The sequence below is a fragment of the Typha angustifolia genome, chromosome 1 (assembly GCF_048772165.1).
Source record: "Typha angustifolia cultivar Huaian chromosome 1, ASM4877216v1, whole genome shotgun sequence".
Classification (NCBI taxonomy): Eukaryota; Viridiplantae; Streptophyta; class Magnoliopsida; order Poales; family Typhaceae; genus Typha; species Typha angustifolia.
Genome location: NC_133239.1, coordinates 10,332,858 through 10,395,007, shown reverse-complemented (window position 1 = coordinate 10,395,007; position 62,150 = coordinate 10,332,858). Strand labels below are relative to the sequence as shown.

The 62,150-nt window shown below is 35.6% G+C and overlaps 4 protein-coding genes and 1 pseudogene across 5 annotated transcripts; 3 read left to right on the top strand and 2 right to left on the bottom strand.

Moving 5' to 3' along the window:
• The first annotated feature begins 7,389 nt into the window (after window positions 1-7,389).
• LOC140760396 (F-box protein At5g50450-like) lies at window positions 7,390-9,672 on the top strand. 2 transcript variants are annotated; one of them, XM_073097334.1, is made up of 5 exons: window positions 7,391-7,751; window positions 7,845-8,007; window positions 8,142-8,819; window positions 9,351-9,374; window positions 9,445-9,672. In XM_073097334.1, the coding sequence occupies exons 1-5, from the start codon at window positions 7,534-7,536 to the stop codon at window positions 9,553-9,555; spliced, it is 1,194 nt and encodes a 397-aa protein (XP_072953435.1). In that variant the 5' UTR covers window positions 7,391-7,533; the 3' UTR covers window positions 9,556-9,672. The 2 variants fall into 2 exon arrangements, with proteins under 2 accessions (XP_072953431.1, XP_072953435.1); XM_073097330.1 differs by having other exon boundaries at window positions 7,390-7,751; window positions 9,351-9,642.
• A 6,804-nt stretch (window positions 9,673-16,476) lies between these two features.
• On the top strand, window positions 16,477-22,405 carry LOC140767298 (uncharacterized). The gene is made up of 2 exons (XM_073107157.1): window positions 16,477-16,806; window positions 21,761-22,405. Exons 1-2 carry the CDS (start codon window positions 16,546-16,548, stop codon window positions 22,181-22,183), a joined length of 684 nt encoding a protein of 227 aa, XP_072963258.1. The 5' UTR covers window positions 16,477-16,545; the 3' UTR covers window positions 22,184-22,405.
• A 992-nt stretch (window positions 22,406-23,397) lies between these two features.
• LOC140763388 (autophagy-related protein 101-like) lies at window positions 23,398-32,080 on the top strand. The gene is made up of 7 exons (XM_073101954.1): window positions 23,398-23,577; window positions 23,740-23,776; window positions 25,827-25,912; window positions 29,907-30,002; window positions 31,141-31,303; window positions 31,399-31,558; window positions 31,691-32,080. The coding sequence occupies exons 1-7, from the start codon at window positions 23,545-23,547 to the stop codon at window positions 31,692-31,694; spliced, it is 579 nt and encodes a 192-aa protein (XP_072958055.1). The 5' UTR covers window positions 23,398-23,544; the 3' UTR covers window positions 31,695-32,080.
• A 3,222-nt stretch (window positions 32,081-35,302) lies between these two features.
• On the bottom strand, window positions 35,303-39,371 carry LOC140764165 (uncharacterized). The gene is made up of 3 exons (XM_073102576.1): window positions 38,150-39,371; window positions 37,938-38,060; window positions 35,303-36,903 (listed from the first exon to the last, which is right to left on the bottom strand). Exons 1-3 carry the CDS (start codon window positions 38,588-38,590, stop codon window positions 35,668-35,670), a joined length of 1,800 nt encoding a protein of 599 aa, XP_072958677.1. The 5' UTR covers window positions 38,591-39,371; the 3' UTR covers window positions 35,303-35,667.
• A 6,070-nt stretch (window positions 39,372-45,441) lies between these two features.
• Window positions 45,442-49,241, bottom strand: LOC140762677 (receptor-like protein EIX2; annotated as a pseudogene).
• Between the last annotated feature and the right edge of the window lie 12,909 nt (window positions 49,242-62,150).

Below are 62,150 nucleotides of genomic sequence, written 5' to 3'. Positions count from 1 at the left end.
TAATGAAAATATTACAATATATATCTTTATAGTAGGGATATTAGGTCATATTTTTGTACTTAGTAAACAGCGGAGAGGGGTTTCCATGCTGACGAACCGGTCTTGATCCGTCCAAACATGCCGTCAGATGCATGCCAACATATCGGTCATGCATATCTGATGGCTACGATCATACTCGGAATTGTATACAGAGGCCTGGTAGATTAGAGGTAGATGATTAATTAATAAGATATCCTTGTACCTTAATAGTTTGTTATCTTCCAGTTATTTTGTAGATTAAGATTCAATGAATTTTTGATGGAATGTTTTACCCTATTTTAAGGCTGCCCTCCTTTGTGGGCTAAAGACTCAAAAAGGCCGAATATGTGTACAATTTGTGGGCCTTAATTTAAAGTTTAGCCCCTAAGCTAAGCCAATATCTCCTATCATGGCAACCTTAAAGGCCCAACACTTCAATTGAAAAAAGTCTATACCTAGAGATAGGAAGGTAACTTTGGGAGTTAAATCTTAAGTTGTTAAAAGAAATAAAATATAAAAAATATATATATATTCATTTTTATCTTGTTAGTTGAATTAATAGGCAATATGATAAGTTCTATCATCCTAGAGTTTCTACTTCTTATAATCAACACCCTAATTTTTGTGGTCATTTATAGTTAACAAGATATTCTCTTATTACAACATTAAGTTAGCCAATGTCAAATTAAAACTTAACTCGGGATGCTTTTAGAGCAGTAAAACTAGAAGTCATTATAGTATAACCTCCCGAGGTTTGGTTTAGATCAAGTTACAACGGTTAATCAAACCATTAACATAAATATACATAAATAGTCTTGTTATTCAACAATTTATTTATGGTGAAAATGGTGGAGATAGTTTAGTCGTTTGTTTGTATCATAATAAAAAAAAAGAAAAATCTAACGATCGTAAGCTAAAATAGAGTCAAATCAAAGGGAATAAAAAAATATAAAATGCATGCCCTAAACCCCTTGTTTTTATTAATCAAGAGGGTAGCACCGTAGGGGAACGTGGCAGAATAACACTTGTAAAGATGTCAATATAATAGTAGAGTCATTTAGAATAATTATTCATTTGGCTAACTTGAAAGATACTACATGGTAGAGTAAGAGTAAGAGTAGTAGTAATAGTAATATTATTATTAGTAGTAGTAGTAGTAGAAGTAGTAGTAGTACTGGATCACGTGCAGGCACGTACACCCATGCATGAAACAATTGACGAGTGCGTTAAGCAACGTCTCCTTCGTTCCTTCATTCATTCATTCATTCCCCCCACTCCTAAGCTTCCACATCTATATCTAACTTTATTTATTCACCAATCCCTATTCATTCATGCGAGAATATATATAGAGAGAGGGAGAGAGAGAGAGAGAGAGAGAGAGAGAGAGAGAGAGAGAGAGAGAGAGAGAGAGACGAATTATTCGACCCACTCAGTTTATCCCCCGTATAAATTTATCGGAGGAATGTGGAAGAATATCAAAGGGATATCGATGGGATGCATGCATGAGAGTATGAGACAGAGAATAATAAGGAATTTACCATCAATGCTTTAAGAATCCCAAGACGTTGTAGCTTTCCTTAACTGGCACTCCCCGTGCGCGTAGTGTCATAATTTTGTATTGTTTATCATCATGGTTAAATGGCATTTTTGCCCTTCGTATTTGCCTTAATTACAAGGTCTCAGTGTTCTCTTCTTCTCGTCGTTGTTTGTAAGAGTTTCACGTAGATGCCATTATTTATTTCTCGTATATAAAACCTCTAAAATATCAATTTTATTGTTTATCCATTAAGACTTTTTTAATTAAAAATGTCACATAATTATATTTTGGGTCTTGTAAGAACTATTTTACCTCTTAATTTAGAGAAAAAAAAAAGGTAGAAAAATTAAGGGCATGATGGTCATTTGGTATTTTGCTTAATACGGTTAGTGAAAATGAGTTCACAAAGTCGACATATTATTAACCCTAAAAAAATATTTTATTACATAGTCGTTCCTATGTAGGGAGACTCGAACCCTATGAGATTTGTTTTTATCTTTTGTGAGCCTGAAGGCTAGATATAGGCTAGACAAAGGGCCAACCATCTCTAAATACGTATGTATTTAGTCTAGACTTCAACCATATGCGCTCTGAACTAAATGCTGCTAAGACTTGCTTTAAGCCGTTATATTACCGAGTTGCTCCTCCAAGTTAACCGCACTATCGAGAGACATCAATCGAATCAAGCTAAGCCACCAAACCACCAAATAATTTCTCTATAATATTATTTGGAGTTGGAGTCAAACTCATAACCTCATTGGTCATGGGAAAGATAACCCTATGAGTTTTGATAGGACTTGGAACAATGATAGGAGAAGGAGAAAAATATAGAGAGAGAAGAACTAAAAGAAAAGGTTAGATACGTCATTTGAGAATTAACCTTGGAGGTCTAAAACTTTGCAGCGAAGCTACGTAGGAGTGGGAACGGAGAACGAAGCAGTTGTTCGTGGTTGTGAGCTTTGGAGGAAGGAGAATTTGATAATATTCCGTGACGAGGAAGGAATAAAAAGGAAGGAGAGAGAAAGAGAGAGAGACGAAGACGTACGTTACGTGGAAGTCAGTGAATTAACCGACCCGGCCGCTCAATGTTATCCGGACCCGGTCCGACCGGTGACCCGCGCCTCCGGGAGATTGCCTTCGTCGATCGGCTCCGTTACCGTGAGGTCAACGCTGTTGACCTTTGCTCTCTCTCTCTCTCTCTCTTCGTTGGACCAACACGTGTTAAAATAAAGAAAACCAAAAGGTTAATTACCCCTAGGTCCCTCGACTCAACTCTACCTATTTTTATAATTATATACACCTTTTTCTTTATTTTACTTACAATATTTTCCTCCCTTGAGTTCCGGTTCAAAGATTTCTAACCTAATTCAATAATCAAACAATTAAATCTATCTGACCTAAATATAATATCATTTCAAATTTTATCTGACTTAAATCTATTAATTTTATATCTCATCAATCTTAAATCTATTAATTTTATATCTCATCAATCTTATGTCTCGTCTTTCTTTTAAATTTTTATATTTTATATTATAATAATATATCAAATCATGTATAATCGAGTTTTTTTCATCTCTTTATATTATATAAACCAGCAAATATGTGTTTCAGCTCGCAAATAATTATTATAGACACTATATAAATCATCGAATATGTATTTAAGCCCACAAATAGCTATAATAAGCAAAATATAAAATGTAGCATTATGCATAATATGATATTATTACATTTTAGATAGTTCAAATAAATATTATTATGAATATTCTTTGCAAGTGAATGTGTAATTATTATACCTTAAAATCTATATCACTCGAAACCATATGCACTTACCTTAGGGTATCTAAAAAATGTGTCTAATAATACAGGATATTCTATATAGTTGCAACTGCCAATATAATCTAAGTAACATTCACTATATTAGATACTTTGATTTTCTTCAAAGCTGTTAAGAATAAGGTGGCAATTTTGAAATTTCTTCTTTACTATTTTGAGAGAATCGATCCCTATTGGAGAGTGTTCTTTAGCAACTAAATTCTCAATTTGTTTGATGTGGCATGGGATACTGAGATTCGAATTGTTAATGCCTGGAGCAGCTAGATCCTCTCTTATAAAACCCTAATTGATAGCTATTATGATCCAACCACAAGAGTTTACTTAGTTAGGTTGAGTCGAGTTGAGTTTCATTTGTTGCTTCTATTGTTTGCTTTTAAAGGTTGAGTCGACCTTTCTCTATTGTTTCGTCATATCTTTTTACTTCGATTTGAGAATTACTTCATTCTAAAACCATTAGATCCGAGATTTAGATAGTACATGTATTAAAAATCTTAGATTTCTTTTGTGTGAATAGATCGGTCCAGATTTGATTCGTATCAATAACTTACTAGCTAAGGAACAACTTTTACTTTTATGACTCTCTGATTATTAGGTCAGGTAAGTGATTAGGACTATTATAGTTGGCGGGAGGCTTCTAATCGAAAGTTTTGTTATTGCGAGGAGGATGAGAGTGTGTCACTTTCTTTCGAATTGTGCAAATGCTAAATGGGTTATCAAAGATGCTCAAATCCCTTCAGGTAATTTTTGATACCCCAAAAACTTTTAAGTGGCTGATAAAAAAGAAGAAGAAGAAGAAGAAGAAACAATGGTGGAAGATATGGTGGGTGGCCTAAGGAGTTTATTCATAGAATTAACACTTATTATTTTTCGATGTATTACACTTTTATCTATGTATCGAGAAAATTCTACGCGTCAATATAATTAATTTAACACATTCTTAGTTATACGTAGTATTACTCTATCCATAAAAATCATTGGTTACTATAGTTTCCTACTCATCTATCATATCCATTAAGGAATAGAAAATTCTAAGAATAAAAAAATAATCATCCGCAAATGATACAGATAATTAAAGCGACTCATATTAAATTATTGTTCTCGAATTTAAATTTGAGAAACACCGGTTTAACCGATACTATTAAGTTTTTACAGATTAGAAAGAAAAAATACTTATTCAAAGTTAGGGTTGTAATATTAATTAGATAAATATTAGTCATTAGTATTACTATTAGTGAATTAATCTCTATGGTTAAATCAATGATAGGATTTCAAGAATCCCAGATGCCCAAATGGGGGGTTCATATAAATAAAGTATAAGGGAGAATAAAAGATCTTTTTTGTATGAATGAGAATAAGGGGATAGCGTAAGGACTCAACCAATTAATGGCAGTGGAAGTGGGATATTTGGGTCTTGTCCATGAGTGGGATAACATTGATTAGAAGCTGATAGCATTTGATGTTAACCCTAGATGGAAGAGATAATATGTGGAATAGGTGAAAGCCTATTCCAGTCTTTATCAAGGATAAGAATAAGACAAGGAACAAAATCTGGGCAAGATCTTAGCCTGATGGTGAACAAAGCAATTGACAATATATTGCTGCAAGCCTTTGACTCTAATTAGTTAACCTTTAATTAACACTTTCTTTTTTTAATTAACTGAGATGCTTATCTAACTTATAACATAAGATTGGGGTCTAAAAAACTTGAGCTAATTCCATACTGCGTGTAGCTTCTAAATTCTAGACGCGTAAATTATAAACCCTAATCTGAGCTTATTTCGAGCGAGCTCGAGCCCTAAACGACTAGATTCGCCAATCTTGTGCCTATCCATTGCCTTGAAAATTTATTTCAAATGGATCAAAAGATTTGACATCATTACAAACACAAAAAAAAGAACAATTAATTGGAAAAGTTGTAAGATCTTAACTAATTTATGTGAACATAATTAATTCTAAAAGAGTAGGCTTTGGATAAGGTTTGTTGGCTAATAGTGTGGCCATTAATTGCCACATCTACAAAGGGGGCCCCACTATGGACCCATGTGGCAGGTAAGGAGTGGTTGGTCTTCACCTAGAATGCCACATTATCCACCCTATCCACAACTCCATTGCTGCCCTATGCTTCATAGATCCAATATATATATTTATTTTTCTACCATTTTTAAGCAATAAAATAACTTTTTTTTAAATTAAAAAACTCAAATGGGTATCACATAAATTTAAAAAATATGTATATATATATATATATAATATGCATGGTAAATAAATATCTAAGTATAATTATAAAAATAGAGGAATAATATTTTTCTCTCTTCTATCTTCCTTTCAAAATATAATTATAAATATGTAACTGAAATCTATCGAAAAGAATGTTTGATATATTTTTAATAGTTTCACTAAAAATAACATCTTATTGCAAAATTTATATCTAATAGACTTATTGTCGCACTAAGTGACGCCCTATGCAAAGTAGAGCTTATCATCTCCTCTAAAATAATTGAGACGTGACTTAACCTAATGTTTAGCACTTACGCAAGACCTAATTAACAATAAACAATCATGAGTGTCATGTTTAGACCTAATCCTCTTGTTAATTTACTCCGATGTGAAAATGAATCGATCGTTATATGTTGAAATTTGTAGGCATATCATTGCTCATAAACTAAAGTTCATTAGAAAGAATAGTCCAACTTAGTAGGAGTTAATTAATCAATTATTAAGTCTCCATCAAATTGGCCATTAACTCCTCGACGTAAACTCTCTAATTAGAGATTACTTTACTTCCTAATCATCATAGTGTATAATAAAGTCAATTTCAGCTTGATCTCATTATAAGTGATAGAAAATGAGATGCATATACGTAGTGAACTTTGACAAAAGATTTGATAGTGAAAACCACGAGACAAAACAAGTAAACCATCTAATCAATAATTAATCATCAAATTAGTATGATGAGCAAATATCCATAATAGTTTGAGGTTGATACATATGATTATTATTCTTTTCGCCTTTATAATAGTTTGAACAATAAGATAATTTTATTCATGGATTAAGAATCCCTTATTCATAGTTGCTAACCGATAGATAAAATTAGTATATCAGCGTGCTCAGACCAACTCGTATAAATCTAATGCATTGATTCTGAATCCGAATCCGAATCTGAAACCGAATAAGACTAAAGCCTATTTATTTGTGCAAGAAATCTCCTTAACTAGTTAAATTAAATCACCAGAAAAAAACATCAATCCTTTCCTTGTTGGGCTTGTCTTCCATAATTCAAGTGGGCCTCAATTTTAGCTGTCTTGATAAAGAAAACATTCTCCTAATAAAGCCACCACCTCACAATAAATACACCAAATTAACATGTAGGCCAGATCTGGCCCTCCATTTGCCTACCAATCCCAAGCGATCATCTCCGCCGCCCGTTTCTCTAACCCTAGATCGGACGGTGCAAGATCGAGCACATGACTTTGTTTAGAGAGTTTGGCCAGATCCCTAGAAACTAATTTTGTTCTTTTTTGGTCCAATAACTGTAGTTAGTTGGGGGTATTCTTTCTCATCGCAATAAGTACGGGAGGTTAGAAAGGCACCATTCGGGGGATAACCTACTCAGCAACTACTAGTTAACGGATCGGCAATATATACTTATTTACTTGATAATTTTTTTGGCGAACTATTGCCCTAATAACAAGAACATATATAGTTGATAAATTTTGTGAAAAAAATGAGAAAATAAGGAGAATTTGATAAGAGTTATTAGTGTAAAAGAAGAGTGTTTGTGGGGGAAGTGATGCTACTAATGGGTTGAGAACTTTTTATGGGGATAATGATGAGTGCAAAAGTGCGAAAGGGGGAAAAGGGGAGGGTGAGAGTATCAAGGCTCTTCTTCTATAAGTTTGTATAGGCTTTAGCTGCAAGCGTGCTCCGGAGGAAGCAACCGGAGCGACCGGTCAACGTACTTTGACCATGCGTTACGCCGTATTTATTACACCGATACCGTCCTAGGGGTACAATCGTCCATTCATCCCCAACAAAATCCTTGTATATATACTATATAAGAAGCCTTTCTCTCTCTCTCTCTCTGTCTCTCTGTATCTCTTCGAGTCTCCCCTATGCTTTGTTTCTAGAAAGAAAGAGCGGGCGGTATGAGAACGAGAAGCGGAGTTTGGTACCAACCCGCGGGCGAGATCAACGGGAGGAAGAGGAGGAGGAGAGGCGAGGAAGGAGGCGAGGCTCGTCGGAGAAAGCTGTCGGCGGTCGGCGACTTGTTCGACGCCTTGCCCGATGACCTCGTCTTGTCCATCCTCTGCAAGCTGAGCGCCTCCGCCACTCGGCCCTTCCATCTCAGTAGCATCCTCTTGACGTAAAGATCCATCCGATCTTTAGCTTCGATTTCGGCCATTTCTCGCCGTTTCCCTGATCGAAGATCTAATCTTTGGTGTGATTTGGCTCGCAGATGCAAGAGATTTAACGAATTGGGCCTCCATCCCCTGGTGTTATCGAAGGCCTCCGCCAAATCCCTCGCCGTGAGGGCCATGAACTGGTCGGAATCTGCCCACCGGTTCTTGAATCGCTGCGCCGACGCCGGGAATCTCGAAGCTTGCTACATCCTCGGCATGGTAATTCCCCATCCTCCTTCCTTCTCCTTCCTCCTCGGAGAGTGTGGGAAAAGGTGCGACCTTGGTCGGGTTTATCTTTTCAATCGATTCGACGAAGTCTAATAAGAGTTGGGTGTTTTGCTCGAATCGCGCAGATACTCTTCTACTGCTTGGAGAATCGCGCCTCCGGGGCGGCGCTAATGGCGCGGGCGGCGATGGGTTGCCACGCGGCGGCGCTCTACTCGCTCGCCGTGATCCAGTTCAACGGCAGCGGGGGTTCGAAGGACGACAAGGACCTCCGCGGCGGCGCCGCCCTCTGCGCCCGCTCCGCCGCGCTCGGCCACGTCGACGCCCTCCGCGAGCTGGGCCACTGCCTCCAGGACGGCTACGGCGTCCGCCGCAGCGTCGCCGCCGGCCGCCGCCTTCTCCTCCAGGCCAACGCGCGCGAGCTAGCCGCCGCTGGCGGCGGCGAGCCCGCGGCCCGCCACGACCGGCGCCACCTTCTGAGCGACTTCGGGTGCCACGTGGCCACGGTGGAGGGGCACGCGGCGAACCGGTTCATGGCGGAGTGGTTCGCGGGGAAGGAGGAGGACGCGGAGGGGGAGGGGGATGGGAGGAGGCTGTGCTCGCACGTGGGGTGCGGGAGGAGGGAGACGAGGCGTCACGAGTTCCGCAGGTGCTCCGTATGCGGTATCGTGAACTACTGCTCTCGTGCGTGCCAGGCGATGCATTGGAAGATGGTCCACAAGGCCGAGTGCGCTCCCATGGAGAGGTGGATCGAGCCGGCGGTCGTCGTCGGAGGAGCACCTCATCATCCTGACGGACACGTGGAGGTCTGAGCTTTTTTCTTCTTTTTTTTTTTCTTTTTCTTTTTCCCTTTCTCTTTTTTCTCTTGACTTTCTCTGTGTATACTAGAGAGTTTTTCTTCTTATTGTTTGTAATTTTCTCCTCTCTTTTTTTCTTGAACAAGGACGTGAAACTTTTAATTTGAGCCTATGACCATTTTGTTAGACGTGTCTTTTTCCACTTCACACCCTGTATTATACCTTTATTGTAATTCACACTCCATCTTTTTCATTATTTTCTTCATGCCTTCATATAAAACGATGGGTATCAGTTGAGTATATCATCAAACAATAGATATACTTACTTAACCCCCACTTTCCCTCCTAAACGTAACATCTGCCAAGAAAGGTGATGCTCTGTGATCCAACATAGGGAAAAGAAGATAAGAGAAACAAAGGCCCTAGTTCAGTTTAGTGTCTAGATTTTTTTTTCTTCCTCTTTTCTGGACGCATATCTAACTCCTTCCAGTGTTTCGATCGGTATCCTAATGATTGAGACATCTTATTCCATATTTGTAGGTCGGAGATCTTGTTCCTCTCACGGTATGTCTGTACTCGATAAGAAAATTATGTTCATTTGTGGTGCATAATACGACGCGATACACTCATTCAGGTGGCAACACGAGAACCATTCGGATTAAGACAGATTCAAATCTTAAACTGGAGCAGCATTAAATTTTCACTTCTCTTAAGAAGAAGATTAGTCCAAAGAGTTATTTATTAGCGTGATGGAGAGAGATATCAAACAGCACTTCTCAAGGGCAGTGCATTTCTCCTCCCCTATGACTATAATTTTGAGTGTCAAACAACCAGTCATTATCAAATTGCCAACATACTTAATGCAAAAAGTTTTATGTATGTATATATTCTTTTTTAATCTAATTTGATAGCTTATTTTGTCAAATGACCTATGAAACTTTTGAGTGTCAAACTCGGCATGATGTAGATAATTGGGTCCACATCTAATTGCTTAACCTTGTAAGTTAGACATGGATAGTAATGTTTCTTTGTATAATACAAAGAATGTTTTTCTGAATAAGAAAAAAAAAGTAAGGATAGGATAAAGATGGAAATTTATCGTAATGATATTGGATAAAACATACATATTCTTTATTCCCACCGCAAAATAGCAATAAGAAAGCCATCATAAAGGTGAGTTATCGCCATTTCCTATATATCAGGATAATGTTTCAATAATGAGCAGCTGTTTCTTATCCCCTAACTAAACGAGGACTTATTCATGGATATATAGTATTCAAACTAGCTTTTAGCCAGCTAATGGTTTCTCTCTAGAAGTAACTTTTTTCTTCTTCTTCATCTTCTTCTTCGTCTTCTTATCTTCTTTATTCACACACGGTGGACCAAGATAAAAACACCTTTGCTTTGGAGCTAAGCTTGTGCATCCATGGGTGGAATAAAGTGCAAGTTAGATCTCTTCTCTATTTAATAAGGCTTGCTTCTCACTCTAGATTTAAACCCTAAAGTTAAACATATATATATAAAGGAAAGAAAGTAAGTATTGAGAAAAGTAAAAGGCATGCATGCAGTACACTCAGTTGCATAACCCTTCAAAGCTTCATTACTTGTCAAAGCTCCTCCAGTTCATAAATAGTTGGTGAAGGTGAGAGAGAGAGAGAAAATGAAGTCTTTTTGGTGCTTTCACTGCTCCCCATTGGTGTTGAGTTCCTTCTCATCTTTGCTTGCAAGTAGAGGCTTTTGTGTCATATCTTTTCATTACATTTTTCAAAATAAAGAGTCGTGGAATAGAGAAAATGTGATTACTCCTGGGAGCAGAGTCTAGTAGAATTCTGCCGATCCAATTATTCAATAGGGTTAAATATATTTTGGATGAAAATTAGCTTACCCTTGAAATTTTGATTAAATATTGATAACAGAGATGATGACTTAAATGACCTCGCTTTTGTTAAATAAATATGCATTAGAAAGTTAAAAGTTATATGGTGATTTCTTTTTTTTATGGGAAGAGACGGAAAAGCGAAAGATTTTCTTTGTACTCATGTAATCGGGCAATGTGCTTAAGACAATTTTATTCACATAACAATGTCTAAATTTTATGTTTCAACTTTAGCATAAATTATTAAATATTTAATGAAGAATATTAAAGTAAAAAAATAGTGTAAAAACTTAAAGAAGAAGACAAATTCTATATTGTGGTTTTGTGTGTGCAAGGTGTTTGAAGATAGTTCTAACATATTACAATTGAATATGACAGAGAAAAATTCACAAGGGCATGTATGTATAGCAAAATTTCTACAACCAATATGCATTGTTGTGAGGTACAGTTGTATCATCTTGTGGTAGAGAGATATAAAAGACTTGAAACCTAATCTTAAGTTATCTCAGTTATTCGAGCCTCCACTTTAAAGTTTAGAAGAGATCAAGATCACAAACTTTAGGTGAGTCCAAGACTAAAGGTGATGAAATATTCTTTTTATATCTTTTCCTCGTTGTATTATTAAGGTTCTGTCTTGAGAATCATTAAGACGGAATCATAAAACTCGATGGTCACTAATATTAAGAATCAATTATGAAAGGCAACATTGTGGATTTGAGCTATAGTCGTGGATATTGATGGATAATTTATAAATTCATTTTATAATTGCTACAATATATGTTAGTAATCAGTTTGATACTTTCTAGATTCGTGATTTTTAATCCAAATTTTACAAGGGGTTTTCCCACATAAAAGTCTTGTGCACTCTTTTTTCATAAAAACTACTATTTTCAGTAAACCGAATAGCTACGATTTAGTCAAAAATTTAAGAAGCCATAGTGTCACAAATAAAAAAGGTTCTTATAGTGATTCTTGTCGAGACTACCCAATATGATTTTGTGCACTCTCTTTTTCATTACGAAAAATAATAAGTATAACGGACCCAAATAAATAATTTACTCTTAATAATTATCACACTACTTAAATTATACCCTCCCAACCAACCAAATGGTGATAAAAAAGAAAGATCAAAACCCACTCAAATTCTAGGATAAATACCTAACGAAGCTCTTCCCCTTATGAGAAACCAATTAAATCTGTCTTAATTATTATACATAGGTTAGAGAGAGGTAACAATATTATACCAAAAGCTAGCATTAAATCGGAGCTAATAACGCCAATTATGTGTTAACATATGATAGTACGGTTTGTTTTTTGGGGGACTTTTTCCTATGATATGGTACATGTGATTATGTAAGTTAGAATAAAAGAGCATTTTAAATTTTAATATGATTCAATAGCTTTCCCATTGTACTTTCTAGTGCATAAGATCGACTTCTTTGCTTCTTATTTATTTTATTCATCCTCCTCCTATGGTGATTAAGTCTTCCTTCATTTTTCTATAACTTTCTAGGAAAATATTAGGACTGCCTCTCATGAAAGTGATTCACTCAGGCGTTCTTCAGTTGAATATTCTCTCAATATTATTATACCTCATGAACTATGACTCTTTTTCAGAATTAATTTTTAAAAATTTATACATATTTCATTTGGGCCATTCCATTAGGAGATCATTATGTACTAAAAATAAAAATTTAAATAGTACAAAAAAAAGTTTATGGAGTCACGGATAAAACATAATGATAGTATCTCTATTATATATTATTATACGTATAAAATTGATACATTGAGAGTGAATCACTTTTCGGAAAAATAATTTAGAAACTCATTTCTTTATGCAATAAATTTAAAAATTAAACATATTTTTCTCTTATTTTATACTAAATTATGCTTCTTCATCAACTTAGCAGCTTAGATAGATTAAAATTTTTTGTGTTAAATTATATATATATATATATATATATATATATATATATATAATCAAACATCTCCTTTTAAATACTAACATTGTTAGGGTTTCATACATCATATAAACTATGAATTTTATTTGTTGTTCTTTTAGCACAAAGGATGATAAAAGATCATTTAGGTATTAAGTTTAAGAGTTAGTCTATTTTGATATTTAAGTTTAAAGACTAGTTTGATCAAAAGCTCTATGTTATACGTTTACGCATGCATGTCTACGTATTTCTTCTGTTCATATAAGCAACCTTTAGTATGTAACCTTTGAATGAAATATAATACATGTTATATTTTATAATCTCTATTTTTTGTATTTCAAATTATTTATATATAAAATATTGAATCAAATCTAATTCAAGCTTGATTCAATTCAAACTTGATCCGAGCTCAATTTCGGCTTACATTTTTGATATAATTGACTAGTTTATTTTGATTCGAGCTCAAAATTAATTTCGATATAAGCTTGATAGAGATTCTTATACGTGGGATGCGGAGTTATACTGATGCATATAATTTGTATTGAATTCTAACCTAGTGATTTTGTCTTTCTAGAGTACTTTGTGTAGGGCGAGAGAATTCAATATGAGCTAATTCATTCAGATCAGTTGAGTGCATCGTCAAATATATTGTCGGGCATCAATTGCGTGTATCTAACGATTGTGATAGCACTCGAAATTAGATACGAAATAAGGCTCAGAGAAATAGAACTATGTGACATCGATATGCTAGTGTATTTCAGACATATGATTCGATTGACCCAAATAAGATCAACTCGCACCGAATCGCATTCCATTCTCCTCATCTAAAGAGATTCATGAATTGTTCTTTGAGAATCCTTGTTTCTCACTCTAATTATCTACTTGTTCTGTGTGATATCTTTCTGGCATTTCTAACTTTGACCCCTCGATAGAAAGGAATAACTCGGTGCAGGGACTGATTTATAAAATAGGTTTAAGGAAAATTGGAGGACGTGATCCAAAATAACCACTAAAACAAGGGGCAAGGTGAAAACTTCCCCCGTAATTAATTATCCTTAAGCTTGGGTGGGTAATCGCAGGGGAACACGCGATTAGTCAAATTAGTTCGACTACGATTGGTCGGAGTGGGTGGGACCCGGGGCGGGTGTGACATGCTGGCGATATAGGGGACCGTTGCGTGCCGGCTGGGGGAGCGGCAAGTGTCGGTTAGCCGACCGACACGTGTGCTTCTGCTACGTGGCATGCAGCTACTGAGTGCATGGAGTAGTGGCTGGTGTGCTTTTTTTCTTTTTTCTTTTTTTTTTCCTTCTTTTTGGAATATTTATTCTTCTTTTAATTATTGAGTTTTTTTTAGATAATATCCACACAATTTTTCTTTTTAAATGTCAAAAATATTCGCCACTGAAATTTTTTTGCCTCATATTAAATTTACATTATAGTTAGTTTTTGATAAAATATTTATAAAATATTCCTAATAGATAATTATTAAAAGTCGACAAATATATGTATATATATCGAAAATACCTTTCTTTCTCAAAGTTTACGGTCGTAAAATAATATTATTATAATAATTTTAAGAATTAATTTCGCTGAGATAATAAAATTAAATTAGTTCAGGGAGTCATGTAGATAAGATAATTTAGGAGGTCAAAGTAAAATTATCTTTAATTATAACTATTTTATATGATGGTAAAATGGTATTTTTCTAATCTAGATTGGTGTAACAATTATGTATGAATCCCTTTTTTTTTCTTAATAGATAATTCAGACCAATTAATTATTTACAATCTATATATTAATAGATGATACCATGTTCTTAATTAAAATTAAAGGGATTTTTACATATTACCACTAAAAGCATTTTAATGTCTTAATAATTGCCATGAAATCATTTTCCTCTTTAGAAAGTGTCATTCCATTAGTAAAATCTAACTAATAATGATTAAAATTGAACGTAAATTATCAAGAAAAATATAATATTACTGAATATCATAATACAAGAAAAGAATTTTTTTTCACCATACAAGAAAAAAAAATTAGGGATGAATAATTCATAATTTAAACTTTAAGGCAAAAAAGAAGAAGAATATGTTAACCTTAACAGCCACCTATCACTCTATTTGAAATATTCTACTACTATTCCTTCAAAAATTAATAATAATAGCTATTCTAAGTTTCAGTTGAAATTATGATATTTAAAAAATATTCGGCAGTAATAGTGTAAAAAAATCAAAATTAAAAGATATCAAGCTTTTATTAACTATTATTATAGTATATAACTGTAGGAAATAAGAAACATAACTTGTAGCAATTATTTTGAAGAGTGTTTGCGTCTTATTATTATTATTATTATTATTATTATTATTATTATTATTATTATTTTCTTTTCTTCTTCTCTGAGAAACTAAACCTTCTACGTGACTCACAAGTCACAAGGATTTTGACCAGAGGTTTGTGTTCTAATTAGCTTGTCAAAATCTTAAGGCACTCATTAATGGCAATATGCAAATAGAGGATGTCAAACTTATGTCTTAGAGTAAGGAGACAAACGTTGTAGAGTTGTAATAAAATAAGCCAAAGGAACTCCCCCTTCGTGGGTCGTGGCACATTCCTTTGCCCTAAATTTTAGAGCCATGCAAGCTACTTAGTATTCTTATAATATACCAATTGGGATTTGGGTAAATGCATATGGGGAAGAAGAAGAAGAAGAAGAAGAGGAGTAGGGAGTGGTGAAAGGAGGAGGAGAAGGATGTTGCTTAACGTAATTGGCATGCAGACTAGCCTTGTTTCCTGCATGGGGGCACGTGAAATGGCTCATGGTGGTGTTCATGTTAGTTAAAGCCCTAAGTTATATATATATAAAACCAAGATCAAGTGCTCATCCTTTTTCATCATGCATTTGGATGAGCATGATCTATTAATTCATGTGGGATAATCATCTTTGGAGAAAAAGCTACTCATTCCTTAGTAGCCTAGGAGATGTTTTTTTTTTCTTTTTTCTTTTGATAAATAATAGAAGAAATTATATTTTACTTACTTGTGATTAGGTTTGAATTCACGATATCTCTTATGATTTCCTTTGTATCACTTTACTCTTTTATAGTTATATTAAATTAAATTAATTATTTTTTATATTATATTTGACTATACAACTATTGGCCTGAGACAAGGTAGTCTTTCTCCTTGAATTTAAAGATACTTATTAGAGACAAATTAGAAAGAAATAAATAAACTTTCCAACATATCTAAAGTAATATGGCAAAGATATGACAAATATATATATATATATATATGTTCAATATATTTGTCATATAAGATTACCATATTTTTAAGTTTTAATGAAACATGGGATGCAGCTTTGATTGTTAAAAAAAAATCTCATATATTTATGATTAAAAATTTGATCTATATTATTTTAGATACATTGAAAAGTTTATTATAGTCTATTATATATAGGGGCTATACATTCTCTTATATTTACAATAGATATAGGGCCTGCCCGTCGGTGAAATTACATATTATTTAAGCTTTTGAATCAATTAGTAATCACCATATATGGTACTTGCTATTAAGCTAGACGAAGCTACATCTAACTATGAGTGAGCAAGATTGAGTCAAAACTTTGTCGAGCTTAGGTTATCCTTTCCACTTGTAGACCCGAACTCGACCCTAAACACTAAACCCTGAACCAAGCCCGTATATATGAAGTTGGACTCTACTCGACTTGCCTCGACCCAGCTCTACTAGATCTAGACTCAGTGTGGGCCTCAAGCCCAGCCCACATACCCAACCCAAGGCCCAGTCTAAACTTCGAAACCCGGATAAGTACTTCTTCTCGCTTCGCGGTCGACCTCTTTCCTTCTCACTCGAGCGGCGAGCGCGCAAAACCCTAACGCCACACCCTAGCTCTGCGCCGCCGATGGCATCCGCCTCCACATCCACCTCTGCCATGGAGATCGAAGGCGTCGGAGGCGGAGGAGGAGGAGCTCCTCCGCCTAACGCTGCTCCTCCGCGGCCTCTCTTCGAGGCGTTGAAGCCGCACGAGATGTCGGACGGGAAGGTGCAGTTCCGGAAGGTCTCCGTGCCGCCCCATCGGTTCGCGCCGCTGAAGCGGTGCTGGATGGATATCTACACTCCCGTCTACGATCTGATGAAGGTCGACATCAGGATGAATCTTAAGGTCTCGATCTCCCCCTTCTTGTCTCGTTCGTTCTTCTGTTTGGTTTGGTTTGGTTTATGTGATTTTGATGCGATAGATAATTTCTCCTTTTCCACCTAAGAGATGCATTCCGCGTCTGGAAAGGTGCTAAATTTCTACTCTAATTCGCCATTAATTACTTAGTATTATGAGTAGAAACTTTAAACTAGGTTGATAGTGTCTCTGACAGAGACAGTTTTACAGTATACGACTGATCAAACTATAAGTTGGATCTCTAGATATATCATCTTTATATAACAAATATGTATGCATACATAGATAGTTGGGCGATAAACTTTATGTTAAAACTTTGGAAAACCTTCAAGACTTAAACTTTAATTTGGATTAAATTTAATTATCATTTCATGTGGCTCGGTAAGGCTTGTATTTAGGTTGGCAAAAAATTGAAATCAAGCTTGAGTTGATATTAAGCGAGTCAAGCTTGATTTTCAATCCTAGTCTTAAAACTAGTTTCATGCCAAGCTTGATTAGAGTTAGTGTCAATCAAGCTTGGCACAATTTGCCCTTGTTATTTTCCTATACTTTTCTATATGCTGCTGGAGATTGAAACCACATGCTTGCTCTTCTTATCTTCTTTTGTTCTCATTCATTTTTATCTGTCGTCGGCAATTTTGTGTGCACAATAGAGTTATCCGATTCCTAGATGAGCCATCAACAACAATTTGAATGGGAAAGGGGGCACACACCAAAGCTGCATTTGTTTTTGCCTTGCAACCAGATTTTGAGAAGCTTAAAGCCCACCACCTAAGGTTAACTATTTATCTAGAAATGACTATGCTAGAATGACATCGTACTAATGCAAGTCATTGTGCATATCCAACACCGGAGCAGGAAATATCTATCCTGGAAAGAGCTTTGGCACTGAGTGAGAGATCACATTTCTCTGAAGGACGTCAAACAAACCTAGGTGAGCAAGCAAATGTGCTGCTTTAAAGGTAGTCTGAGTGCAGTGAAAATAAAAATTATTTGAAAGATAGTGAGGTTATAGGGAAGTGATGAGAAGAGAGCCCATGAAGTTCGCCATGGCTGTATGGTGGCTTTAGTTGGATACTTGTACGCAATCAAAGACAATCGATTTTGTCATTTGTTTTCTAGGGAAAACTAACTAGGTATTTTAGATAAACAGTTTGTTGGCAAACTGAGTTAGATTTAATATTTTACTTTTGAAAATCCAAGTTATATGTTCATCTATTAAAACATTTTTTTTTGTAAATTTTGAAGTGCACGAAGAAACTTCTAGCAGTACTATGTCATGTTTTCAGTGTGGATAATAGTGTAAGTTAAAAGGATTCTTTCTTGATTATCAATGCAGTTTTTTAGTAGAAAAGATGATATTGGGTAGCTTACAAATGGTTTGATAAAAGCCCAATTGCAGATGTCACACCCTTCACAGAAGTACCATTGAGGACCACTAGAGTTTTTCTTTGTGTTGTTTTCCTCTCCTGTAAGAAAGCCTTATAACTTTAGATTGGTGCTAGAGCTTCTTCGTTTAGCTTTAATCGAATTTCCAGTGGACAAACAGCCAACTTGTTCTCGTCCAAGACTAAAATGTAAAATTGTTCATTCAGTTTGCCAACCATGATTCATCTAGACAATATAGTTAGTTTATCAGACAAAGAAACGACAAATTGGGTTGTTTTGTGAATGCTTCTAACAAAATACGGTGTGAGTGCATGTATCAGACTCTCTATGCTTTCTTCTTTTCACCTTCAAAAATGAAACAAGATACTCCTTCAATGGGTTGTCAAGTGTACCACATTTAGATTTCCTTTATGAATATGCATTTTTCCCTTAACTAGGTTTGTGTGGTGCCCTTTAAATAAATTAGTATCTAAACCACATTGCATATTTCTTCTCAAATTAATTTTTCTTCTTGGTGGCATTATTTGTTGCAGCTTGCATAGGTATGATTATGTTCTTGCTAGCATTTTTTTTTGTAAATGACAAAATTGAGGTGGTAAGGATGTGCTTGACTTGTAGTTGCAAGGGAAAAATTGTTGCAACAGACTCTTCAATCCCCTTTTCCAATTGATGTTGTTGGTGGGCCAATCTAGGATGCAAGTAACTCTATATTGCTTATATGTTGCCAACAATAGAGAAAGATTGGAGAGAAAGAGTATAGTGAGAAGAGTGTGTTCTTAAACTCTTGGAGCATGGGGAAAATGTAGGGATGGCAGTGTAATGAGCAAGGGGGAAACCAGTTAAAATGCTTGCTCTGTAAAAACACTTGTCTTGATGTTGATTTGGCTCTATAAATTAGAATGCAATTTCATAGGCTTAAAGTGGAACAATTGGTCATTTTATTCTAGTAGCTGTTCTTGTTTTGATGGAACATGATGTAGGAAATTCTTGTTATCAGGATCACTTGATGGAACATGATGTAGGAAATTCTTGTTCTTGATGGAACATGATGTAGTAAGGTTTTTCAGGATGGTATATAATTTGTGCTTTGCATAGTTATTACTTATAAGAATTGGATCGGACATTGACCTGGTCGGAGGTCGGGTCACTGAGTTATTGGTTCAATTGATGGTTTGCCCGATCGGTTTGTTGACTTTTAAAAAATAGTTAAATAATATATAGATAGTTCTATATAATTCTAAAAATTAAAAAGATATCTACAAAAGTAGTATAATTGTTTGTATATCCCTCAAAATATATGTAATTTATATAGGTACCCTCATGATTACTTTTCAAATTAAGTTATTTAATAGAGGAAGATAAAAATACTATTAACTAAGAGAAATACTTGAAAACTGAAATAAGGATATTTTTATTTTTTACATGTAAATTGTTCAAATTTTAATGGAAGTTTACTCTAAAGGTATTCATGCAAGAAATAAGGATTTTAAAATGTATACATGCAAAAACTATGTATTTTGAGCAATATACATGTAAATATGAATGTTATATTTTTCAAATTAAGTCATTTAATAGAGAAATATAAAAATACTATTAACTAATAGAAATACTTGAATATTGAAATAAGGATATTTTATTTTTTTACATTTAAATTGTTCAAATTTTAATGGAAGTTTACTCCAAAGGGTATTCATGCAAAAAATAAGGATTTTAAAATGTATACATGCAAAAACTATGTATTTTGAGCAATATACATGTAAATACGAATGTTGAGGGACATATGCAAAAAAAACTAAGTTTATAACACAAATATGTTATAAACTAAATATTTTCAAAATTTTAGGAGTAAATCTTTAGGATATAGAATAGAATAATTAAATATTAAGGATAATTGGGTAACTTTGTAAAAGTACTTTGACTTGGCTGGTTTGCCAAAAAAATAGTCGGGTTGTACAGGTCATTGATTCAATCGCGGGGGTTTGTCGATTTTTACCGGGTCGATTACTTATCTAGTCTGACAACAAAATCGAATTGGTATGCTGGTCGGTTCACCGGTCCTCTACCCAGTTCGATCTGGTTTTAATTATTATGGTGCTTTGCATTTAGAGAATTGACTTGAAACTGGCCTGCTATTTAAAACAGCATGAACCCATTGCCTTAATGGCATACATTTTTGTTGCAAGTGTTTTTCATCTCTTGTTCCTCAGAGGAGTATTTTGAATGTTGATTAGGGTGAAATTATTTGATGGCCTCATGATTAGCTTCAGTCCTACAATACCTAATGGCCCTTTAACTTGATTTGGGAAACTACCATGTTCCTTAGACTTGAAATAACATGATAGATGGAGAAAAATGTTCCAATGTACAAATAGTGGTGCTCATGGGCTGGGCAGGGCCTAGGCATGGTCCGCTGCTGAACCTGTAGGACCTTTAGGCCAAGCTGGGTTAGGGATTGGGAAAACCAAGTTTGACCATCTGGTTTCCTATATTGAGAAGGCTACATTGCATTAGGCGGTTGCGTTTGAAGTGGTAGTGAGTCGTTGGAGGAGGCATTGACATCATAGAAGGAAGAGGAGTGGCAGCGGTGGAGGTGGTTGCGGTAGAGGAGGAAGAAGAAGATAAGAGGAGAGGGAGACGAAAAAGAAGATGAGGGTGATGATGAGGATGGAGAAGACGAGGGAGAGGAGAAAGAGGATGGTGAGATTGTGGAGGGGATGGGATAATGGAATTAGAAGCCGATATATTAGGGGTTTTCTGGTGTGTGTGGTGTAGATGGATATGAGCCTTGGGCTAGGCTAACGGGTTGAGCTGATTGACCGGGCCAAGCTCATTTTTGGGCTCAGGCAGAGTCCGCTGGCTCTAGGCCACCAGGCAAGGTGAACAGCCCTATGAGACACCTTGTACCTCCTCACTGGTGGTTAAAAATCCTCAAAAATGTGAACTCGTTGATAATTTTATAGTGTATAGTTTCATATACATGTGGTTTTGCTGAATAAATATGAGTGGAAGATGAACACCAGTTTTGCTGAAAAGCATATGTATTTGACAAGACATGAAGGCCTAATTCTTTTTTCAATGACCGCTAATGATATCAAGGCCATTTAAGCATTTTATAGTAAGATAGGAGATTGGCTAACAGAGTAAAATACTAAGAAGGCTCCAAGAAAGAATATTAAGTTATTGTTGGTTTTTTCCTTATGCCCTGTTGTTTTTGATATGAATCTAGCATTTGACGATAAACTATCACTTACTGACTTATTGTTTTAAGAGGGGGTCACTTGGTATGATGCCAATGCTTCCCCCTTGCTCCAAGAGGTCATGGTTTGAGTTATCAAAAAAACCTCCTCTCTTCCGGACTCTACAAGGTAGGAGCCTTGTACACTGGAATGCTCTCTTCCGGACCCTACATAGGCTGGAAGGGGCCTCTGTCTTGTGATGTGCTATTTCATTTGCACATCAATATGATTTCGTTTTATGGTTTATGGCATTCTTCTCTCTCTGTCTTTCTTTGATTTTCTATACTCAAAATCTTCTTTCTTCCTTGAACTTACAGGCTAGGAAGGTGGAGCTTAAAACAAGACCTGACACACCAGATGTGAGTAACCTACAGAAATGTGCTGACTTTGTTCACGCCTTCATGCTTGGATTTGATATTGCTGATGCCCTTGCTCTGCTACGTCTTGATGATCTCTATGTCGATTCTTTTGAGATCAAGGATGTGAAAACATTACGAGGGGAGCATCTTTCTCGAGCTATTGGTAGACTTTCCGGTAAAGGAGGCAAGACAAAATTTGCCATCGAGAACTCTACTAGGACTCGGATAGTAATCGCAGATAGTAAGATCCATATACTTGGGTCCTTCGTAAACATCAAGGTCGCAAGAGATTCACTTTGTAGTCTTATATTAGGGTCACCTGCTGGTAAGGTCTACTCCAAACTAAGAGCTGTCACTGCCAGATTAGCAGAAAGGTTTTGAAGAGAATTATTACTTGCCTAGTAGAATAGCCATCACTTGTGGGTTCTCTGGTTTTTGTAACCTGTTTAAGGACTTATACATAGAAGAGCATTATTGATTAAGACGCGAGATTCCTGATATCATGTTTTATTATTTATTCCCTCAGGGAGTGAATACAGAAGCCTAAATGGAGTGTTATTTCTTTGGAATGTACTGATGATTGATTATTTTCGGCTAGTGGCATATTTTTTGTGCATCGGATTTGGTCCTCAGCCATGGCAAGCTATCAAATTGAAGTGCATAATTGAAGAGTTCATGTACAAGGGAAAAATTTCTTGTCTTGTTAATCTTGTTTTCTCATTGTTAACGGCATTTTGCATTGCGTTCATCAATTTGCATAAGTTGAAGCTTGAGAAAAAGTATTATGATATTTGTTCTACTGATTTTATAGTCTACACTAAATGCAGTTTAATCATATTTGTATAGAAGATTCACTCCGTATGGACAACATCTTTGTTTTGGTATAAGATTGTTGATTATATTTTGACCGCTCCGATCCGATCCGATCCGCTCCGATCCGATCCGCTCCGATCCGATCCGATTCGATCCGATCCGATCCGATCCGCTCCGCTCCGATCCGATCCGATCCGCTCCGATCCGATCCGATCCGATCCGTTCCGGTCCGATCCGATCCGGTCCGATCCGGTCCGATCCGATCCGATCCGATCCGATCCGCTCCGCTCCGCTCCGCTCCGCTCCGCTCCGCTCCGCTCCGCTCCGCTCCGCTCCGCTCCGCTCCGCTCCGATCCGATCCGATCCGCTCCGCTCCGATCCGATCCGATCCGATCCGATCCGATCCGATCCGATCCGATCCGATCCGATCCGCTCCGATCCGATCCGCTCCGCTCCGATCGGATCCGCTCCGATCCGCTTCGCTCCGATCCGATCCGATCCGATCCGATCCGCTCCGATCCGATCCGATCCGATCCGCTCCGATCCGATCCGATCCGATCCGTTCTCGAATCTACATTCAATAGATTTGATAACCAAGTTTAGTATCCCCCTATTCGTATCATGACTAGAAAAGTGGATAGTTTTGACACGACTCCGATTCCTATCGGGTCCAGTTGTCAACCCTAGCTCCATAAGGGCAATTTGTACTTGGATATTTGGATGCCGAAACCCAACCCAATCCGTTTATTAGACGGACATGATCGTTGCGACAAGTACAACCTTCCTTCGTAAGGTGGATAAAACGACCGGATTGGCTGGAAAACCCACCTATTCGTACCTCCCTCCCTCTCTCGATCTCGATCTCGATCTCGATATATCGATCGGCCCGTCGATCCATAGCTTGGTAGTAGTAGAGACGGAGGAACACCATGAGCTGCGAGTTATTCGAACTTAAGGAACTAGTAAGTTTCTATTCCTCGATCTTGATCTTTTCCTCATGTCTTCTCTCCAATTTCTTCCAAAACCTGAAGTTTTCGTGCTAGCTATTCTCTTCCGTTCTTCGTGTCAATTTTGGCCACCCTTTTCTTTTTCTATTTGATCAGTTATGTGGTCTCTGAACGCAGGCGCTGGTGTCGTTGGAGATTCGAGACGTGTTGCGATGTGAGTACTTTTTTTCTTTTCTTGTATGAAGGAAAAAGAGAAAATTTTCATTAGGTACTGTTTACATTCCAGTGTACGCTTGATAAGATGGATTGCTAGACGAAGGTTATTTTGGATTTAAAGATAATATCAAATGATGTTTATCATCAAGAAATCCAACTTTGTGTTTTGTCCTGCTTAAAGAAAGGTCCTCTGGTTACCTTGATTTAGGGTATGGTTGTAATTATGTGTCAAAACAGATGATAGAACATATAAGTTGTAAACCTACATTCTCGATAATTTGTTATTCATATAGAAGAAAAATATGATTTTGGTTATCGTGATATTCGTACACAGTATGATGTTATCAAAATTGTTAGTTCTCATTTTACTCAATGTAGGAATCTGAGATATAATCTTTCCTTTGTGGTTTCACTATGCTGTACTTTGTATGCAAGGATTAGTGGTGTGTATTTTCGTACAAGTAGTTCAGCATTGATTTTTTGATAGGGGTAGAACATATTTTACCCCTTGTTGTGGGACCTAAAATCAAAGATCCCCCCTTCGCCTCTCTCCCCTTTCCATATTTTGATTTGTGTCACTTGCCCCTTTATGTCCTAATTGTTAGTGTTTTCATCCAAATTATTTGAAATCTTCCAAAAACTGTAGGAAACCAGCTCGAAAACTTAAATCATGCAAGAATAAATTTTAACATTCATGTGCCCTTTCCTTTAGTAAAATAAAACCAAATCTTACCAATTTCTCAAATAGATAAAAGATAATTATTTCTTGATAAATATAAGGCCATTATAGTCTTTTTCATCTAAGCTATCAGCTCTAGCTCTGCTAACATAAGGGCATTACAATCATTTTGCATCATTGCTATCATCTTCACTAGTTCATTCACGCCACAGAAGGGATAAATGGTACAACTCAAAATATATGGGGGCATCATGATTTTAGGTCTAATTAGAGGGTATAATGTAGGGATAATTTCGTTTTCACCTTTTGAACTACTTTTTGGTGTCACAATAATCCTTTGAACTATTATTACCTCAATCCACCCTTTTCGTTAGGTTTCTGTGATATATTGTCATCTATAAATTGCCATAAGATAGTCACATGATAAAAATAAGGCATATTTACCCCTCATATGTATGTGCATCTCAAGAAAGAATTTTATGTTGACGAAAATGAAGGGGCAACTTGGTCATTTCCTCGATTCTTTCTTTGATATCAAGGGGGTGAAATTTTTGATACTTTAGAGGGTTATTATGTCCAAAAAATAGTTCAAAAGGTTATTGTGAAAAATTGTGGTAGATCAGAAGATGAAAATAGAATTATCCCTATAATATATTTAAACCTAAACAATTTCTAGCTCAGTTTCAGGTACACTTAAAAAGCCTTGAAAGAAAATTGTTCGTTCATGCTAATCTTGGTAGTAGTACTATATAGGGAATCTCTTTCATAATTTATGTAGGCATATAATGCTGAGCACTTTCCTACTACAAACAGTCAAACATACATACATACATACATGTGTCCTAGTGCACGAGCCCTCCACAAATGCAAGCTCTAGGGAGAAAAGATGTACAGACCTTACACTCATTACTGAGGACACTGATTGAATTCCTTGAACCCATGGTCTCTTGGATGCAAGGGTCTGCCTTACCATAAAAAATATGAGGGCCTCTATTTGGTGTGTATTAGGTGAAACCATTGTGGAAGAATGAATTTACTGAGCTCTTGTTCATGATCTTATTTTACACAGTTCTACTTTTTCAGTGCGACTCTACTTCATCCTTTTGGTGTTCCTTATTGAAAACTTCAATGTGGAGTAACTAGCTGCAATATTGCAGTAGCTAATAATAGATATGCATTCTTGTGTGTATGTTTGAGAAATGCATGCAATTATTTATTCACATCGATCCATTATTGCAAAAAGCATACTTAATTATAGACGGCCTATAGACTTTCAATAGTTGTCTGCTCGGTTCTGACTTCTTAAATTGTTCTATCAAATATCTTGAAAACCATTTCTTTCTCTTTAAGTTTGCTTAAAATGTTGCAGGCATTTTGCATACAATTTTATTTCACAGAGCTCTAGGACTTGTTCGGCCGAAAGATGTTGATTGTCGGCGCTTCGACATTACTTATGTATGTACTTCTTTACTTGGGAACATAAATCATGTTAAATATATCTGGTTGTTATTTTAAACAGATGAGTAGTCATTGAAATTAAGATACCTTTCCTAACTTGTCTATTGAAATAGGATGTCATTGTTTTTCCATATAATTCTTTTGGTTTTGGACAGCTAAATCTTGTATCAATTTGCGGGTTGTTTTACATGGTTCAGCCCATCAGGTTTCTAATGTATGCTAGTCTCAACTGTACATTAGTTCTACTATGCCAATAAGTGACTATATCAAGTATCTTGAGGTCCCACATCAGCTCTATTTGAACTTTTGTTGGTTAATCAACTCTGAATTTTAATTGGTTTAAATCCATCTGGGTGGATACACGTAGGCTAAGGTGGCTAAGATGGTAAATTTTTGGAAGGTGGCGGAACCACATTGTACATCCTAAAGGAGAAGGCTTCACAAAATGAACAAGACTTGTCATGACCAAGGTTCTAAAACTCAGGATTGTGATCAAGATTGGCTGTCTAAAAAAACGATACGTATCGGTCATATCATTCGTATCAAATAAACTATTTTTCAACTATGTAAAATACTAAATATATTTTAAAAATGTAGATTTTTTTTAAATTTAGAAAAAAATGATAAGAAAATAAGAAAATAAAAATTACTCGCACATGAAGCCTAAAAACTTAAGAAATGTATTAATTTACTCAAAGGTTAAAACTTTGATGAATACTGAGTTGACTCATAAATTTCTGTGGTATTCATCATCGTAATCATCGTAAGTTTGTAATTAATGGTGGCTAGGACCTAGTGCTCTAAAAAGTTATTGCATCGTACTAATTATATCATATGAATCTTGTTGTGTTTGAGAAATATAATAACCACTATATGGATCTTATGTATGAAGATACTGAGGATAATAATTAGTATATTAATTTTGTGACAGCTTCAAATAATAAATACTCGATGCACCGTAATCATAGAGAATAACACCTTTATGGCGACTTCGCTGTTATGTATGTATATCCTTACTTTTTTTGTCTTTAATCTCTATGCCTTCTTGACTCTCCTCAGCAAATGTAGAAATGACGATCTCATCGCTAAGCGTGTCATTAGGGTTATCACTAGTACTGATAGATGCACTATCTCTCGCTGTTGAATAATTTGTACTAGCTTTTGTTTCTGTTGTGGTGTCCCTCAATACCTCATCTAACTATATGTTATCTTTATCATCTAATAATCTATCTTTTATTTTTCTAATTTATGGAGTTAATGGGTTTTTTTCATCAAAACAATGATTTAAATCAATCAGCTGTTCATTTTTTTACCTTTGTAAATTTCTCTCCCTCAATTTTATATTATAATAATAAAAAATAACTTCTCAAATTTTTTTATTGTCAATTGATTGCGTGTATCAGTGTAGATTAAGGAGAAATAAATCCAATTTTTTTCACACTGCAATGAAGACACAGTTTAAGTTAGATTTTTTTTTGCTATTGATGTCAAATTTAGTGTTTTCTCCCATTTATAAATATATTACCATTCTACTAGAGTATTATAAGATATAGTTGCAGCAATTTTAGTAGTATTGAATTGCCTAACTCTCAATTGATATCTCTCCATTTGAATTATATTATTGCACACATTCTATAAAAAATTAATTATGTTGAAAGTCAAAACTTGAAACAAATAATAATAAAATTATTTAATTGAATCATAGCTCACCTCTTTGATTGCAAATGATTTGTTTAACGTCAGGCTATAGCCTACTGATACCCTTCCTAGCTCTAAACAAGACTTCAACATAACTATTGACATTTGTAGAGAATTGAAATCTTGGATTAAAAAAATATTATATAGAAATTTAAAATTAAAATTTATAAGCATTCAAATTTATAAATATTCATAAATAAAAATAAATTAGTAAATTAAAAGTATGCTTACCAGCAACATGTATATTTTTATGCAATTGTTTGTTCTATTTGGAATAAATTATTTGCTACCACTTCTATAACTTTTACCCATATAATTTTATATTGATTTTTTTGCTATGTCTATTGGTTCAAATAGAAAATTTATTTCAGACTTGTCATTATTGTCTATAAGTCATTTTACCTTGACAAGAGGTTTAAATATATTGATGACAATTGTAATACAATCCCAAAATACATTTTGAAGAGCCATGTTCAAAATTTTATCTCAAGTTCTATTTTTAGGCTTCATATTCTTAAGTTTATAGATCAATCTTGTGGTGTAAAAATTTGCATAAAATTATCTTTGTAGCGCATGATACTCTTCAGTACTAAGAAATGAGTAGAAAATCCTAGTGAAGTCAGGTCTGATGATCTCTCTGCCACCAGTTATCTACATAAGTAAATTAAGAACTCAACTATGGTTGTATATAAAATTTGTCAATCTTTGATTTTCATATATGACCATGCCAATTTCAGGCTCTTTGACAATATCCTCTAATACGAGATCAATACACGGCGTAGCGAATGATGTCCAATATAAATCATATCGCTTCATCGTAAGTAATTTTCTAGTAGGCTTATAATTGACTCTTTTATCAGTAATCACTTGAACTGCTTTTTTCCCACCTATTATTTTTACCACATCATTTATTAACTAACAAATACAATCTGCAGTTTTAAAATGACTAATAATATCCACAGACTTAAAAAATATTATTCTTATGCTCGAGTACACGAAGAAATTGACTATATTCATTCTATTTTTTGTAGTTTACCAAATTTATCCCAATACTATTTGAATGTCTTAATGTAAGTGTGAAGCTTATCTACCTCTAACTAAAGGTATTTAGTAGTAATGCCATTTGAACTTGGAGCAGAACACTAGATCATATTGATTGTGTAGCATCTACTATAGTGTGATAATAATGACTATCAGCTATAATAAAAAGTATATGGTTGTAAAAGAAAAATTTAGAGATAGCCCTACCTATGTGTTTCTTTATATTTTTAATTCTTTTAAGAGCTGCCTTAATAGTAGTCTGTATACGACCCTTTTTTTTTTAAAGATATATGTAGATATTGGTTTAGTATTTTCAGACTTCGCTGAGTCCTAGAAGTAAAACTATTGCCCATATATTCTATTTCTCTTTATATGTGAATTGATCTAGTTCTCTAAAAGTTATCATTACTGCTTATTTGCATTTCTTCTTTTTATGCATATTTTTATTTTTTTCATTGTTCTCATCTGTTTTTCCTTATTATCCTCCATACTTCGCTCATTATTATTATCATCAATGTGTATATGGTTATACATTAATTTTTCACGAACTATTGATTTTTTCTATTATATAGATTGATATAATTCTTTTTACCTATTAGATAAACCAACATCTGTTTTCTAACTTTTACGACCACTTGAATGCAAGCTGTCATATTTCCTTGTCTTTCAGTCAAATATACTTCTTTGTTGTTGCCTTGTAGTAACTATCTTAAATTTATATAAACACCAAAAGCTATACGTGTCATAACCTTGATGATTGGTTTGTCTAGTAGCACTTCGAATTTATCAAATAGCTTTTTCTTCTTAATGTGCTTCCTCTATATGATTTAGATCTTTTTAGTGAAGTGAATATGCTTGAATCTGAACTTTTAAAGATATTAGTGATTGGATTATTTTGAGTGCTAAAAGCTGATATCTATGTACTTTGTGATATAAATGTTAGCATCACCATTTGCACAGATATATTGCTGTAAGATAAGCAACTCTTACATTAACTAAAAGTGAAACTAATATCCACAATTTCTTCTTGAACCGAAAAGATAATGACAAGGCATCTCGAAGCATATGCCTATAGAGTTTATTTTCCCAAGTACTGCTTTCCCCTCTCGTATTCAGTTTTTTTCAGAACCTTTGGGTACATTATGTTCGTATTATATCACATTTATTTATCCTATCAATCTGTCATAAGCCATCTGTTTGTTCGGTGCTATAGTAATTAGCTTGTTTAACATTTAGCAAGTGTATTCTACAGGTGCAATGTGGAGATGCTGAAGTAGAAAAGAAAATTGATGAAAAGATTGATCAGTTCATTTCATGGGTTGAGAAACATCCAAACCGGAAAAGCCAGGTTGTTCTTTTTCTTCCTTTTCTTGTATGCATTCTCATGGATATATCTTATCATGCTAGTGTACGAGTTTTATATATTTTGATTGTTATAGGTAATTGAAAAATAGAGGCAATTACATCATTTTCTCCCATTGTGTATGCATGTTATATTGTCAATGTTTCTCCAATACGAGTGAATGAATGGAATATAACAGAATGTGATTTATGGTTAAATCCTAAAAAAGAATTACAGGTACCGTGTGACAGGAATTATTAACATAGGATGACTTCTGTAGTTGTGTAATGTGATGATGATCATATTGTTGGTGTAGGAATCTCTTTTTCTTCTAGCTGCTTAGTGTCTTGCTAACTGTCCGTCGTATTTTTCTCCTTGAATCGTGCCCATTTTTGTATCTATGAAGAAAGAATTTTATACAATTCAACATATTGAAAGCGATTGTTTTTCTCTCTAGTTGCATCTATATTTAGGATTTATGGGAATTAGGTTGGCCATTGACTGATATAGTAATGCTTTATAAATTTGTCAAACTTGATCATATTTTTCCACTCTTATTTAACAATGCGCTAATGGTGTGGGTCGGTAGGTAACCTTATCTTTGTCATTGTGTTAAAAAGCATTTTCGGCGGCTGTCCCACCAACAAGCAAGGCGCCGAAAATATGCGGTTGAACCACATTAGTGGGTTCTGGTGGGCTAATTTCACACTTGACGGGCGTGGTGGTAGCAGATCAGCTGGAAATGGCGCAGATTGAAAGAATAGTGGTTTGTGCATTAGTTAAAAGGAAAACAATTGCCCTAAATCCTCTCCTCTCTCAGCTGCACATGGTGAGTAGAGAGTGGTGCACAGTGAGCTGTGCAGAGCAACGAGCAGAGATCTCATGGGTCTTCTTGAGAAGCCCTGATCTCCTCTTCTTGATCCTCTTGATTTGAACTCTTCTTTGCCCTCTTCACCTGATTCCAAATTCCAACCCTAGAAAAGAGGAGCACAAGAGATAGGATTGAGAAGAGGATGCACGTTGTGTTTATATTTTGCATATGAGAAATAAGTCAACCATTGACTGATATAGCAATGCATTTTAAGGATGCAACTTGTCAAACTTAGTAATATTTTTCACATTTGATGATGCCTCACTGGTACAGGTGACTTTATCTTTCTACGAGGTCAGGAACAAACACCCAACTTGGTTCAGTAACAAGACTGAACGCCTGTACTGGGAGCAGTGGCATATTAATCTTCATATAACAAACCCCAAAACACATGGGAAATCACATAATAATACTAAAGCATCTGAAGATAATGGAGGTACTTGTTTTATTGTTATAAAATTTATCTATTGTGACAATGTCATCTTCCAGGTTTATGAGGAATGTTGATCTTTGAATGTTTCATGATATTAGAAAATGCGGAAGAAACCAGTTTCAGACATGCTGCTTTGGAATCATCACTCCGTGAAGTCTTGTTTCAAGTTATAAATTTAGCCAATAATAAAGGGGATCATATTCCATCAGTTACAAATTCTGATGTTGTATCATTTCCATATGAGATCACACTCCCAAGGTATGTATTTTATGTTGTGTTATAAATCCACTAGGTGTAAAGTCCTCCCATTATTACTTATAATCTCTTGGGAATTCTCATTTCACTTTAGGTTAAATTTGTTAAAAGAGTTGCATATATTTGGCTCTTCAGGTGACCTTTTCCTTCAGCGTGTTGACAGTTCATCAGATTCTTCCTTTGGTGGTATGGTGATATCTTTATGAGATACTGCAAAGTGCAAACTATGCATCCTTCTGTGCTTAGTTGAACACCAAATTAAGTCAGTCCTCTACTTTCACCACCATTTCTTGAATCTTCAATTCTCATCTTATAGAAGCATCGTGTGGGAGCTGTCTTTTAACTTTAAATGCCAGATAATTTACATGAATCAGAAACTTGTACAGAGTGATGATGAAGATGGAAAAACCTAAATATTCTTTTCCGTTTGAACTGTACATATCACTTCTTAGGTCTTTTCTACACGTGTTTTGTTACTTTTGTATGGCATCCCACCAACCGAAATGGATTTCACATAGGACTACAGATTAGTTTCCTTTTAGTATGTATTTAACAGTATTATATTACCTGGTGGTTATCTTGTAAAAATTTCTCATATCTGCTTAAATATTAGTTGTATCTGTGAATTACCTTCTTGAGTAGTTAATGTCAGTGAGCAGGTGCTAGAAGCTTTTTCCTGAGGCGTCAAGCTCAATTTGGTGATATTTCAGTTCCAGGAAAAGAGGAGTACTCTTGGATGCCGTTAGGACTTCATTTTTAATTCTTTAACTTTGTCGCATGCCTCTCTTATCAATTAGTGTTACTGCTTTTGTCTGTTTAGCAATACAAGCAGTAGAATAATATGTCCTGGTTCTCCTGAAGATTACATATTTCAAGTACTGGTGCTAAACATGCTCCATCCATAACTTTTGAGTACTTGATAGTCAATAATCAGTAATTAGATGACAGCATCCTGCCTTCATTAATGATTAATAAGAAAGCATGATTTGTTCAAGTCAGGCAGAGATTCACAACAGATTAATTACCTCACCTATTATGGACTAATTAAAAGCCTGAGTTTGGATTTTACTTGAACATGTAGTTTTGGCTGTGGTAATAGGGAAAGATTCACCGATTTTAAGGCATATGCTTATATCATGATTCATATCTGCTCATTTCTTACCTTTTCTTTCTTTATAGTTAGTACTTGCATGTTTGAGGATCCTGGAACCTAGAGTAGCTCTTTTAGAATAAACCTCTATAGGGTGATACATTCTAATAGCTCTAACCAGTAACGAAGGCAAACTTTTATTACTTGGGTATTACGAATTCTGTTATTTGCTATCCATAATTTAGCCTCACTCAGGTTTAGACTGATACAGTTTCTGTCAGATGGAACAGACAGGCAGAGATCGAAGTGGATTGAACTAAATTCTGCTGGAACTATTTATTCTTTCGAAAGGCTAGTTGTATAGCCATAGTTTTAGGGTTTAATTGTTCTTTATATCAATTACTTCTTCTAGCTTGCTTTTTATTTTTTTTCCATTGCTATTCATTCGTACTTAGTGGTCTTAGATGTATTTCGCCGTAGGATATGTTGTTAAAAGAGGCAGTGAGATTTTTCCAGTTTAAATTTGTCAAGAGATTGTGGTTACCAAAACTTGTTCTTTGCAAGTTCCCTACCTGATCTTTCAGCTGAAATTTCTTAAGTAGTGACTTCTGTATTATATAGTCCATTATAATATGAAATTCTGCTTGCTTGATCTTAGTTACTTTGGATTTTTACCAAGCTTTAGGAATTCTTTTGTATGATAAAATTAGCTTTCCTCAGTCTTCAATCCATTGCTGCACATATTATTACTCTCAAAAGTATGAAACTAGTAAGAGCTTTATTCCGCAGCTTGTGTTGTTTTTCTTTAGTTGAATGGCTTGAAAAAGAAGAAGCTATATAAGAAAAAAAGCTTTGCCTGCTACTGCTTGGTGAAAATTTCATGTCATATCGATCAGAACCTCCTTGAGTTCGATTTCTACAGCTAGAAATCCATGTTTGAATTCGCCACATGAGATAATTTCTTGCATAAACCGGTGGTTGAACTGACGTATTGAAGACTTTTAATAGTTATAAATGTGAAAAATAATAAAATATTTTACAAAATTGAATAAATGTTTGCTTTCAAGTAGTGAAGTTTTATTTGATTTTCATATAATGCATTAACTCTACTTATGTATTTATCATTAGGAATTAACTTCGATATAGTAAATTAATAAAGGGTAAAATGTCATAGTATTAACAAACTTACCTAAAAGTCATCAATACGTCAGCTACTTGTCTAACTTATTCGTTAGGAAAATTTGCAAATAACACCTTATCTTTTAATAAAATTATAGTTTACACTTTATATTTTTAATATTTATAAATTAAGTTATATAATTTAGTGAATATATAAAAAAAAAATACCTTGCCATTAGATTAGTTAGTTAAATTTAACTAAATATTTGAGTTAAGTTAACTATACTAAAAAATAATAAAAATATCCTCAACTAAGTCATACTAAGGATATTTTAGTTATTTCTAAAATAAAAGTATTTTTAGTTATTTTAAAAATAAAATATCTCTACTTAACATAATATTCTCATGATATTAGTTTAAATCTGACGTAGGATGTTTTCTACGCATATTTACTAAATTAGAAGGTTTGATTTGTAAATAGTAAAAATATAGGGTGCAAATTATAATTATGTTATAAAAGTAAGGTATTATGTGCAAATTTCACTATTAGTTAATTGTATTTTCTTCTTATCTATGCGGTGTTTAAAAGATATTCTTTTATTCAGTAAAATTTAACTTCAAGTACGGTATCTTGATTAGGCTATCTATTTTTTTTAACCAAAATATCCTTATACAGAGAATAAAGTAAGTTAATGTTAAGTTATTAAGATCAATGAAAGGGCAATTTGCAGAAAAAGGCCTTTAGTTTTTTAATTTGCAGAAAAGGCTCACTACTTATCAAATTGCAATTTTGAACTTTTTTTTTTAATTGATTTAGCTCTGACGAATCCTAAAAAGATTGTCGTGACCTAAAATTCACCAATATAATTTATGCGCATGAGCTATAATTTTTTTTTAAAAAATAGATATCGAGATTAAAAAAAGTCACGCATCACTTATGTAATTTATATGTATTGCATATACAAAAGGTATAATTTAGTTTTAAAAAAAATACCATGGATCGTATATATAATATATACTTATCGTCTATGTAGAATGTATATAATAATTTCTAACTATGTGCGCATTGAGATTTTAAAACATATCACCTATATAATTTATATGTATCGCTTATATACAATATACGCTTTAATTTTTAATAATATATATATCAAAATTAAAAGAGTAAATTAATCTAAATCAGTAAAAAAAAAGGCCTAAATTTGCAATTCAATAAATTAGGGCCGGAGGGAGGGGCTAGCTGATCCGCTTCCTTATTTGGTTCAATAATTTTTTTATATACGAAAAAAATTACCGGTCATGAATTTTAACCAAAATTATTTGTATTTTGCATTTATTTGTTTTATACATATTTTCAGTTTCTGTATCTTGGAGCTCTACGATTTTTTTTTATTCACTAAAAAAGATTAATATCCCCACATTTAAAAGACAAATTTGAACTCCTAAAGTTAGCCTCCTACGGGAGATGAATGTAACAATTATATATGTGAAGTTTGACGAGGTACTGGGATAAAAAGAAAAACATACAAGGAGAACAGAAATAATAGATAGATATGAAAGTAATAAGTAGAACTGTGATCTGTACAGATTACTATTCAATCGAACTTAGCCAATGGCGAAGCGCAAAATTCTTAAATTTGATCTCTTATATAAGAAGCAGACTGATTCAACTTTAGAATTGCCTTACAAGACATCAATCAATTGAAGATTATATTTGAATATATTATTTCGACCTCTTTGTGAGAGTGATATGATTTAATCTTGTTTCCTGCCAATCTAACTTTGATTTACCTTCAGTTATTTTTGTCTTCTCAGCAACCAAGCAACCTTTCAGAAACTTAGATTCTTCAAGTCTTGCAAAGCTATGCAGTCTGCTCCATTACCTTGCAGGACTTGGTATACCTTATGCTGGAATATATCTATAACCAGCTAGCATATGGTTTCTGAGTCCCTTCACTGCATTGTATCTTTCTGCATCTTGTTGTAACTTTTCGGCCACTGTATCTAGTAGGTTGCTGCTGTAAGACAATCTTCCTTCGCCCAATTCGTCACCCAATTGTTGAAGTTTTTTGCTGACATCCCGGTGAAGTCGTTCCCTTGTGCTTCCATCTGAAGAATAGACAGGCTTTGACATGATTTCACAGTTTGATCTCATCTCAAGTTTTTCCTTAATTGAAGCTGATTTATTCTTGTCTATCCTGTCTGCAGCAACATGACTCCAGCTATAGCTCTTGCTGTTGCTATCCATGTTGAGCTCGATTGACGGCAAATCACCACTGTCTTCCGAGTATATTTCATCATTGTCTTCATGATTATCTTCTTCACCTTCAGCTGATCTATGCAATTGCTGTTGATCCTTAAGTGTAGTGTCTTCAACAAACTGATGATCATGTCTAGCTTCTTCTGTTAGCTTTGAAGTCAAAAATGCTTCGAGCTCATTCCTCAGTTGATCAATAGCAGCATTCTTCTCCTCAAATTGATGCCTTGCTTCTGAAAGCTTCATCTGAACTCTCTCTTCACGCCACTCATCAGCAAGCTGAAGCATTTCTCTCTCCTTTTCTATTTCTTCTTGTACCTTGACGGACTCCCTTCTCATCTCTTCTACCTCGGCCTTGTCTTCTCCAATTCCCCTAACTAATTCACCGCAGACTCGTTCAACAATTTCTCTTGATCTTCTCTCCCTCTCAAGCTCTTTTGTTGCCTCCAATAGTGATGTCTCCATATGGGTCAATGCCATCCCTAGTTTTTTATTCAACCTTTCGGCTCTTTTCCTTGAATTCCTTTCTTTCTCAAGATTGTTCATGATGGATTGAACTTCATCCCTGATCCTTTCCTGTTCTTTGTTTTTCCATGCTTTCCTTTCTTCTGAGGAGCACTTCCTAGAGCAGCTGGCTTGGCTACTACGAGATCTGTGTTCTCGAATAAGCTCATGGACATGAACATGGGCCTGATCCAGCTCGGAACAAAGAGCAGACATAAGAGAGATGACAGATGAATCCTTCTCTCCAGGTCCCCAGACATGCACCAATACTTTTAGAAGTTCTCTAGATGCAGTTAAACTGCTATTTAAATAGTTCAAGTGGCTTGTTTTTTCTCTAGCTGAAGTTGCAGAAGCAAGGTTTCGCGAACTTGTGGAGATCTGCAAACATGAGGGCACAGTAAGAAACTTGAATGCTGTAGAAATCCACTGTATTGATCATGTACAATAAATGTAACCAACATCTTTAGATTCAGAGCTAGTTCAAACGCCTAAAAGTTAACCTAGTAAGCAATAAACAATCTAAGATTTCTTTAGTAATTCCATATCTTTTGTATAAGCATTGACACTCTTCCAATAACTTGTAGTACATCTAGTTCCCATGCTTCAATGCACTTGCTTTCTCATTAGGTTGCATGATTTTGTCAATGCTGAACTATCTGTTTAGCAAACAAAGCCGACTACTAAAAATCTAGAGATTCTGCCAGAATTAGTTCCACTTAATTCACACTCCCAAGTGATCCAGGAAAGTATGAAGGTGATGAGCTATTGACTATTATTGGGCATTCCTTCATATCTGGTTCATGAGCATGTATGGTTAATTATGTGGACCAACCAGTTGTCCTCTTCCTTGTAGAGAATGAATGAAAAGTTGAAAACCAGTCAGCAGATGAATGTGGTCCTAGTGATACATTAACACTGCAAAGGGAATATGCAAAGCATCATTCTTGCAATTGTAAGGAAAGAATAAAGAGCAGACATGGGTTAATAAACTCGGTGTCCTATAGTAACAATAGTAGTTATGAACCCTGCAGAGCGTTTGCCCGGGAATATATTGGCGGGGACTTGTCGCGATCATTTCCTCCATATTGGCAAACCAGAGGGAATCTATCATTACAAGGATATAAAAGCTTCAATAGATGTATTTCTACGTATAAACATTCTCTCAAAAATTTTAGTCTGAAGAAAGTAACTCAATTAGAGCAGCTAAAGAAAATCTAATATCCTTTGTGAATATAGAAGTTAGAGTAACATCCTTTTTCTTTCTTACTATGAAACATATTCAATCAACCCATTATGCATGTTAATCATAGAAAATATAGGGAATCATCAGCTCTGCAACCAAAAAACTTCTCTTCAGCAAGATTATATTGTAACTAAAATGGAAAAGGAAGAACACAGCAGGGTTTAATTACCTCCATTCCACTAGCATTGCTTAGTAAATCTGATGATCGACGACTTTGCTCATTGGACAAAGATTTCTGATTAGACACTGGAATTATTCTCATGTGAGTGCTAATTCTGGATTGATCCGAAATCTACAATGAGAGATTGCAAATAAATCATATCATGGGAGATAGCTTCACATTGCCAAAAGAATATACAAAATTAACATTTCAATACTCACTTCTGTGACAGTGCTTTGAGATCCTGGGTGGATAAGCCTTGTGATGTTACCTCTTCTTCTTCTTCTCATCTCCTTCTTAATTATTTTCTCCTGTAAATCCCTGATCATTTCTGCTGAAGGGACTCCATTCATTTGCCAGAGTGCAGTAGCAAGCTTGCGAGCCGAAATCGAGGCTCGCAATCCTTCTCCACAGTTGTATGATTGCTTAGTTTGAGATGTTTCAGAAACCTTTGTGGAATAAGATGATGACCCAGCATTGGTTTTCCATGCCGGAATAGGAGTGGTGGATCCACCCCTCCTACCAACAAGAATTGCCCTCTTGAGCCTGTTCTTCTTCAGGGCAGAGGAAGAAGCCGCCGACGACAGCGACGAACAGCCGCGCTTTCGGATCTTACAAGGCTTGCTTGTAGATCCTCCACCACCGACATTGTGCCTAAGCATCCTTTGGTTGGATTTTCTAGTTGAATTCTTTCAATATCTAGATAACAAAGTGGTGGGCAGAAGATGAGATGATAAAGGAGAGGTTTTTTTTAATCAGCGGATGGATGGATTATCTCAATCCAGGGTACATTTGAGGACAAATATTCCAAAGAGAAAGAAAAAATAAATACAAAAAGAAAAGATAAGGGAAGAAGAGGTCGGCTTTAATAGAAGGAATAAGAAGCGCAGGGAACTGTCAAAGAAGTATATGCCCAACAATCTTTATCCACACACTCAAAATAAAAATGCCATCTTTGAATACAAATTAAAAAAGAAGAAGAAGAAGAAGATGAAAAAAAAAAACTAAGAGAAGCCCCAGAAAGATCGAAGCTTTATGTAAAATTTCTCCTCAATCTGCGAACTACTCCAAGTTTTGAATCGAAAGGAGACCCATTAAAGATAAGAGCGCGAGGAGCGAGAAAGATCCAAACTTTAGCAAAGAGAAGAGCCTCGTTTCCCTCAAAAGACCACCTCTCAGAAATCAGAATCCTTCACAGTTCTCCCCCCCATATCAAAGTTGAGATTGTGGAGAGCTTCTTAACGACGATTCGAGGAAACTAAACAATCACACAAACACAAACACACGAGTGGGGACGGATTCGATTCCTCGAGCAGCTCGCCCGTAGCTGTGGGGATAAAGACAAGAGTGAGAAGAGGGGAGGCTGCTCTGCTATCTGTGATAATTTTGTCTCCTTTGATGGCCCCTACAGTAGATCATATCACAGCTACTCTTCTTGTGGTTCTGAGCTGTTCCAAATTAATTGTATTCTTAGAGTAATATTCTTACAGTTATATATATATATATATATTTAACCATCTTAGCACTAACTTATTGTTGGCTCTTGAACTATAACCTATTATTATTATCTTTTTTCTAATTTCTTTTAATGACACTTTAACTCTTTCAACTATCTTAATATCTCTCATTATTCTCTGAAGGTTGTCTTAATAAAAAAAGAAAATATAACACACCTTATAAAATAATGATAAAATAGTTCATAGAAAGAAATTAATTATGTGACAATCACATGTATATATATATATAATCTTAGCCACTAGAAATTTGCAATTTGTTATGGAGTTAAGCCTAGAGGAAGGGTGAGTGTCACCAGCAGCATTAATGTTTGTGGTTGCCTTTTAATGGATCATAGATATTGCATGATTATTAGTTTTCTTTATGTGATCAAAGGTAAAAATAGTAAATACAACATGATTATTAGTTTCGTTGTTCAAAGTTTTGGTCAATACTGATACATATTGGTTCTTGGAGTCTGATATTGGTTTTTACCTATGGTTTAGATTTCATTTTAAATCCAACTTCACCTATGAATGAAAATTTTCTTCGATTACAATAGCCCCGATAACTTCGACGTTTTAAAATTGGATAATTGAATCATAGTAGACCCTTTCCCAAGTACATCTAAAACTTTAATAGCGAGTCGTGTTAGTTAGTCGATCCGCTAATTTGTCTGGCTTCATAATAAATATAAGAAGTGCGATGATGAGAAAGAGATTGGATAGCAGAAGAATACAACCCTCAACCAAAATTTGAATGGACCACAACAGTTTATGGACACCGTTGAGTGCATTGACAAGGAGCGGCGAATCTAACTCAATGAGGATGTTAGAGAAGCTACGAAGAAAATAATTCACTTATGTTGTATTCAATATATATATATATATATATTAATGTAATACACATCATTTTCTTTATGTTTGTGATTGTTTTTATGTCTTAATATTTTTCCCAATCTTCTATTTTTTTGTTGTTGAGATTCTTGATGTAATTTAGATGAGTTAGAATTCTAATGGAAATGCATTCCATGAGCTTCACTTCCAATGATTAGCTCAAGTTTGTTGGTCCAATTCTTTAGTATAATTGATCAAGGAAATTCATCAATGGCCAACCTAATCACGAGAAGAGATGCCCCTTTAAATATTATGCTAGTTTTGAATAAAAAAGTTGATTAATTAAACTTAGAGGTTAATTCTAATATTTGTATAGCATTTACCAATTTGAAAAAGTTTAGGCAACTAAACTTGGTTGATTGCTTATTATTTTGAGAAGATTTGCTCAGATGAGAATAGAATAATATTTAAATTGTATTGTATCCATATTTTTTTTTTCAAGTAGCGATACGAATATGAATAGTTAACTTAATTACTATGTATATGAAAACATAGATATGGATATTGGATATATCTGTATTTATTCTTTAAATCTATAAGAATGTATGATATTACCGAAGTTTATAACACAATGGTATTTTATATCCCTATACGGATACGAATTTAAATATCGAGATAGATAAAAATAATAATCTTAACCCATATTTTCAAAACTCGGAGACTTAATCGAATTGATTCGAGTTTTATTGGATCAATTTTCACCATAGATCATAAAAACAAAACAAAATTTTGAGAAAAATGATCAAATGTTTCTTATTCTTCTCCATCTCTATATCATTTTATATTTATATTTTAGAAGAAGATGGAGGAGATGAAGATGTGACACTAAATGTATCGTTCGTTCGTGCATGCATGATGCATGCAAGCTTTCATACGGTGACGTTGCTCCAAAAGTCGTGCAAAGGGGAACCACACCCATCCCTTCACTTGTTCATGGTTAGTAGGTATTTAGTAGTCTTTGACAAGATCTAGGCATGTCTCTGGATGCATCCCTATCTTTCTCTGATGCATATTTAGATACAACCTACTGTTCCATTATTTTTAATTAATTCATCAAAAAGAGACTTATACCCACTACCTATGCTATGAATAAATATTAATATAGGATATGGGCCTCCACTATATTAATTAATTTTGTTTGGGACCACTAATTGGGTATGATTCCATCAAGTTTATAATTTTTTTTTTACAATTAATGCATCCTATCTTTCATTTACTCTTATTATAAATCATCAGTTGATTCTTGTATCTTACTTTTATCGCCTTAAAACTATTTTGTCCATTTTGAAAATTAAGAAAAATAAAAATCACTTAATCTACCTCTATTTTGAGTTCAACTCTGATTCATACTTACAACTTTACCCTTTGTCTCTCCATATCATTGCTAGGCCTATCAAGGCGCCCTCAACCCTTGAAGCTGATGCCTCATTGTTGAAGGGGGTTCAAACATTTGTTATGAATCAGATTTGGACTTATTCGGACGTAATAAAATTATAAAAATTTAAATAGAGGTAACCTCGTGAGTTAGGGTTCTAATGACTCTGGTTTCACCTAAATCAGAAGTCGGGATAAAAAGTTTAAAAGAAAATAGTGGAGATAGGTCAGAATAGGGGTAGAACGGTAAATATTGATGTTACAGCGCTCGTTGGATGGTGACGGACGACCATAGGGTTAGAAAGTTGGGATGTTTCTATGGTTATGATCTAATAACTAGATAAAATATAAGGACCAAAACAATAATTTGGCTAAACTCAAATTTCTTTAGATCATTCTTATCAACACTATGTCTATCCCTATTTATAGGTGTAAAAATCCCTAGCGGATCGGATTCATATGCGAATTATTCGATTTATTTAAAATTTAAAATAATAAAATAAAGCTAAGTAACTAACTTAACTCGACTAGACATAACCCATGCGGTCGGATCGTAACAACATTGCTATAGATATTATCAATAAACCTGATGAAATTTCTTGATTTACTTGAGATATTATTTGTCACCATAAGTTGTCATTGCACTATTTTCTTTTCTTTTCTTTTGTCCTACAGAGCTAATTGGGCTTCTAATTTTAGTCGACCACATATTTTTGTGATTCCTAGAGATGAGTATTCTACCCCCAGAAGCTTAATTGTATCCTTTTGTTTTTTTAATCTTTGGGTGCTTGGATGACTTTACCCTTCTTCTTTGTGTTGTTCTTAGGAGTATTATTGTCATTAAATGTATACAATTAAATTTCTCATCTCTATAGGGTGTTTCTAGGTAATAAAAGTAAACTATAGGAGTCGAATAATGAACATCCAATTCATAAACATCCAATGTAAAGAAACATAGTAGGATTGGACCTACATGTTAAAAGAGGTGAACTCACACCTAACAAAGAGATTTCTAATGGTGCAGTGCATTGTATCTAAAGAGGTATACCTAACAAGAACATGGGAAAAAGGCAAGTATGCTCCACATTGGAATTGGTATCACATCCACACCATGTGGAGAAATAGCAAACAACAAAAGAAAAGAACAGTTTACTCATATTATTTGCCTAAATAATGAGCAATTTGTAGATAAGATCGTAGTAGTATTCAGATGGTTAAAAGAGCTCATGTTATATGAATGTTTTCGAGTTTGAATCTTATTACCACCTGTTTAACCGGCACATTATTAAGTTATCATCTCTAAAATAACAACAACAACAACAACAACAATGAGCGAATCATTTCAGATCCATTTGGGTCTTCTATTTTTTTTATTAATTAATCCTTTGTTTCCTCCATAATGCTGAGTTAAAAATTTAGTTCTACCCTCAAATAATAAATAATTTTATGAGCCATATTATAGCCCAGAAGCTTTTAGCCTTATTAAGTGCATTCTGAGCCAGCCCATGGTTTTGAAACTTGAGGATTATCCAAGTTTAGGGCTTATAGTAGCAAAGAGATTGAATGAGGCAGGCCAAGCTCCAACTAGGGTTAGGGGTGTCAAAAAAGATCATGGGCTCATTTATTAAACAAGCTAAGCTCAAGCTTAACTTTTGAAAAATATGTGTGTAATGATGTTTGGATAGGTACCAAGTGAATATTTTAGAATAAGATCGATGAAAATGATATGATCATTAAGAACAAAGCTAGATTAGTTGCTCAAGGATATGCTCGATAGAAGGAATAGATTTTGACAAAACTTTTGCGTCTATATCAAGACTAGAATGTAAAGGAATCTTGTTTGTTCTTATTTGTTATATGAAATTTAAATTATTTCAAATGAATGTTAAATTGTCTTCTTGAATGGTACATTAAATGAAGAAGACTTTAAACGCCGAATAGTTTAGCGTATTATAAAATAAATATTTTGATATTTTTATTAAAAATAAAATGTTGAATTTATCAATATTTTAAATATAGCTATAGTAACACATACAAAATTTTGGTACTAAAATTTAGGGTGTGTATATTTGTGTAAATAAAGTTTAAAAGAGGGCTAGGTTGGTACAAAACTGAGGTTAAGTATGCCCACTAATTATATGATTTGGTTATATGCATCAATATGATGCAATTTCCCTTATTATATGATGTAAATTTGCAAAAAATATATACGAGCATATAAGTCCACTAATTAGATATCTTTTATTTTATTTTATGTCATTTGGCACTCAAATATTTATCTAAAACTCAAATTTACACTTATTATTGTGATCCAAATCAACTATTTTCTGGAGCAGCCAGGTCATTGGAAATTTTTTATGGTTCCGGAAGAGAACAGGATATTGGATGAGAAGATTTGTCTCATTTAGACATGATTATCGGGCCGGCCGGGCCGGAGTTGGGCCGGGCTTTTCGGGCCAATAGGCTTTAAGTATTTGTTCACGGTCCGACCCACTAATCACTAGGGCTGGGTTAGAATAGTCTAGCCCGTTACCGCCCGTCGGCCCATAAGAGATTGGGCTAGCCGATCGGGCCAAGCCAGCCCGACCCACCAATTATTCAGCCTAACCCATATTTTAGCTATTTTTTAGATTTTTTTTACTATTAGCTTATTTTTTTAAAAAAATATTTATGTTCCTCCATTTAAAAAAAATAAAAAATTTAAAAAACTTAAAGGTGTGCTTAAAAAAATGTAAAACGGTACAGTACCAAAATTTTCGTTGGGTTTTACTATAGCAGAACGGGTGGGTTACTGTAGCAGAACGAGCAGGCCTAGTTGTGGGCCAAACGACATGCTTCCGAGCCTAGTCGGGCTGGCAAAGGGCTGGCCCGTGCCACCCATAGGTAGTTTGGGCTCGGGCCTAAACCAGGTCCAGGCCGGGCTTAGCCCGGTCCAAACCGGGCCGGGGACGGGCGGGCTAGGCCGTTTGATCAAGTCTAGTCTCATTGCTCGAACTGTTTAATAATTAGAAAATTTTTAAATAACATCTTATAATTTTATTATTTTTTAATTTACACTTTATATTTTTATAGTTAGATCGCTTATTTTTTTTTTAACTTTCATATAATACCACAATATTACTTTGACAAACTATCATCAATCTTAGTATATAATTTATATAACTCAGCTAATTAAATTAATAAATATCCTTGAAAAATTTCAAACGTTTGACCCACCCTTCTTAAACTAAATCCCCATTCCGCGGGAGAATAATTTACATATTTTAGAAATTATCTTTAGTATAATTAACATAATATTTCTTATTTTCTACCTTTGCATTTGAAAATATTTGAGTTTAATTAACTCAGAATGCAATATGAAAATTTTAGAGAAAAAAGAGTATTCCGGTTACAAAATTCTAGAAAATAGAGTGTTAATTTAAAAACAATAGTGTAGGATGTTATTTTAAAAATTTCCCTCAATAATTTATGCAGTTGGAGTTGAGTCAATCGTATTAATTCCTTATAATCAAGTTCATAACCATTGTTTGGAACTAAGATAATAAGTAAATACCAATTAAATGGCATATATTTATGAAGCACATCTGGATAAACATATATGTTATTATAATCTCAAATGATGGTGGTATGTACATTGAATTTGTTACAAAAGCAATGGTAATTAAGAAAATAAGCATATAAATTGGGTAATATCATGCTACTATAGAAAAGACCGCAATAAGAAAGTGAAATAATATTATATGATGGATTTGGCCTTCTATGCCTTTAATCAGTGAACGATTTCCATAGTTCGAACCTTCCAAACTCCTTCAATAGTAACCCTGCTCCTCTGCTTTATTTCTTTTTAATCTTGGCATTGAGTTTAACCCACTTGAGAACTATAAATACATATATTCTATCACAGATGTCATCAACCAAGAGAAAATATGTTGTTCTCCATGTCCTCTTAAACAACAAGGTACCAAAAATCACCCAGAATCCCACTGCGAATCCTAGTCCCATGCTGAAATAAAGAGATGACATATTATATCCATCTTCATGTTCTAGAAGAGCACTCATAGTAGTTTGATTTCCAGAGCAATTCTTAGATGTAGGAGGCCCACAAAGATTGCTGTTGCCAATGTAGATAGTTGGATCGTCGAATGTTTCAAGTTGACCCTCTGTTGGAATTCTTCCTGAGAGATTATTGTAGGACAAGTTCAAGTAACTCAAAAAAGTTAAAGCTGAGAGTGTAGAAGGAATTTCACCAAAGAGCTCATTATTCGATAGGTCAAGAGATTCCAATGATCGTAGACCATTCATCGTTTCTGGAATATTTCCAATCAATCGATTTGCTGACAAGTTCAAGTTTTTTAATCCAACAAGGGCACCTATCTGTTTAGGGATTTCTCCAGTTAAACTATTTCCTGATAAATCAAGGCTTAATATGAAAAAGATCTTGTCACTTTGGTATTCTAAAATTTGCCCTTTTGTGATCACAAATAAGCTAAAGAAATCATTGTAATAATCAATATTGTTAAATATAGATGGAGAGATAAGAGTCATTGCTTTGAAGTTCACGAGGGATGGGGCTATGGTTCCTGATAGATTGTTGTGAGCAAGGTCCAAAATTTGAAGGTGGTCAAGTTTGGAAAGCTTAATAGGAATATGGCCAGAAAACATGTTAGACTTTAACGGGAGGAAGACTAAATTGGGTAGTCTTGTTCCTATCCATACCGGTAAGTTTCCAGTGAAGTTATTATAAGAGAGATCAAGAAATGAAAGATATTGGCAACCTCGGAAAAATAAAGGAAATTTACCAGAAAGATGGTTGTTGCGGAAACTTATAATGGTAAGATTCAAACCTACATCTCTCCAATCACTTTTGGCTCTAAAAGAATTACCACTAGTCCAGCATTTAGGAAGCTGTCCTGAGAGGTGGTTGTTTGATAGATCTAGAGCTTCTAAGGACTGCAATTGGTTGCACAAAGATGATGGGATGGTTCCACTGATAAGGTTGTTTGAAAGAAGCAAGTATTTCAACTCTATAGATCCAAGATTTAGTGGAAGTGAACCTGATATATAATTTCTTGAGGGATCTAAAAACTGAAGACCCCTCGGTAACTTTGGTAACCGACCTTTGAGCTGGTTTGAATGTAGGATTATAGAGTTTGCTGTTGATAGGAACTCTAGAGTCATTGGTAACACTCCGCTGATCTGGTTAAAGGAGAGGTCAAGATATTGGATTCGAGAAATTACATTCCAAAACCAATTTGGCAACCTGTCTGTGATTCCTGCAGTAGACATACCTAGAGAAGTAATGTTAGTAAGTGATTGAATCCATGCAGGAAAATGGGGTCCCAGCTTGCAATAGCTCAAGTCGACTTCCTTCAATCTGAATGGAGGGATCCAATTTGGGCCTACTCCCATGGTAAGGGAGTTGTTGTACAGGTATAGTGTCTCTAATCTCGTCAAGCTTGTAAGATGGTCTTCTAATATCATGCCGACCAACTGGTTGGAACTCAAGTCCAAATAATTGAGATTAGTGAGCTTTCCCATCCCGGAAGGTATGGAACCGGTGAGACTATTGTAACCGAGATCAAGAGTGCTTAGACTAGTCATATTCTCAATCCAAGTTGGCAGGCTTCCATTCAAATTATTTTCCCACAAATACAATGACTGTAACTTGCTTGGCAGCCTCTCCATCAATTCTGCTATGTCCCCACTGATCTGATTCCAACTTAGATCGAGCATTTTCAATTTGTGTAGATTCTTCACAGTCTCCGGTATCATGCCGACGAGATCATTGTTTCCGAGCCAAAGTTCTTCGAGGGATCCAATTTGGATGTACTCCCATGGTTAGGGAGTTACTTGACATGTCTACCATCTCTAATCTCGCTAGGCTTGTAAAATGATCTTCTAATATCTTGCCGACCAACTGGTTGGATCTCAAGTCTAAGTTATTCAGATTAGTGAGCTTTCCCATCCCCGAAGGTATAGGACCGGTGAGACTATTGTAACTTAGATCAAGAGTGCTTAGACTGGTCATGTTCTCAATCCAATTTGGCAGGCTTCCATTCAAATTATTTTCCCACAAATACAATGATTGTATCTTGTGCGATAGCCTCTCCATCAATTCTGCTATGTCCCCACTGATCTGATTCCAACTTAGATCGAGCATTTTCAATTTGTGTAGATTCTTCATAGTCTCCGGTATCATGCCGACGAGATCATTGTTTCCGAGCCAAAGTTCTTCGAGGAAGGTCATGTTTCCCAGCAGCCCATCAAAAATAGAAACATGAAAGTAGTTATCCTCAAGATCAAGGGTCACAAGTGATGTGAGATTAGAAGAGTAAAGAGGGAGAGAAGCGAGTGTGGCGTTGAGATTACAATCAGATAGATTAAGGACTCTTAAAGAAGCTAGAAGCATGCTCAAGGCTGGCACCCAATCCACAGCAGCACTAAGGTTCACATCGCTCATATCGAGGTGCTTCAAAGAGGAGAGACGTGGTAACCAAGCTACCAAATCAACCGATTGCAAATAGTAATTATCAGCAAGATCGAGATGAAGCAGCTTAGTTAGATTACCAAGCTGAGGAGGTACGCTACCACCGAAGTTTGCATTAGAGAGGTTGAGATACTTCAAGTTCTTGAAGGAGCCCATGAATTTCGGTATCAGCCGACCTCCGAAATTGTTGGAGCTTAGGTCGAGGTAGTTAAGATGCTCTAGAGCGAGAAGAGAAGGGCTAATGTCGCTACTTATGGAAGCCCATGGAAACTCGTCGGGGTCGACTCGGAGGTCGAGCTTGAAAATGTGCCCCGTCTTGTTGCTGCACATGACACCCCTCCATCTGCAGCAATCTTGGCCTTCCCAAGAAGATAATAACCTCCCATGTAGAGTATTGATGCCCTCCTTGAAGGTGAGAAGTGCATCTCTCTCACTCGCAAGGCAACTTCCTCGTAGTTTGGTGGTCTCTAGAGATAGAGCGGGAGAGAAGATGTGGAGGAGTAGAAGGCAGAGAGGTAGAAGTAAAACTCCATGGGTGGTGGAGGACGTAAGCTTACCATGGTTTTATTATTCCAACTCCGGAGTCCAGACCAATATATATATATATATAGTGGTTGAAGTGGCATAAGTAACGATTAATTGGATGGTGTGATATGACATTGGAAGATATATATATAACTATACATCATGCATGTTAATTTCCTCACTAAATAATCGAAAGTGGGAATCAAGATTCGTGTAATGCATGCCAATCTAGAGCGGATTATGTTCTTTTAATTCCACTACAAGTCAATGTCTACCAACAAACGTAGTAAACTATATTTCTAAGAGAATATTGCATATTTTAAGAAGGTGAAGTACTCTTTTATGAGGAAATCTACAGATTTTCGTTTTGAAAATGTTTTGTATAATGCATTTGCATATGTTCTTTTTCCACTACCAAGTCAAGGTCTACCGACATATATTCCTAATAATGCATCTGCATATGGGATTTTCTATCGGAGGCTGTAGATGTTTGTGTATTATCAAGTCATTTGGTATTCAAATATTTATCTAACCTATTATTATGATCGAGTTAACTTAAATAATAAAATTTTTTTCATAACAAAAATCAATATATATATTTTTCTTGAAATCGATATTTTTTTTATTGAGATAGTAATCGGATAACTGACTAGGTACTAAACTGAGGAATTGAAGCTCTAAGCTTCTATATGTATGATCTATTTTTTTTCAACAAAATATTTGAGTCTCTATGTGACATCAACTTCCAATTAGATTACTTGCTTTATTCAAACAACCATAATATTAACCTAATTTTGTTAGGCCATTGGATGTCCAGATCAATTTGGGCTAAGCTGGGTTTAGGCCACTGGTTACCTAAAACATTTGGGAGTCCTCTAGAAAACTCTAGACTCTTTCTCAATTTTGCACTTTCCAAATAACTTCTTTTTAACTTCTCAACCAACTTGCCAAAGTAACTCTTCTACTTTCTAACCCAAGTCCTTAGTTTCTCAACCTTTGAACACCCCATCTTTGGTCTCTCTAGCCCTTTATAAACCCCATGCAACCCCTAGTGGAGGATCATCTTTCCAAGGTATCAAACACTTTATCTTCTTTATATAAACATATATCATCTACTCTTCATTCTATTCTATTTTCTTTCACGAAGCTTGTGAGTTTTAAGAGAAAGGAGGAGAGTAATAAATAAGAATGTGTACTTGAACCTCTCATTTTACATAACACCGTATAATTTTAATTCATAATTCGTTATTAAGGATGCTTACTTGAACCTCTCATTTTCCTCTATAATTTTATATAACACCGTAATAATAATTTAACTAATTATCATTAATTTTAGTTTATAGTTTATACTCCTTTACTCATTACATTGCTAAATATGCTCAAAAAATTTGTACCAATGACCCAAACTTCTTAAGTTATATCCCAGTCCTAAACCTACTCTATAGGAGGATAATTTAGATAATTTCGAAATTATCTTTAGTATTTTTAACATGATATTTCTTATTTATTACCTTTTTATTTGAAATTGGTTGAATTTAATTATATATTCACTAATTTGTTCTCAGAAGTCGACGATCTGCAGTACAAGTTCAACATCACATTACATTAAAAAAAAGAGCAAATTGGTCCTTCATCAAGATTACACATACTTTTATCCAGAATTCTTTTCCTCCCATTTTATTTATTCTTAGGCTTTAAATGTGACAAGTATAATTATGTCTTAACATAGGAGACATCACTTAATACTAGAAGATAAAATTCAACTTAAATTTGATTCTCTACCTCTATATATTATTTAGTTTGATTCTCTACCTCTATAAATTAATCTTAATTTAAGGAGATAAATATAAGTAACTAAAAAATAATCTACTCTAGTCTTTTCCCTCCCACTCCCCCGTTCTCTCCTCTCTTCTCCAAAAATCACATATCTCCTCTCTCTAATCCTATTGAAAAAACCCTTAGACACACGTATGTATCTAAACACTAGGCAATGATATTTTTCGTTTGCTTAAGTAAAAGATCAAAGAATTATAAAGAACGAAAGTAGAGATGAACGCCAAGATTTTAACGTGGAAAACCCAAACGGGAAAAAACCATGGATCCAAACTCGGATCAAAACCAATCACTATGATAGTAGCAGTTACAAAACTGACTCACAAAACAACCCGTCGATCCAAACGACTTTGTTCCTCTCTGTCTTGATCGCTAGAACCCACGATTCACTGCTTCTTGTGATTGAAGTCCAATCTCAGTAGCCCTCGAGATTGATCTTTCGTCTAGATAGCCCTTAAGACGAAAGATTAAGATTTGTAGATGCGAAGGGCCTTGTTTGTTGAAGAACCGATGTAGCCTCCAAAAAGTCTCCTTGAATAATCTTCTTCAACTCCCTAGGTTAGGGCAACACTCTCCTTATATATGATCTCCAAGATAGAGCCAAATCCAAGTAATATTCGTACTCACGAAAATCCAATAAATTGCAAACTTCATAGGTGCGTTCGAACGCGGCCCGAGTGCGTTCGAACGGCCTAACTTAATCTCACGTGCGTTCGAACGGGCCCAAGTGCGTTCAAACGCGACAGCTTGAATTCTTCAGGTTGCGTTCGAACGCGTTTGTGAACGCTGCTCTCGGTCTGTGTGAACGCAGTACCCACGTTCGAACGCGCTTGTGAACGCGGCTCTCTGTTTGTGTGAACGCAGTGCCCGCGTTCGAACACGCTTGTGAACGCGGCTCTCTGTCTGTGTGAATGCAGATTTTGCGTTCGAACGCGTTTGTGAACGCGGTGAGAACGCGACGGCTTTTCTCCAATGATCTTGAAATTCTTCACACCAGTGATATTCTAGACTGGTGTAAAGCTCAAATACATGAAAGAATACACTTAGAATATTTTGTACAAAATTGCCAACAAATAAAAAACCTAACAATCTCCCCATTTGGCAATTCGTGACAAAACACTTAGGTTACAAGATATTACAATGACTTCTAACTGAGCAATCAACAAGTCTAAAATATTTTGCACATCAATCCCTGCAAGGAAACATATACCAATCCAAGATCAAGTGAAAATAACTTGAAATAAAAAAAAAATCAAAACACAAGTTATCACAAGAGCAAAAATTTAAACAGACAAAGATTAAACACACGTTATCACAATTACTTCAAGTTAAGTTTCAAATGCAAACTCCACTAAACTCTCCCTATGCCCATACTCCCCCTACACACCTAGACACCTAGACACTAACCTAGACACTAAGACACTCTCCCCCTTTTTGACACAAATGCCAAAGACTAGGAATTCGGAGGAAACTGACGATGAAGAATCGTCAACACGGAATCAAGTACAGTTCCCTGACGGACTTGCTCAGTACGTAGATCATTCACCGCGGAATGGAGATCCTGCACTTGAGTACTAAGTTGATCGAACCGGTCCGAGTACTGAGGTAACTCTCCCTCAGTGGGAGATGAGTCATCGGCAGAGCTATCATCAGAACTGTCGAGATGCGATGACCGACCAGCGGCGGAAGAGGACGGTTTGAGAGGAGACGTCTGGTCGTGAGCTTGACTCCGCTTCAGAGTAATCCGATCCAATGGTTTCTGCGAAGTAAGTGAAGGTTCCGAAGCATCTACTCGCACCCCACTCTGAGTGCACAAATTGGTAAGAAAAATGCCAAAAGGTAATCCCTCACGAGGTGCTTCTTTCTGTGCAGCTGAGAAAATCGAATCATAGATCACTGCAACTAAGTCAATAGAGACTCCCGATAACATGGCATGAAGAAGGAACGCACGATCCAAACTAATGCTGGAATGTCGAGTCTTGGGGTGACATTGTACAGACAAAAGAGGTGAAGCATGCGAGCCACAGATGTCAGCTTTGCATGTGGCATCATGTTACCTTTCCAACGTTCCCCTTTGATCAGGACTGTACCGGCATAGTCATTTATATCAGGGAGTGGAGCAGACATCGGATACTGAAACTCACCATCAGGCAAACTCAGTTCAGCACGAATAACATCGGAATCCAGGTATATAGACACACCACGAACAGTAGAACGTATACAGTGATCGAAAATCGTGGCATTACTAAAGAATTCTCGAACAACTTCCACATAAGCAGTCCCGCTCATCCGACACACTGATAACCATCCTCGTTCAGTAAAGATCTGTTCAATCCCCAACTCAGAAAAATCAGATATAACTACGGGTCTTTCACAGATAACAGGACGGGTGCCAAAATTATGCTTATAACGACCCTCAGCCGTTGTTGAAGAAAACTTGGGAGCCGAGGATGGCGAGGAAGGCGGCCTTGGTTTCTTGGTCACCGTTGTTTTCTTAGGCATTCTTGAAAAGAAAACACGTTTCAATATTCAATACATTTCCGAAAGCAACCAAAAAAAAAAAAAATCCAAAGAAAAATGGTAAAAACCATGAAGCCTCAAAAGAAAAAAAAAATCTTGCATTGGAAAAATGCTAAGATATCACGTTCAATCTCACAAGAACCATCAAGAGTTGAACATTAACGTGATCAAAAGTTGAGAACGCACACATCACTCAAAATCAAGCAAGTGTATATAAAAAAAATAATAGATGAGCATACCTTGCAAATGTGGGGAGAAACTCAAAATTTTGGTGGAAAGACACTAGATCCGGAGGAGATCGACCCCCAAAAAGGATTTGAAGTGAAAAATTCGATGAAAAACACCAAGATCTTGAAGATTTGAGAAGGGGAAAATGAAGGGTTTTTAGGGTTTGGAGAATGGAAGATGAAACCCTTGGGTTCGGACGCAATATTTAAAGAACCCACGCGTGCGTTCAAACGCACCAGTCCACGCGTTCGAACGCGCCGCGTTCGAACTCAAGAATCCTCGTTCGAACGCCCTTTTTTTTTTATTTAACTAAAAAAAAGGTAAAAATCTTTTTGGAGATGCACTTCTAGAATTCCAAAATATAATCAAGACATAGAATATGACAATCAAATGAAATAAGTCATACAAGATCAATCAAATCATCAAAAGCATATTATAATCAATTCTAATGCATCACTCAAAATTACATTAATCTTGATTGATCATAACGATATGCATATGCAAGATGATCATAGATAACATGAACCAATCTTCTTAAACAAACTTTACTATATAAACAATGATGCAACACAGTAGTCAAACCGACTCAGTATAGAAAGTTTGCACTTTTCGACTTATTCTCCATAACACAACAGGAATTTTTCCTGTATTTTTTTTTTTACTGAAACATATATGTGCAATGATAGCTTTCACACATGAGTAGGTAGCCCTTTTCTTATAATACAAATCAAACGATGTGCAAGAAGAAATGCACATATATCATTATTTTTTTAAAAAAAATTTGCAAATAATGTACTGAGTCAAACTGGACTCGAAACAAGATGGCTTTCACACTAACTCATTGCAGCCCTTTTCATTGATCTTTTATAAAAATATATTTGATAACTAAGCATGAGGTCAAACTGTGCAAATCAAAGTTAATAGAGAGCTATTTAAAAAAAATATTCATGATATCATGCTCACTCAAGAATACACATACGTTATGAGGCATTAAAAATTTATTATTATAGAAGTCGAGGGAGTGACAAATTCAAAATTGAAACAATATACTACAAGATGACAAAATTGACTATAATAACTCACAATCAAGAGAAAAATCATATTTTTATGTCAAGAGGATATTATTGAATCTAGGAGTGCATCAAAAATTTTTTTTTTTTTATAACAAAAACTCTCGATAAATCTGAAACTAAAACCAAAGAAAATTTCAGAGTAAAAGAAAACCTAAAAAAAAAACGAAAGAAACTCGCAAACTAAAAAGAACACACATCCCAATAAAATCAGTCCAAAGCACAAATCCCTAAAGAAGTACGAAGATACTCAAATCTCTGTAAATCCAAAGGTTTTGTAAACAAGTCACCCAATTGTTTCTCCGTCTCAACACGTTCTAGTGCTATTGTTTTGTCTTCAACTAACTCGCGTATAAAATGATGTCGGATATCAATATGTTTTGTACGCGAGTGTTGAATAGGATTTTTCGATATATTAATAGCACTCATGTTGTCACAATAAAGCACCATAGTATCTTGTTCAATGCCATAATCCTTGACCATCTGTTTCATCCATAGTAACTGAGAACAATAACTTCCTGCTGCAATGTACTCGGCCTCTGCAGTAGATAAAGATATCGAGTTTTGTTTCTTACTGTGCCAAGCAACCAGATTGTTTCCAACATAAAAACATCCACCTGAAGTACTTTTTCTATCATCACATGAACTTGCCCAATCAGAATCCGTGTATGCCGATATGATAGCACCCGAGTCATAAGTAAACCAGATACCTAAATCAACTATGCCACTGACATATTTTATGATACGTTTCACAGCAAACAAATGTGACTCCTTGGGTTCAGACTGAAACCTAGCACACACACCGACACTAAATGCAATGTCAGGTCTACTAGCCGTTAAGTACAAAAGGCTACCGATCATGCTCCTATACACTATCTGATCAACACTTTTTCCTGACATGTCCTTACCTAGTTTGGTAGTTGTACTCATAGGAGTTCTAGCATGTTTTGCATTTTCTAAACCAAATTTAGTCACAAGATCCTTAGCATACTTGGTTTGAGCGATAAAAATCCCTCTCTCCAATTAAGTAATTTGAAGCCCTAAAAAGAACTTCAACTCACCCATCATACTCATCTCAAAATGACTGTGCATGAGATCAGCAAACTCCTTAGCTAATAATTGACTCGTTGCCCCGAAGACAATGTCATCCACATATATTTGTGCCATAACTAAACTCTTGTTTTCATGTCTAATGAATAATGTCTTGTCCACTCCCCCTCGAGTGAACCCCGCATCCACTAAAAAGGTGGTCAACTTCTCATACCAAGCTCTTGGAGCTTGTTTTAGCCCGTAAAGAGCCTTTTTCAATTTAAAAACATAAGAAGGAAATTTTTGATCTTCGAAACCCTTAGGTTGTTCCACATAAACATCTTCATTCAGGATACCATTTAAGAAAGCACTTCTAACATCCATTTGAAACAATTTGAATTTTAAATGACAAGCAATGGCAAGCAGTATACGAATAGACTCTAATCTAGCAACAGGAGCAAATGTCTCATCAAAATCTATACCCTCAACCTGAGTGTATCCCTGTGCTACTAGTCTGGCTTTATTTCGAACTATATTGCCATGTTCATCACTTTTATTTTTGTAGATCCATTTTGTTCCAATAACGTTCACATTCTTAGGTCTAGGAACTAAATACCAAACATCATTCCTAGAAAATTGCTCTAATTCCTCATGCATAGCATTTACCCAAGAATCGTCTAACAATGCTTCCTTCACATTTTTAGGTTCAAAAGAAGATGTATAACAAGTAAATGATACCTCACTTTGGATTTGTCGTCTTGTCTTAATTGGTCCATTCACGTCTCCGATCACTTGTGACAGTGGATGATTTGATTTCACTCTAGCAGATGGTTCCGGTACGTTGCAGTCATTTTTGTTCATTTCAACTTTGTCCTCGTCCTGATTCTCAATTTCCAGATCAAGCTCCTTTCCTATTTCTTCGTAATATGTATCTGCAGAAACAGAAATAGAAGTAGCTTTAGTTAAGTCAGTCGAGGATTCATCTATCATAACATTAGCAGATTCCATAACAGTAGAAGTTTCAAGGTTAAATACTCTGTAGGCTCTACTATTATTCGAGTACCCCAAGAAGATGCCTTCGCTACTTCTAGTGTCAAATTTAGTCAAATATTCTCGATCACGCAAGATATAACATTTACTACCAAAAACTCGAAAATATTTAACACTAGGTTTCTTACCTTTCCAGATTTCATAAGCAGTCATATTTGTACCTGGTCTTAGATAAACACGATTTACTACATGTACCGCTGTATTGACCGCCTCTGCCCAAAATCTTTGAGTAACCTTTTTAGCATGAAGCATAACCCTAGCCATTTCCTGCATAACTCGGTTTTTTCTTTCAACAATCCCGTTCTGTTGTGGAGTTATAGGAGTTGAAAACTCATGTTGAATACCAAGAGAATCGCAAAATATAGAAAAATTTTCATTTTTAAATTCTCTACCATGATCAGAATGAATCCTCACTAGGGTTGTAGATTTTTCATTCTGCAATTTTAAGCACAGTGATTTAAAAACTTCAAAGGTTTCAGACTTCTCACGTAGAAAGGCGACCCAGGTATATCTAGAGTAATCATCGACCATTAAGAATATATAGCGTTTACCTCCAAGACTTTCGGTTTTTGTTGGACCCATCAAGTCCATGTGAACTAATTGTAGCACACGGTCAGTGGTAGCTGTATTTACCTTCTTGTGTGAGATACGAATTTGTTTTCCAATTTGACACGAGCCGCACACTCTTTTTGACATTTCTTTTATCTTAGGTATTCCTCTTACCACTTCATGTTTGGACAGAGTAAATAATTCCTTGTGATTCACATGTCCAAGACGTTGATGCCAGAGATCTGCAATGTCGAAAGACGCATTGTTACATTTCAGTTTATATGAAGTTCCAACGACATAGCAATTATCAGATGTTCTAGATCCATAACATATAACATTACCATCATGATCTAGAACAGTACAATCATTTTTGGAGAATTTTACCTCATAATCTTCATCACAAAATTGACTGATGCTCAGTAGATTAGCTTTCAAGCCCTTAACATAAAGAACATTTTCGAGACTAGGAATCCCTAGAGTACTTACCTTTCCTTTACCTATTACCTTTGATGAATTACCATCTCTGAATGTCACAACTCCCCCTTCATGTTTTTCAAGATTAGAAAATAACGACTTGTCACCCGACATATGTCTTGAACAGCCACTATCTAAATACTATAAATCAGAATTTAAAGCTTTCAAGGCTGTATGCACAACATAACATTTCAAATCACTTTTCTTGACCCATATGGTTTTTGTTTTCATTCCATAAATGAAAGCAGTTCTAGGTTTTTGCAAAAATTTACAATGAGGTCGAATATGCCCTAGAATGCCGCAATGATAGCATGTCGGAATAAACCCTTTTCTACTCACCTTTTGTCGAGGAGTGTGACTAAAGTTTACCTTTGGTGCCGTCAAAGATTCACCAGTTTGTAGATTCAACTTCAATTTTGAAGGATTCATCCAGGATTGCTTTGAAAATACGATTGATGGCTTCAGGTATTCTTCCTTTTGTATACCTGCAGAAACAAAAACAGTTTTATTATTATTTGAATTACCAGTATATCCAACACCATACCTGTCTTTTCCAGAGATCTGAGCTTTTAGAATCTCGTCCAGTTTGTTCTTCCCTTTTAGAAAAGTAACTTTCTTATACAATCGCTCTAGTTCAATTTCATCAGCCTTCATTTTATTTTTCGCATTGTCAAGTTGTTCAGAAAGGTCTTTGACACGTTCAAGCTCCAATTTGTACTTCTCCTCAAATTGAATTCTTTCTGGTTCAATTTCCTTGAGTCGTTGAAGTAGTCTAAGATTGCTTTTCTTGAGTTTAAACGACTCCAGGTACAAGTCATTATATGCCTTTTGAATTTCAGATTCATCTTCCTCAGTCGGTAGCATATCAAGATCATCTGTACTATCAGTATCATCAACAGAGTCAGTATTAAGCAGAGAAGAGGCAAAGGCTACAAAGTTTTCTTCGTCTTTATCAGAATCATCATTAGATTCATCTGAATCATCCCAAGTAACTTTCATAGCTTTGCCCTTTCTCTTAAGACGATTAGGGCATTCTTGTGCGATGTGTCCAAAACCAGAACATTCAAAACATTGAACTTTATTTTCAGAATTCTTATTTTTCTGTTTGACATTGTTGTTGCTACCACCTGTATTCGAAGTCACAGTATTCTTCTTTTTCACAAAAGTTTTATTTTTTTCAAACTTTTCAGTATTCAACTTGTTTGGCTTCCGAAAGAATTTATTGAACTTTTTGACAAACATAGCCAACATCTCAACATCTAAATCACCTTCATCTTCAGACTCCTCTAAATTTTGTTCAACAGTGGATAGAGCTATCCCTTTGGACTTCCTCGGTTTTGAAAGACTGGACTCAAATGTTTGTAGATTTCCTACCAATTGTTCAACTTTCATAGAATCAATGTCCTTACTTTCCTCAATAGCTGTAACTTTCGCCTGAAACCTTTCTGGAAGAGACCTAAGGATCTTACGGACAATTCTATTTTCAGGAATTTTCTCTCCTAGGTTGAAACTGGAGTTGACTATATCACTTAACTTTGCACAGAACTCATCAAATGTTTCATTCTCCTCCATACGTAGGGTTTCAAAATTAGTAGTCAACCTCTGAAGTTTCGAAAGTTTTACAGCCATAGTACCTTCATGAGTTGTTTCTAAGATCATCCAGGCTTGTTTTGCTATTTCACATGTAGATATTCTTCTAAATTCTTCCGAGGAAACACAACTAAAAATTGCATTTATTGCTTTGCTATTCCAGCCAACTTTTCATAATCTGTTTTATCCCATGACTCAATCGGTTTCTCAACTAACTCATCATTCACCATGTACATTGGTGGACTCCAACCGTTCATAATGGCCATCCATACTCTCTCATCTATAGACTTCAAATAAGCTCTCATCCTAGCTAATTTGATCCATCTAGAATAGGAGGTCTAATAGATGATGGTCCATCTCTATGAAAATCCATGCCTATTAGATCTCTCTCAAAGGGTGAGAGAATCCGCTCTGATACCAATTGAAAAAACCCTTAGACACACGTATGTATCTAAACACTAGGCAATGATATTTCTCGTTCTCTTAAGTAAAAGTCGGAAGAAATATTAAAAACGAAAGTAGAGATGAACGCCAAGATTTTAACATGGAAAACCCAAACGGGAAAAAACCACGGATCCAAACTCGGATAAAAAACAATCACTATGATAGTAGCAGTTACAAGACTGACTCACAAAACAACCCGTCGATCCAAACGACTTTGTTCCTCTCAGTCTTGATCGCTAGAACCCATGATTCACTACTTCTTGTGATTGAAGTCCAATCTCAGTAACCCTCGAGATTGATCTTTCGTCTAGATAGCCCTTAAGACGAAAGATTAAGATTTGTAGATGCGAAGGGCCTTGTTTGTTGAAGAACCAATGTAGCCTCCAAAAAGTCTCCTTGAATAATCTTCTTCAACCCCTTTAGGTTAGGGCAACACTATCCTTATATATGATCTCCAAGATAGAGCCAAATCCAAGTCATATTCGTACTCACGAAAATCCAATAAATTGCAAACTTCATAGGTGCGTTCGAACGCGGCCCGAGTGCGTTCGAACGTGACAGCTTGAATTCTTCAGGTTGCGTTCGAACGCGTTTGTGAACGCTGCTCTCGGTCTGTGTGAACGCAGTGCCCGCGTTCGAACGCGCTTGTGAATGCGGCTCTCTGTCTGTGTGAACGCAGTGCCCGCGTTCGAACGCGCTTGTGAACGCGGCTCTCTATCTGTGTGAACGCAGATTTCGCGTTCGAACGCGTTTGTGAACGCGGTGAGAACGCGACGGCTTTTCTCCAATGATCTTGAAATTCTTCACACCAGTGATATTCTAGACTTGTGTAAAGCTCATATACATGAAAAATACACTTAGAATATTGAGCGAACAATGGTCGAAGATTAGATACACCCTAGCTTATTAGCTCTTCAATGGTTAGATTGGTGCTAGATTAATTTCTTAGTGCAAAGAAAGAGAAGTTGTTGTAGAAAATGGGGATTAGAAATTAGAGGAAGCCGACCAAAGATTTAGGCGATAGAAGAAAGAAGGTGGAAGAGGGCGCCAATGGCTAGAGCAAGAAGAGAAGGAGAAAAAAGCACAATGTCGTTTTCAATTATCAAATAAACTTCAATTAAGGTTTCCGCCACATATTTATAGAGACTCACCCTAGGGACCCATCATATAAGTTAAACAACCCTAACAAACCAACAATTTTAGTCGCGGTGCATTCAAACGCGCTCGATCGCATTCAAACGTGGAATTACAGTTTTCTATTGTTACGAACGTGTGTAAGTGTTCGAATGCACAAATCACATTTTGTTTTTATGAACGTGTGTAGACATTCGCATGGCCTGTTTGAATGCAGTCTTTGCATTTAAACGCCCCTTGACAAAAATATTTATTTTTTCAAATAAAAATCAACTAGATAAATATGCTTATCCTAATGAACCCAATGTCGCGAGTAGAGCTAATATGGACCGAGTAGTATCACCATCATGGATACTTTCAGAATGGAAAAAGTTCTTCAACAATTAACAATCGTAATTGACTCAATGTGTACAAATTTGAGGAATACGAGATAATCGGCCACTTAAAGAAAACATTAATTAGTTAGTAAAAAATCTCAAGTAACATGAATTTCTTGAAAAAAAAATCTAAAACATATATAACGTCTAAGGCGGAACCTATGCCAATCTAATGCCAGTCCGATGATGATATCATGCAATGAAGCACTATCCGAAATATTAATTCTTTGATTACTAGATAAACTTTTTGCTTAAGTGGTATGTCTATATGATACGATTCGGACTTCACTAATGTCGTCTCGAGCGTGGAGTCACTTTAGGAGTGCCTTTATTTCTTGTTTTAGTGTTTAATTTCCATAAAAATAAGTTTTCTATAAGTTGCGTTCGAACCCGGGTAGAGTGAGTTTGAACACGGTTGTGAACGAGGTTGTGAACGTGAGTGAAGAGTGTGCCTTGTGCGTTTGAACGCCCCGTTAGAACACATTGTGAATGCTTGCATCACGTTCGCAAATCTAGAGAAGTGGGAAACAGGCACATTCGATTGCTCATTCGAACGCTTGCATCGCGTTCGCAAATCCAAAGAGGAACGAACTTGGTGTGTTCAAATGCGGTCGGGTGTGTTCGAACGCGGTCGGCGAAATTGTATTGTTTAGGGTTAATTTTGAGTTGTTGGTTAGCCTTTAAAAGGATGTGAATGGCAACCAGAGGTCATTATTGATTATTGAGAATTGAGTTTTGCTTTGCCTCCTTCGTCTTCTTCGCTCCGTTCTCTCAATTCCCGGTGACGCCACTTCTAACCTCTCTCGACCGGCCAATCACCCTAGACTCTTAGGGGCGGCCCTCTCCTCTCCCTTATTCCAATCTATCCAACACTTGTCCTAACCCTTTCATCAACCATAACCCTTCCACCACCACTTTTCACCGGTGCCACCCCATTAACGCCAGTCCTCCACCAACTACCATTACCTAGGATCACGTGCCTCCATCCACGGATCCTAAACAGACCACCCTGACCTTAGTCCACTAATCGGACGATATCTTGAGATCCCACATTCGATTCGACTGAAACTAGATTGGTTGAAAAGCTCTTTTCTAGGGCTACAACATATGAAAATGTCACGTCGATCCGACGGTGGCATATTTCGAGA

Coding starts and splice junctions, on each gene's coding strand:
- LOC140764165 (XM_073102576.1), bottom strand. CDS start 38,590: ATGCTTAGGCACAATGTCGGTGGTGGAGGATCTACAAGCAAGCCTTGT. Junction 38,061..38,149: donor CTCAAAGCACTGTCACAGAA/GTGAGTATTGAA, acceptor CTCTCATTGTAG/ATTTCGGATCAATCCAGAAT. Junction 36,904..37,937: donor GCAATGCTAGTGGAATGGAG/GTAATTAAACCC, acceptor TCATGTTTGCAG/ATCTCCACAAGTTCGCGAAA.
- LOC140767298 (XM_073107157.1), top strand. CDS start 16,546: ATGGCATCCGCCTCCACATCCACCTCTGCCATGGAGATCGAAGGCGTC. Junction 16,807..21,760: donor ACATCAGGATGAATCTTAAG/GTCTCGATCTCC, acceptor TTGAACTTACAG/GCTAGGAAGGTGGAGCTTAA.
- LOC140760396 (XM_073097330.1), top strand. CDS start 7,534: ATGAGAACGAGAAGCGGAGTTTGGTACCAACCCGCGGGCGAGATCAAC. Junction 7,752..7,844: donor CTCAGTAGCATCCTCTTGAC/GTAAAGATCCAT, acceptor TTTGGCTCGCAG/ATGCAAGAGATTTAACGAAT. Junction 8,820..9,350: donor ATCCTGACGGACACGTGGAG/GTCTGAGCTTTT, acceptor CCATATTTGTAG/GTCGGAGATCTTGTTCCTCT.
- LOC140763388 (XM_073101954.1), top strand. CDS start 23,545: ATGAGCTGCGAGTTATTCGAACTTAAGGAACTA. Junction 23,578..23,739: donor TATTCGAACTTAAGGAACTA/GTAAGTTTCTAT, acceptor CTCTGAACGCAG/GCGCTGGTGTCGTTGGAGAT. Junction 31,304..31,398: donor AGCATCTGAAGATAATGGAG/GTACTTGTTTTA, acceptor TCATGATATTAG/AAAATGCGGAAGAAACCAGT.